The sequence below is a fragment of the Dromiciops gliroides genome, chromosome 1 (assembly GCF_019393635.1).
Source record: "Dromiciops gliroides isolate mDroGli1 chromosome 1, mDroGli1.pri, whole genome shotgun sequence".
NCBI lineage: Eukaryota > Metazoa > Chordata > Mammalia > Microbiotheria > Microbiotheriidae > Dromiciops > Dromiciops gliroides.
In genome coordinates this window covers 248,747,613-248,810,506 of record NC_057861.1, presented here as the reverse complement: position 1 = coordinate 248,810,506, position 62,894 = coordinate 248,747,613, and the positions used below count along the sequence as shown (strand labels likewise).

General features: G+C 37.6%; 1 protein-coding gene across 1 annotated transcript; it reads right to left on the bottom strand.

The window, feature by feature from the left end:
* Nucleotides 1-3,812: 3,812 nt before the first annotated feature.
* DSG3 (desmoglein 3) lies at nt 3,813-42,072 on the bottom strand. Its single transcript, XM_043977509.1, has 18 exons — nt 42,061-42,072; nt 37,512-37,553; nt 37,341-37,379; nt 36,734-36,862; nt 35,144-35,299; nt 34,795-34,939; nt 27,299-27,465; nt 25,607-25,735; nt 24,320-24,505; nt 21,374-21,645; nt 17,090-17,229; nt 16,191-16,418; nt 12,565-12,837; nt 11,435-11,574; nt 10,810-10,873; nt 8,460-8,683; nt 4,252-4,601; nt 3,813-4,104 (listed from the first exon to the last, which is right to left on the bottom strand). Exons 1-18 carry the CDS (start codon nt 42,070-42,072, stop codon nt 3,813-3,815), a joined length of 2,988 nt encoding a protein of 995 aa, XP_043833444.1.
* Nucleotides 42,073-62,894: the final 20,822 nt, after the last annotated feature.

The window sequence follows — 62,894 nt, the reverse complement described above, 5'->3', positions numbered from 1 at the left end:
AGGTCATAAGCTGGAGAGTTTCAACTTCAACTTTTGTAGTATAAAGGCAAGAGACATGTCCTTACCTTGCATTTCTTACTTTCTTGGTCATTTCAAATTGAGTCTTCCAGCTCACCAAAAGCAAATAGTAATTTACTCACACAACTGGGCAAGTAAAACATCCATTTTTATTCTTCTTATTCCTTGGGCTTCCAATAAAAATGGCAAATAGGTGGTTGTTCTTGTTCATCTTTCATTCTCAAAGAGGACCAATGACATCATGAGGGTGATGTCTTATGTGTGAATTGGATATGATTAGGGCAGAGCCATGCAAATAGGTAACTTTTTAAATACTTACCTCATCTGCAAGTCTGCATTAAAAATGTCTTCCTGTAGCATCAACTAGGCACTTTTGACATAGTTAACATTTTTCTCTTTAAAACGATAGGTATTCTTTGAATGCAATCCAGATCCAGTGCAAAAGCATCTGGGTTTGGTAGATTTCTCTAGCACATCAGGGGTACTTCCTTTCCTTGCCATCTTCTGCATGAGGTCTGAGAATACAGTTATTTGTTCTCTCTCTTTTTTCACCTCTATGACACATTCCCAATGGAATGTCAGGGTTTTGTCTAGTGGAGATTGCAGGAGGATAAAAAGAAACCATTTCTCACAGACACACCCTATCATGAACTTCCTGTCTTGACTATTGTGGTCTGGGCATGAACAGAACCTGACCTATCCCTGTGTCTGTGTCTATATTTTACACAAATATTGTCTCCCAACATCAAGACATGAATGTATACTGTTATTTTTCTCTCCTAGCAGCTCAAAGGGTCTCTGGAGATAGCTTTTGATGCTTACCACTTTAGGCATAAGAAAGGGTGACAGTGAAATATTGGAAAAGAGTGAAATGTTAATTTTTTAAAAATCAGTATTTAGTTTCAGCTCTCTCTACCTCCTGTGGCATATTTTCTTATAGCTCTGAGTTCAACATTTATGATTTATGGATAATGCTTTGTCTTATGCTAAACAATTAAGAAAACATTCACAAAACAGATATATGGTAAAAATATTTTAATATAACAAAGTTCCACTGTTAAAGGATACACACTTGCTATTTAGAATTAAAATACATACAAATAAAAATATCAAACTTCTTGTCTTAACCTCAAATTTTACTGAGGTAAAAAAAAATACCAAAAAAAAATTCTTAGTGTTGAATTGAATTCAACATGGAAACTCAAAACTACATTATAGACCCAAAGAATAGCACTTCTCCAACTTAAAATGCAGTTTATCTTAATTTTTCATTTATATAAACATCTTATTTAAACAAAATTCCACTCCCCAGAACAAACAGAAACCTTTTCCCCAAAATATTCATAAAGCTATAGAACCAGAAGGGACCTATAGATCATCCAGTCCAACCACCTAATTTTGTTGATAGAGAAACTGAGGCAAAAGGAAGTATGGGAATTCATACAGCAGGTCAATGATAGAGATAGGATTATGATCCATGTCTTTGGGTTCCCAATCCAGTACTCTTTTCATTATGCTATACAATTCCTATTGTTTCTTCTGTTTCTCCTTAATGCAATAAGATGCATTGTTATTACATAAGAAGTGTGATATTTTAGGATTAGGGAGAAGGTAAAGATACTCTGAGGGTGCATAGATAGACGTTTTAGCCACTGATGAAGAACTGTGCCCTTTCATGTACATAGTACCAAGGCCATGTGTTCCCTAGATCCAGTTTCTTTTTCTTTCTTTCTTTCTTTCTTTCTTTCTTTCTTTCTTTCTTTCTTTCTTTCTTTCTTTCTTTCTTTCTTTCTTTCTTTCTTTCTTTCTTTCTTTCTTTCTTTCTGCAGGGCAGTGAGGGTCAAGTGACTTGCCCAGGGTCACACAGCTAGTAAATATCAAGTGTCTGAGGCCAGATTTGAACTCAGGCTCTCCTGAATCCAGGGCTGGTGTTTTATCTACTGCATCACCTAGCTGCCCCAATCCAGTTTGTTTTTGATGGTCATCCCAATGGCAGTGTTATGTCAGCTCTCTCTTGACTATTGCTGTTATATCCACAGTGGCACACTTGCAGTTCAAGGTAAGTTACATCTACCTCTTCAGTGAAAGAGTAGGGAAGGTATACTCCTGGAGAAGGCCTTCAGTAAATATTTATTCAGCTGCATTGAATGTCTTTAACTCATTCAACACTGAAACATCAATTAAGGGCCATGGGAGAGGGAACTACAGGTGTCCATTTTCCCTTTTGAATCCTAGAGTCGGTGTCCTTCTACAGAGAACAATTCTGTAATAACCAATTCTCAAATTCTATTGCTTTGCATTGAATATGAAGTAACAAAATATTTGCTTGACTATGTCTAGAAATAGAGAAGAGCAAATGTTTTACATTTCATGAAAAATTAGAAGTAATGGCATTTGACAGGAATCTTTTAGGATCTCAAATAATGTAAGAGTTAGTTGCTATGCCAATCTCTATAATCTAATGGCTGGATTTCTCAAATGAATGGAAAGGCTTGAAAAACTAAGAGAACAACATTCAACTTCATGGCAATGTATTCTAACCTTTCAAAACTTAATTCACCCATGTCTGGCACAGCACAAATTTGCTGTATTCATTATAGCTGTAGAACTAGTGTCACTAGCATTTAAAAAGTGGCCCTTGATGATGCCTTGCTACATTCATGTGATTTATCAGAAAGTGATTTGGTGAGGAATTTTCCTGAAAGGTTGTTTAGGATGCTCATGAACATGGCTGTCATAATAAGGGGCCAATTATCATGAGAATCCCCATGATCCTATTCTGTCTATTGCTGAACACCCAGATAAATGGCCCATTTCCACTATGAGAAGTACTTGAAGCCATAAATGTCAAGTATAAAATGGAATCTTTGGAATCTTTCAAGGTGGTAGAATATATTAACTATTGCTTACAAATTAACAACAGTTTGCTTACACACTACTGAAATTTCCTAAATATTCCTGCATGTTCTTAGTATACAATTTGCTTATTTTATGGTAGGAGATGTAGCAAAAGCTCAGTGCATTAAAGCAGTGGCTTCATATATATTTTGCACCAATGTTGTGTTCCAACACTGAGAGATGAGACAGAATACTATTATTTTTCTCTCCTAAAAAGCTCAAAGTGCTTCTGAAGGCAGCTTTTGATGCTTATGAAATAGCAAGGGATAAGAAAGGGTGACAATCAAGAAGAAACCCCATTTCTCCTGCCTTCAAAGTTGGAGCTGAACTCTCTAAATTACATTGCTTTTGGAGGTATAAATCCACTCATTTTGCCTTTATTATTTTTTTGTTAGGACCTCTAATTTTATTCAGCTAAGGAAAGCCCACTCTGGAAACTCCCTCCACCAATATATATGGACAACTCGTTTGTAACTTTGTGTCTTAGAGAGTAGTATAAGTAGACTGTGAGATCGACTGACTTATCCATGATCATAGAGCAAGTCTGTGTCAGAGATAGAACTCGAACCCAGGTATTCTTCACTCTGTGGTTGGTTCTCTATGTACTATGCTATGCTGCCATTATTGGCATTGCAAAAAAAGAATGATTAAAAACTTCCTCACACAGTTTTGCCCAGTGAAAATGTTACTAGGTTTCTTTTTAATGTCAGAATCCCCATAATTCAAGTAATGTTTTTATATTAACCATAACAACATATTATTGTCTGAGTTTAAGAATTTGGGTAATAATCCTAGTCATTGGATAAAAATAGCCAGTGATGTTTTTGGACTATGAAATAGGACAAAATGGCCAAGTTTGGTCATTATTCCGTTCCAATTAATTTTGTTCATATCAGTCAAGAACATGGATCCTCTGTGCAGGTCACATTACATGACCCTGCTAACTGAGTGGGACCATGCAAGTTTCCTTGAATGCCAGAAACACCTGGAATGGGGCAAATCACTCTCTCTGTCACTGTCATATTTTCTGTGACCCGAGGATCAAAGGCTACACTGGAAGGCTGCAGGAATGAACTAGAAGCAGTATACGACTCAGTCACCAAGAAATTACCCTGGAGCAGAGGATCAGGTATTGGAATTGCAGGCTGCAAGACAGACCCAGAAGCAGAGAGAGTTGAAGTTTCATTGCTATAGAAAGTTGGTCCTATAGCAGGTTGACAGATAACATTGGTAGTAGGCTGACAGGTAGCATTGGTGGTATGCTGACAGATAACATTGGTGGTAGGCTGACAGATGGTATTGGTGGTATGCTGACAGGTAGCATTGGTGGTATGCTGACAGGTACCATTGGTAGTAGGCTGACAGATGGTATTGGTGGTAGGCTGACAGGTAGCATTGTTGGAGGTGGCAGGTACGGACTGTGATCCAGGTGTATCAGTTGTAGTAATGTTTGTTTTCCCAGGTGACTGAGAGAATTTGTTTTCATCATCGATACCCATGCTTATATCTGCCAGCTTCTTAAATTTTGGCCCTAATGAATCCAAGAAGCTGTCATCAAAATCATCTGCAATAAAACTACAGCAGCCTACAGGAGAACTAGGAGGTTCTATTCCTTCATCATCATAGATTAAGAGGCAGTCATTTACTCCTTGACTATCATCTTCCTCTGCACAGGCAAACGCTTTCTAAAAAGAGAAAAGTAGAGAAAAATGAAATATTTTAAAAAATTAATTTGATCACATGTTGGACCTTGTTATTTTCTCCAGGGTCAAGCAGAACAAGTATAATCCATCTTATATAAGACAGCCTTTCAAATATTGGAGGACTGGAATGATATCCTTGAAATACAAATCACATTTCAGACTTCTTTGCACAGACACTGTGCTTCAAAACAGATGTGGCTGGTATTCACCTCAGCTATCGCACTTGTCTGGTTACCAAGAAAAGGTTACCAGGGATAATGAATTGTGAGAGTTTGTTGGGGATGGGGAAAGAACATGGGAGAAGAGATGGTTTTAGTTTTTAAGCTATTAGAAATAACATTGTCTTCCCAATCTGAAAGATACAGACATTGAATTAGGTGATCTCTAAGGTACCTTCTAGCTCTCCTGCTCCCTATGAACTGTATTTTTGTACAGGTACAGAACTAGCCTTCTCATAATTTTAGGACCCAACCTTTTCAGAGACTTTTTGTTTTGTTTTGTTTTGTTTTAATTTGGGGGTGCCAATGAGGGTTAAGTGACTTGCCCAAGGTCACATAGCTAGTAAGTGTCAAGTGTCTGAGGCTGGATTTGAACTCAGGTCCTCCTGAATCCAGGGCCAGTGCTTTATCCACTACGCCCCCTAGCTGCCCCAGAGATTTTTACATAACAAAAATGTAATGACCAGCTTCTTAATGCTTACCTATGTCAGTGGCAAATTTTCTTTAGTTAAAGGGTCTTAGTAAAAACAAAACAAACAAACAAAAAACCCCTATCCCCCCAAAAACCCTTCCCAATATTTTTCCATAGAATACTCTTCAAGTGAAGCTCTGTGTTCCAAAGACCCAATTAATTGTCTGAAAGCAACTGTCCATGTCTTAAGAAATGACCGTGGATTTCTTGAACTTTAAAAAGAGGATTTCCAAGGGTAGCCATAAGTGACTGGACTTTGAAGAAGCACAGAAACCAGGGGCATTGTATTTGTCTGCTTCCTGGAAGCATGCACCAATGATGTGTTGATGAAATTTAAGTTATACTTTTAGCTTAAGTGTAAGATGAGCAGCCTTGAGAAGAATCCCTTTTTGTTATAATACATTAGAAAAGATGTAGCTTTCATGGACAGCAGGGAAAAAATGGTTCTAATTATTAAGAAAGCCAAGGCGAAAAATTGATTAGATGAATGCAATTGACACTAATGTCCAGAATCTGGTAATTTGATGAAAACAACATAGCAGAGAAAAGAAAGGAGAAGAAAGTCTGAATTGCTGAAGCTATGTAAAAGGCATGAAACCCTCCTAGTGAAATGCAAATGCAGACCATTTCAAGTAAAAGTATGTACTAATGAAGATTCACAAGGAGCGGTGCTAGGAAACCTATTATAGAAACCAAGAGGAAGAAAAATGTTGTGGTAGTTGGCGACTCTGTATTTATGAGTTAAAAAACAGCCTTATGGAGGTCCGACATGGATAATTAAGCTATATATTCTCTTCATGGATTATGTAGTTGACATGTGACTGAGAGGGTGCCAAGACTTATTAAGCCTAATATCATCAACCCCCAGCTGTTATGTGGCAAGACTGAAGTCACTAGATTTCACACAGTTGTCTTTTTAAAAAATCTCTTTTTTACTGTTAAAAGCCAAGTTTCAAAAGAGAAAGTGTATTAGAAGTAAACAGGTTTTTTGTTTTGTTTTGTTCTGTTCTGTCCATGGTTTTTTGACATGGCAGCCTAAAGATCTAATGTCTTCTTAGTTGCCTCGATAGAAACACTGGGTCCAGCTCTAGGGAAGCTAGGGTGGTTTTGCACTCTGGCTAGTTGGCCCACATCTGGAGTACTGTGTTGAGTCCCAGGTGCCACAGTTTAGAAAAGGCATTCAGAAACTATCAGACATCTTTAGAATGATAGATATTTTTGTGGAATACTAGAGGGCAGAAGAAGCAGCAATCAGTAGAAGTTATAGGGATGCAGAATTCTGCTCTATATAAGAATAAACTTTCTAACAATTATGGTTATTCCTAAATGCAACATTCTACTTTGTTAGATAGTGAGTTGTTTTCTTATCATTGGAAGTGTTCAAGGAGAGTACCAGAATCACACCTGTACAGTTTTAGACCATTTAGAGACATTAGGACAAGATATTGGACCAAAAGAGACTAAATGAGTTATTTAGAATCACAATAAGTTAATAGTAACATCAGGACAAGAACCTAGGTCTCTTGGCTTCCAGTCCAGTCCTTTTTCATTATTACATCATTGTTAAGGATAGTAGAGAGCATTCATTCTTGACCTAGTTGATGTCTAAGACTCTTTGTAACTATATATTTTTATGGCTTTAATCATGAGTTGTGGTGTTGATATTGGTACAGAACAAAATTTCCTACCTCATGAAGGGTGTTGTTTATGTTCACTTGGGTGGTTCAGAGCAAAGGTCATAGGATCCTATATCTAGAACTATAAAGGACCTTAGAGGCTATTAGTCTAACCCTTTCATATTACAGATAAGGAAAGTGAGGCTGAGGGAGGTAAAGTGACTTGCCCAAAGTCACACAGGTAGTGTCAGAGATAAGATTTGAAGCTAGGTCATCTGACTCCAAAACCAACAATCATAAATACCCAAACTTACATAATGTGAGTGAGATTTCCCCCAGTCCTTAGATATAAGTAGATATAAGTGATTTGACTATGGCAATAATCAAGGATATAAACTAAAGGATTCTGATTTCACATATTAAGGTATTCTTCAGTAGCTTAATCAAATAATAATGAAGTGAGTGAGACAGATATTAGTAGAGCAAATTCCAATTCCATATGACTATCAAGCCTAGAAGCCATCTAACTGACATTCATCTATTACACTAGCAATCATCTGGTTCCACCTCAGTGGTCAGCAACTAAGTGGCCAGCAACCCAAGTTGGCAGATTTTAGCAACTAAGGAGACATTTAAGTGGAAAAGGGGAAATCCAAGGGGCTAGCAAGTTCTGATGGTAAACTTATGTACATTTACCACTTGGGGTGTATTCCATTGTGGGAGGAGTTTGTTTAAAAATAGTAAGGTATATAAGCATTTTAGCATCATAGGGGTATTATTGTGAGACAGGTACCCTCTCTCAATAAACCTATTTTCTATGGCTTGGAGACTCTGCTGTTTCTTTTACTTTGTTGTACTTAGAAATTTTCATGACAACACCCCTCCAAATATAAGGAAATCAGGCTCTTTAGTTTTAGGAAGTCTATTTAGTGCAGTAATCCTTAGTAAGAGGGCATTGAATTTCAGTTATCTCTTTGGTTTATTAAATGAAGACATCATAAAGGGAGCTCAATGTTTTTTCTAATGATAGACAGATAAAGCATTTATTAAACATTTACTATGTGGCATGTACTGTATAAATGCTGGGATACAAATACTAGGTAGCCAGAGAGTCTCTGCTCTCAAGGACCTTACCTTTTAATGGGGGAAGAAAACACATAAAGGCCTGTTAGAAAGAGTGGATAATAGGGACAGCATGCTATTTGTATGTCTGCACGGTATGGAAATGGTGGGAAAGTGGAGGCCTGGGTTTGGGCAGGATTAAGGGAAAGCTCACTTATCAGAGCTCAGTTTTTATCTCTATGAAACTCTCTTGGTCTACATGGGGACTGAACCTATAACACCGACCTTATTAGAACCATGCCCCGGCATTATTAACACTTTAGTATCTTAGCTAATTTAGATAGAAATACATTTTTTAAAAAAATGTTTGAGGTTTCTGTAGAGCTCATTGCAAAAGTAGATAAGGACCCAAAGAAAAGACTTTCAATGTGATGTATTTATCCCATAGTCACAAAAATTTTGACCCATTTACCTGAGAGAAATAGGTGTCCAGGAAATTCATATTGACTGTTCCTTCAGCACATTCCCTAAAGGTCCCTCCAGTGGAATGTCTTGTCCTCATTGTTCCTGAGTATCCAGCACCTCCCATGCCTGTGGTTCCTCCTGACCCTGAAGCTGCTCTAAGTCTTGTTGTTAATTCTATACCGGAAGTTCCTTCCATGACAGTCTCTGTTGCATAGGCATTTGTACAAACTTCTAAAAGTAGGAGGAAAGTATGTTTAGTTCCATGATTTATCTTTACCCTTTGCTGTTTGACTTTTTGATTACTGGGGTTATAATTCCGGAATTGAATCCACAGTGGAAGAGAAAATGCAATTCTAAATCTAAAGAAGTATAATCTTATCCTATTGCTGCTATTTGTCAGAAGCAGAAGTGGATCACTAGGGGGAAAAAAGAACTCTAAAAGAAATTAAAATTAATTGAAAACTATATCTGAATATTAGAAAAAATAGTTTTAAAAGATAATTTTGATTTGGACCTATGAATTTATTAATCTGAAGAACTCTTGGCAAAAACATTTTCTTCCACTGATTCAGATCAATTCCTCAATTCGATATATTCAAAGACCTTACATTTTAATAGGGGAAGAAAACACAAAAAGTAGCATGAGAAAGGCAGAGAGTGGAAAAGCATAGTAGGTACTTGCATTTCAGCATGGTATGGAAATGATGGGAATGTGGCATTGATTAAATGCATACCATGTAGGATGATAGGATCATAGAACTGGAGGTGGGAAGGACATCAGCAGCCTTCTAAATTCAAACACCCCATTTTATAGATGAGGAAGTTGAGATTTAGGATTATAAAGAAATTTGCCCAAGGTCATACAGATAGTATCAGTGGCAGGATTTGAATCCAAGTCCTCTTACTCCAGAATCAATGTTTTTTCCACTGTACCATGCTGCCTCATCTATGTAGGCAGGACAATGTTAGGTGCTGGGGATACAAAGAAAAAATTATACAGCCCCTGCCCTCAATGAGCTTATATATTCTACCTGAAGTGGGGTGGGGTAACCATGTACATAGGCTAAGCAAATGAAAAATAATTACAAGATAGACATTTTTTTTTGGGGGGGGAGGGTACTAACAACTAGGAAGATCATGTAGCACTTCAGGCTGGGACCTCAAGTGGACTAGGAATTCCAAAGCATAGAGAAGATGATGGAAAACATTCCAGGCATGGGGGGATGGTACAGCCTGAAAAAATAAATGGAGGTGGGAAAAGGAGTGCTGTGTATAGCATCTGGGAATAGCAAGCCGATTAATTGGCTTGAGCGTAGAGTACTTGAAAAGCATCAGTGTGGAATCTGTCGGGAAAAAATTGGCTGGAGCTAGACTCTGAAAGGACTTTAAATTTCAAATAGAGGAGTTTATATTTTATCAAAGAAGCAATAGGGAGCTACTTAAGTGTCAGGGTTTCTGAACAGAATCAGAAGTATAGAGTAGGAATATTCATTTGGCAACTGTGTGGAGAATGGGAGAAGGCAGGGGGGGAGAGAGAGAGAGAGAGAGAGAGAGAGAGAGAGAGAGAGAGAGAGAGAGAGAGAGAGAGAGAGAGAGAGAGAGAGAGAGAGAGAAAGAAAGAGAAGAGACAGAGACAGAGACAGAGACAGACAAAAGCAGGGGTATGCTAGAGCAAGCTTGATCCAGCTCATGGGAGCTGGCTGTTAAATTTTCAGTATGGACATTTACAAGTCAGAAATCAGCAAATGCAACAGTCAGGGCTTGCTTTATTGTTTTGTTGGTTATCTATATTTAAAAAAATAAAGGAGAAACTTAGTAATGCGGCTTAAACTTAAAAGCATGCATTAAATATTTACCAGAACACTGCTGGCTAGAGACATTATTTGACAACTGATTTAGATATGGGGATAGAAGGATAGTAGAGTCAGGATTTACTCCAAATTTGAAGACTGGGTGACTTGATGGATATTAGTATCTTTGACAGAAATACAAAAATTAGGAAGGATGGTGGGTTTTATTGTGGAGTTGGTGAAGATAATGAGTTATATTTTAGACATGTTGAGTTTGGGATACTTATGGATTACAAGACTCATTTGGTAGTTTATGGTCTTTAGGGAACTGCCTAGTTAGGGGCTAAGAAGTTAAGTGACTTGATCAGTTACATAACATCACAACCTGGGTAGATCCAGTCTTCCAGATTGACCTTCTATCTACTATAACATGTTGCCTCTCATTTTTAGATGATAACAGTGAGAAATGTATTGGGAAAGGGGCAATAGAGCACACAATTGTGGAAACCTACCGGCATTATGCAAATTTACTGTCTAGGAAAAAAAAATTTGTAAATATTCACTTACCAGAATGTTCCATGAATTCAGTTCCATTGGCTGTGATTGGAGGCACACAAATATTTGTAATCTCCTACAAGTCACCATCAGAAAAACGCTTATTTTAAAATGAATTGCTTTGATTCTATAACCATATTGATATATAATAATATTCTACAAACGATGAAAATACATGAAGTATATATAATATATACATCATATGATAATATATGTATATAATATAATTATGTAATATATGAAATATATACATATATATATATATATATATATTTTTTTTTTTGCGGGGCAATGGGGGTTAAGCGACTTGTCCAGGGTCACACAGCTAGTAAGTGTCAAGTGTCTGAGGCCGCCTTTGAACTCAGCTCCTCCTGAATCCAGGGCCAGTGCTTTATCCACTGCTCCACCTAGCTGTCCCCTTTGAAGTATATTTTTATAGGAGTAATAATTTCTCTCATTTTTTTCACTCAAGAATAGCAAACCCTAAGAGACCTAGTGATGGCTCTAAGTGTCATGGTGGGAGCCCCAAACCATTTACATTTTGCTCCCCATTCTTCCTTCTTCTCTTCCCTTCCTCCTACCAAATCTAGTTTTCTCTATGACATTTAAATGAATATTTTACAAACTAGGTACATACCTTATCTTGTGGCTGGGCACCTTCTATTCCCCATTGGTGAATTGTTCCTTCTGACCCATCTGGCACAGGAATAAATCCAGATCCAACACCACGCAGACCTCCTGCCCCACAGTCACAAAATAGTAGTAGAAGAGGGGCCACTACAAGAAATGAAAAAAAATGTGGTCATTTGAGTTAATTGAAGACTATAGCTAAACATCCAAAAGAAGTTGGTGAGAGCTATAATAGCTGATGTGTAGCTCTTTATATGTATAATGGCACTTGTTCCTAGCTAATAATAATAGCTAATTCACCAAATAGTTAGCTAGCTAATAATAATATATAATGCCTTAAATTTTGTTAAGTACTTTATAAATATTTCATTTCATCTTCATAAGAACTCTACAAGGAAGGTACTGTTATTGTCCTAATTTTACAGGTGAGGACGTGAGGTAAATTGAGGTTAAGTAACTTACTCAGCTTCAAATGTCCGAGGCATTATTTGAACTCAAGACTTCCTGACTCCAGGCCCAGCTTTCTGTCTATTACAATGTCATAGTAAGTTTTATGAATCTCATTTTACGGAAAAGGAAACTGAGGCTGAATGGTTATGTGATTTGGGGGAGTTAAATGGGGGGGGTGTCGTAAAACTAGTGAGTATCTGAAGCAGGATTTGAATCCAGTTTTTTTTTTTATTCCAAATCCATTCTTCTGTTTGCTATACTATGAGCTAAATAATTTGTTTTGTTGCCTACATGTGTAAACTACATCATTTGCTTTGAGTTGAAAAGATAAAAATTATTGTCAAATGACAAACCACACCTTCAAATTCTCCTAAGAGGCCATTTCCCCCAGTGATTACCTATATTGGAAAATGGTCATAGTTCTTCACACTGAAATGAATATTATATACATATATATATATATATATATATACACATATATTTGCTATTGATATATTTTATGTGTAAACTAGTTGTAGCAGTCAGCCCCTGCCTGTTGATAACACTATGGGGAAAAACATGATATGCAAAAATATTGCATTCAGAAGTAGTTTCCAAAATGAATCTCTCCATTTTTTAAGCTTGGAAATACTCAGAATTATATTTCCAAGTTATAACTAGAATAGAATAATGGAAAGTAATACTTACACAGTAACATCAAAAGGCCAAGAATGAGCAGACCAATGCCAGCAGGACCAAGCCTTACTGATGGTTTCCCTCTTTGCCTGTTAGTGTCATCAGGATTTACATTTGGGGAGGGAACCTTGTCAAAACACATTTGCTTCTCATCACAGTCACAGCCTCGTAATTCCAGAATCTCTGGTATTTCACAACTCATACCTTCCCTGTCTGTAACTATGAAAGAAAGTGGATATATTGCAGAAGATAGTTCTTTCTGGGCCCTCAGTCTTGCAGAGGTACCTATAAAAAAACAAAGCAACGGGAGATAATGATTGCTGTTACAAATTTAAAACTATCTTCTTATGATAATATTCAAGGAGGCCAAATTAGCTGTTCTGTTAGTAAAGTCCTCCACTTATCCCTCATTGGGGCATGAAGCTGACCCTTGATCTACAAAGCTGTACTAGTGGCATGCCAAAGGTTGTGGATCCTACAGAGTTAGAAAGGCTTAGAATTCTTGCCCTGTGCCAGACTGTAGACTAAACTGTCTAAACTTAATTCAGAGAGGCTCATCACCAGAGGTTATGATTTTTGTTGTTGTTGTTGTTGTTCATAGCAACTCATGAGACAGTATATCCAAGTTGTGGAGGGAGTAGCGTTAATCAAATCCTGGAAAGCCTTAAAGTACTAATGATAATGTCTGAATTAAAATGGTCTAGAGACTAGCAAAGATGCCAGAGTAAGAGAAATCAGTACAACCCATCTGTTCACCCCTTTTGCCCCCGACAAATACTCTGACTAAGCTTTCAGAAGAACAGACTAGTGATTAGGAAATCTAAGAAAAAATCAAAATGATCTATTCATTCTTTTTTTTTTTAAAGTGAGGCAATTGGGGTTAAGTGACTTGCCCAGGGTCACACAGCTAGTAAGTGTTAAGTGTCTGAGGCCAGATTTGAACTCAGGTCCTCCTGAATCCAGAGCCGGTGCTCTATCCACTGTGCCACCTAGCTGCCCCTGATCTATTCATTCTTAAATAGTCATTTGGGCCTTTTGGAGATTGCCTGCAGGACTGTAATTGATATGACATTGTAAGATTGAAGTAGAACTTTATTTTTATTTTTTTCTCCAAGGAGTAGACCTCTCAATATCATAGCAAGTTTATTTATATTTTCTCTATATATTTTAGTGGGTTTTTTTTTTGCCTGGATATTAGTCACAGAACTTTTAGCTCAGGTTGGCATTAAATCTTATGTGGTTGTGCTAAAATAATCTCTTTTTAGAGCTGGAAATCATGTATTTTGAGCATGTGCAAACCTGACTTGGTGAGAGAAGGTCATTCATTCCATTTAATAAATATTTACTGAGTGTCTATCATTTTCAAACCATGGTAGACATAGTAGGGATACAAAAGAATGTGTGGCACCAAACCTACTTTCAAGGAAAGAGGAATAAAAGAGAACTGTCCAAAGATAATTGATACAAGGGAGAGCAGAATATGTGTCAAGGAGAGATCCAGGCAATAATAAGGTATAAGAAATTTGGGATCACTTTTACCTGGAAAGTCAGGGAAGGCTTCACAAAAGAGTTACCATTTGAATTGTACTTTGTAAGAAGGGAAAGATCTCAACACATGGAGGTGTAGCGGGGAGTGGGTGGAATGGATTTTAGACTTGCAAGACCACATTAGCAAGGGCAAAGGCATAGGAAAATGTAGGATGAGAAAAAGTATTGGAAATAGTTCACTCTGGCTGGAATATATAGTATGTAAGAGGGAACAGTATGAGATAAGCCTGGAAAGGTAGATTGGAGCCAAATTGTAGGAGGCCTTGAATACCAGCACCAGATATTTATACTTTTATTCAATAGGCAACAGGAAATTAATACAGGTTTTTGGAGAGAATAATGACATGATCAGAATAGGTCAGGAATATTACTTGACCAGAGAGACTAGAGTTGGGAAGAGCAGTTAGGATTATATAGTAATCCAGGTTAAAAAAAAAAAAAAAGACAAGGAGTTTAATAAGGCATTCAGAATAGGAACCAAAAGCAGGCGATGGGTGGGAGGGATATTTTTAAGGGAGGACTAATTGTTAAGACTTAGCAACTGATTAGATATAAGGGATGGTAGAAGGTGGTAGAAGCCAAAGATGAATTCATAGTTTTGAGCCAGTGTAACTGGGAGGAGATTGGCATGATCAATAAAAACAGAAAAGTTAGGAGGATGATTAGATTTAGGGAAGAAGATGAAGTCAGTTTTGGTGATATTGGATTTGCTATGCTAATGATACATCTAGGTAGATATTTCCAGCAGATATCTTGACTTAAAATATGGGGAGAAGTTGGGATGGGTACATGACACAAGAGAAGCCACAAGAGTGGATAAGATCATCAGGGAAAGTGTAGAGAAAGGCAAAGAACAGAACAACATCAACGATAACAAAGAGTGAAAGAAGTTAGTTCATGTGGACAATGGTGTTATATTTTAGTTGCTTCTCTTATGCAGTGTGGAAAAGATACATGGCCGGGTCCACATAAATCAAATCACCAGATTTTATTTGGTAGGCAATAGGGAGCCAGGGAAGGTTTTAATTTTTTCATTTTTTTTAAACTAGAGAAGTGACATGATGAGAACATGGCATTACCAAGCTATTTCCTACTCAGGCAGTATTTGATCTTTTTTTTTTTTTTTTTTTGGTGAGGCAATTGGAGTTAAGTGACTTGCCCAGGGTCACACAGCTAGTAAGTGTCAAGTGTCTGAGGCTGGATTTGAACTCAGGTCCTCCTGACTCCAGGGCCGGTGCTCTATCAACTGCACCACCTAGCTGCCCCCAGTATTTGATCTTTAAGGGGTTTTCCAGTTGTAATTGGACAGGACCTAGTAAATGAGCTCTTGCCAGGGATCTGGAAACGAACAAGAAACATTTCTAATTTGTGAATGGACAATTAATTTTCTGTTTATAGTAGTTTATTTTTTTTGTTGGCATTAAAGATCTGGGAACTAGATGGTGAGGGAGCACCCATCAATTGGGACAGGCTGAACAATGTAACTGAATATTATTCTGCCATAAGAAATGGGGCAATTTCAGGGAAACCTGGCAAGACATATGAATGGATAGAATAAAGTGAATAGAACCAGGAGAACAACTGTTACAATGACAATGACAACACTGTTAAAACAAAAAACCTTGACCAATTTAAGAAGTCTGATCAGTGCAATGACAAATCACTATTTGAGAACACCACTGATGATCCATGCTACCCACCTCCTACCAGAATGGTAAAGGATTCAAGATTCCAAATGAGATACACATTTTTGGACAGGGCCAACATGGGTATTTGTTTTGCTTGACTTATACCTTTTTGTTATAAGGGTTGTATTTTTCATTTCATTTGGAGTGGGAGAGGTGGGAAGAAGAGAAACTAAATGCTAGGGTTTTTTTTTGGGGGGGGGGGCGGGATAATGGGGGTTAAGTGACTTGCCCAAGGTCACACAGCTAATAAGTGTCAAGTGTCTGAGGCCAAATTTGAACTCAGGTGCTCCTGGATCCAGGGCCAGTCCTTTATCCACTGCGTCACCTAGCTGCCCCCCTAAATGCTTTCGAATTGAAAAAAAAATTAAAATTAAATTTAAAAAGATAATTCATTTTACTCACCATTTATTGTTGTAATGCTCCACATATCTTGGTTTTCCAGAGGCTGTTCAGTCAGGGAAAATGTGAAGGGTCCAGTGTCTGGCTGGTTTTGCAGAGGCTTAGCTGTGACAATAACTGATGCAGATGTACGACAAACTGTTCTCTTGTCAGCAAAAACTGTAGGGCAATTTTCATTGAAATCTGGTACTCTAACAGTTATGGTGCCTGTTGATGTCTGCCCTGTGTTATCTGTAACAGTGATATTGTGGAGTTAAATGTAAAAAGCAGCTGCTGGCACATACAAAGGCATGTCCTCATAAGAAGTTTTATTTGCAAATATAAAAAATTGTAAAATACTGTCAACCTTCTAAATCAGACTGATTTTAGAGTTTCTCTCAGCTGGGCAGCTCCTATGACTAAACCATGTCATATATTATTTTAGAATTTTTTTGAAGCAAGCTGATCATAGTATTATTGATTTAAAGCTGGAAGGGGCCTTAGAGGTCATGTGGTCCAACCTCTTCATTTTACAGATGAGAAAACAGAACGAAACAGTTTGTCACTTGTTCGAATTCACAGAGGTGGTAGACATATTCCTAAGCAGGGTTTAAAGCCAGGTTCTCTGATTCAAAATCCTCTCCTCTTTCCATAGTATCATGCTGCCTCTCATGAAGGATGTCTCTGATGAATTCACAATAGTGTAGCACAGGAAAATGGACTCAACATTTTATTTTTATGACAATTTTTTTGGCTCCAAAACCTTTTATCATAGTATTTGAAATACATGTGGAAAGGAAACATCATTTGTTTATTTAACACACTTTGGGAACCAAAGCCTTTGCTGATTTGGTTTTCTAAATCTTTAATTATTGGTAAATTATATTGATATTTTGAAAAATAATTGAAATCTTTTTTCTTACCATCTATCGCCAGAATCTCAGCTGTGAATGTCTTATTGACTATGAATGTTGAATCTCGGTTAAGGTTTTTGACAAATTTAATCTGAGCAGTTTTTGAATCAATGGCTAACAAACCGCCATCATTACGTCCCATTGCATATCTGTTTTTAACAGAAAAAAAAAAACACAACCCCCCCTGAGGATTCTTGCAGTTACAAAATGTTAAGTTTTCTCAGTTGAAAACTACAGTTTCACATTGACTGTGTAACATCAGCATTTGAGAAAAGTAGCAGACGTATGAAGAATTCAGAGAAGCATGAAAGGATTGGAATGGATACAGAGTGAAGCTAGCAAAGCCAGGAAAATAATAACGTCTAATGACTACAGTGATATAAATGGAAAGAACAAAAAGAAGTCGAAACTTTTATTTGTCAAAATTATCACAAACAAGCATTTGAACCCTAGAGAAAAGAAAACTGGACTGAAATGCAACTATTTCATCAAATTATTCAAGAAATAGAATTTCACAATCCTTAAATGTCTATCATGGCCTGGCTTCTTGGTTTTTCTTCTTTATGTCAATGAATTATAATTGGAATAGTAATCAACCACATAACTTAAAGGTACATTTGTTGAGGAGTAGGATGACCTTAATCACAGGAGTAAAATGATTTTAGAAAGCAATCATTTTCTTTCATGGTGTAATTAGAGATAAAACATTGGCTTTTAAAAAGAAAAGTTTGTTTTGGTGGAACATTTCCAAAATGAAATAATTTAAATCATTAATTAGTTCTATGCAAGATCATATTATCAAAGGACACTGTTATTTTCACGAAGGTTGATTACTGCCTCAGTCACCCCTCCTTTCTTTCATCTTGAACCTCTTACAATCTATTGGTTCCCTCATTATAGCCTTTCATCCCTCATCCTGAAAAAATAAAAAGAAACAACCCTTTACTAGACCCTATCATCTCTTCAAGCTATTTTACTATATTTCCCTTCCCTTTTTCGTTAAATATCTAAAAAAAATGCCTCCAGTTGTCTCTACTTTCTCTTCTTTTACTCACTCCTCAACTCTACAATCTGGCATCTGACTTCATCCCTCAATTGAAACTGCCTTCTCCAAAGTTGCCAGTGATCTCTTGTCAAATCTGATGGCTTTCTTTCAGTCCTACTCCTCCACCTATCTGCTACATTTGACAATCTTGACAACCCCTTTCATTCTTAGTACTCTTTCTTCTTTGAGTTCTTGTGACTCTATTCTCTCCTGATTTTCTTCTTACCATCTGACCCCTCTTTTGTTGGTCCTCATCTGTATCACCCCAAGACTGTCTAAGGTCCTCTTCTCTATACTCTGCTCTTCTGCTTCCCTCCCTTCTTCACACCTTTCCATCTTTCTCTTTCTCCTTCTTAGTCTTTTTTTCTTCACTCTCACCTCCTCTCTTGTCTCTCATAGTCTCTATTTCCCCACCCCCTTTTTTTTTCTCTCTCTCTCTCTCCTCCTCCTCCTCCTCCTTTTTTCTTTCTCTTTGTCTCTCCTCTCTCTGTCTTGGCCTCTCTTTTCTCTCCATTTCTCCTCTGTCTGTCTCCATTCTATGTTTCTCTTTCTCTCTCTATACCTCCTTCTCTCTGTCTCTCTTATCCTCCTCACTGTCTCTTTCTCTCTGTCTCTCTTACATCATCAGTTCCCATGGGTTTTGTTATCATCCGGATGCAGATGATTCATATATCTGTCTAGCTCGAGTTTTTTTTTTCTTTTCTTTCTTCTCCTGAGCTTCAGTCCTGAATCACAAATTGTCTGTTGATCATTTCAAACTGAATGATCAGGAGAAATTTCAACCTCAACACATTCAAAACAGAATTTGCTATCTTTTCTCCCAAACCCGCTTTTTTCAAACTCCATATTTCTATCAAGGGTATATGTATTCTTCCAGTCTCCTTTGTTCATCACGTCAGTGTGAGCCTTGGCTTCTTGCCCTCCCTTGCCCCACATATCTGATCAGTTGCCAAATATTGCAGTCTCTGCCTCCACAACATCTCTAGCACTAGACTCCTCTCTTCTCACACCCAGAATATTGAGGGCTTAGCATTTTTTGTCTAGGCTATTGTAACGTTCTCCTAATTGGTCTTCCTGATTCGAGTCTCTGCTCGCTCTAATCCACTGGCTACAAAGCTACCAGAGTGATTTTCCGACCATGCTACTTCCCTCTTCAATAAGCTCAAGTAGCTACTTGTTGACACCAGGAGAAAACCTAGACTCCTCTGTTTAACTTTTAAAACCCTTCACAGCCAGGCCCAACCCACCTCATTAAGACATTACTCCACTTCCTGCACTTTACAACATATTGCACTCCATTTGCTGTTTCTATGCCTTTGCTGTTGTTCAGTTGTGTACGACTCTTTGTGACCCCTTGGACTTGTCCACGGGGTTTTGTTAGCAAAGATACTACATTTCCTTCTCTAGTGTGTCCCCATTTTATAGGTCAGGAACTGAGGCAAATTGGGGTTAAGTGATATGTCTTGGGTCACACAGATAGTACATGTCTGAGACTGGATTTGAACTCTTGTTTTCTTGACTCTAGACTTTCTTGTTCTGTCCCTCAGAAACCTAGGTTCAATCCAGGTTTTCTGACCCTAGATGCAGTGAGTTTTCTACTGTATCATATTGCTTTCCCTATAGCAACCTTAAGAGATAAGCCAAATAAATATCTTTTATCCAGATAAAAATACTGAGGTTAAAATAATTCGAATGACTTTCCTTGGTCATATAACTAGTAAGTGTCAAAGCTAAGGGATTTGAGCTTAGGTCTTCTGATTATAAATTCAGAGGAATTTACATTTTTAATTCATGCATACAACACCATTTTCATCATGACACAAACTCAACAAGATAGAGTGATTCCCTATAATCTTGATATTAAAACCTAATGACATCTCCTGACTCTCAATGTTCATGATTTACTATCCCTCTTGCCCCTTTTTTTCTCTTCTTCCTGATCCCAGAGGAATCTGTCTAGACCCTATTCCAGAAGACCTAATCTACTCTGTTCCCCTATGTGACTTGCTTGTGCCTTATCTCATGTGCCATTTTCTCTTCTAGAAACATCCTTCTTACTTCTCTCACCTCCAGAAAGCTTCCCCTGATTAATCCTACTCCATTCTTGTCATTCCGTATCCCTTAGGAACTCAGTCTGTGACTTTTTTTTCTTTGATAATTTATAGACATTTATAGAAAACATTGTTAGTTGTTAAAATGGTGCAAATAGGGGGCAGCTAGGTGGCACAGTGGACAAAGTACTGCCCTTGGATTCAGGAGGACCTGAGTTCAAATCTGGCCTCAGACACTTGACACTAGCGGTATGACCCTGGGCAAGTCACTTAACCCTCATTGCCCTGCAAAAACCAAAAACAAAACAAAAATAAAATGGTGCAAATATCTTTAAAGGGTATTTATTTATTTATTTTTGCATGAAATGTAGGTTTTGTTAAAGTTTACCCACTCAAAAACTTTAAAAGCTGGTGTGGCTTCCTTATCTGCTGGCCCACATGATTTCAAGGTCCCTTCGAGTTCTAGAAGATCCATGGTCCTATGTTCTTATATGCTTCTTCTTAAAGTGGTATAATTACAAATATTCAATTTAAATTTGTAGCTAATTGAAAATTTTTAAATGTATATTTTGGATATGAATTAAATTTGTCTTGAAAAACATTATTAAGATTAAACTATTTAGGGGCAGGTAGGTGGCACACTGGATAAAGCACCAGCCCTGGATTTAGGAGGACCTGAGTTCAAATGTGGACTCAGACACTTGGCATTTATTAGCTGTGTGACTTAACCCTCATTTCCCCACTAAAAATAAAAAAAAGATTAAACTATTTAAATGTGTTTTCCAAGTTGTCAGTGATTAAACTTTTTTTCATTACCAGTATTTAATAAAAAATCACAGTTGAACCTCTATTAATTAGGATTTTTATACAATCAGATAATTGGGTAAATGAAATACTATGTTTTTGTTTATAATAGCTCTTATTTTATGAAATACTTTAAAATAATGGGGAAATAAGAACTTCAGATAATTTTTATACTTGGAAGAAAATTCTATCATTTCCTACTTATTATTAAGATGTAAGATGTGATAGTATGTTGGGTTTTATTAGTACATATTTTCATGTATCACATTTGTGAAAAAGCCTAAATACGAAATAGATTATTTTGAAAATCATGACATGCATTCATTTGTGATGTTGTCTAAAACTGAGATGGTTTAAAGGAATAACAAATATTAACATGAAAGTTAGTCTTACCTGACAGATGATGCAGTTTTGCCAGTATCTTCATCAATGGCTGCGTATGTTCCAAGAACATAATTGACCAATTTTTTATAACTTATGCCTTTCTGTACTGTAAAAGTCTTTGAAGCAGGATGGAACATAATCCCTTCTTTTACATTTACGATCTGAACTCTGACAGGAGTTGACTGAATTCGATATTGAGAGACAACTGACTGGTGAAACGCAGCCCTGTTTTTAACAGCTATAGCAAGTTGCATAGTTTGAAATTGTTCATAGTCCAGACTCTAAAATGTTTAAAAAAAGGGAAGTGTTAATGATATCTAATCCTTTAAAATAGACAATTTTGTGTGTATGTGTATAGTTTTTGTGTATTTTTATTCCTGTTTTTCAGATTTTTTCAGATGTAGGAACTCAAAGATATGAAAGGATTTGTCTGTAGTTGCACAGCTAAGTATTAGGAGGCATGATTTGAAACCAGGTCCTATGATTCTATGTCATGTGTTATCTCCCCAGGGCAATTAGACTACTGTGTGGTCATGTACTCTGGATCCGTCTTTTGAATATCAAGCCAAATAAAGAGATCGTTGCACAGTTCAGAGAGAGGGAGCTATTGGTTCCTAAATTCCTCATACCCATGTCTAATATCTAATGCTTAGAGAATAGGTATCTTTTTAGGCTGTCTCAGTATTCATATATTCCTCACTGGCTATATATGCAATTCCTCTGGCTTGACTCTCAGAGGTTCTTAGATGTGATAAGCAAGAGATAATCTTATAGGACAACTGAGCAGTTTATTCAGTAGCCTAAGGGCAGAGCATCTACTACTCCTGGATGTCAGGTAACCTAGCAAAAAAGAAATTTTTCTGATTGACTTTGGAGAGGCTATGCAGCCTTATAACCCTTAAAATCCTCATTATACCTTCTTATTTTTGCTCATGTTTATGTACAAATGCAAAAAAGTAGGAATAATAATTCATATTTACATAACACTTTAAGGTTAACAAAGTCCCTTCCTCAAAGAAAACTAACCCTAAAGTGAGAAAACCTAATTTTGTCATTTTCTAGTTATGCAACCTTAGGCAAGTCAGCCCAACTCTCACCTATAAAATGAAGTGACTGGGCTAGATTGTTCCTTATAACTCTAATATTCTATGGTTTTGTGAATACTGTGAAGCTGACAATGCAAGTTTTATCATCTCTATTTTATAGATGAGGAAACTGAAGCTGACAGAAATGAAATGATTTGTCCCTAGTCAAAGAGCTAGTAAGTGGTTGGAGATGACCTATAATTATATTACCAAAATGGAAAGTGATACTATAAACAAAAGGGATATATTGGATAAAAGTGGGGCAGACTAGAATTGATATGTCAAGAAGGTTCTATGAATTAGGTGGGTGGGTGAGTCAAACTGAATGTCCGGTAACCACCAGACGTGTACAACCCAACATGTACAAAACAGAGCTCATCTGCTTTCCTCCCAAACCCTCTTCTCTGCCGAGCTTCCCACCTGTCTCTTAGTCTCTGAGGTTCCCACCTCAGTGACATTCCCAATTCTTCACATACACACACACACTCACTCCATTAATACAATCAGTTGCCAAGTCTTGTCCCTACTTTCTCCATCCTTCCTCTTTACTCACAAAAGTGCAACAGTAGTTCAGGACCTCATCACTTGAACACCTCTTGCTTAAACTATTACAGCAGACGTAGAATTGTTCTCCTTGCCTCAAGTTTGCCCTCTCTCTAATCCATGTTCTACATAGCTTTGAGAGTAATTTTCCTAAAGGATAGGTTTGATCATGTCACTCCACTGCTCCTCATATTTCAATAGTTTCCTGTTGCTTCTAGAATAACTAAAAACTCCTATTTGGCATTTAAACTTTGCACAAATCGGCTCCTGCCTACCTTTCCAATCTTCTTATATATTACTCCCCTTCACATATTCTAACAGGGGCAGCTGAGTGGCACAGTGGTTAGAGCACTGGCCCTGAAGGTGGGAGGACCTGAGTTTTCACCTTATACACTTACTAGCTGTGTTACCCTGGGCAAGTCACTTAACCCCTATCACCTTAAACATCTGGGGCCATATCCAGTCATCCTGATGTATATCTTGCCACTGGACTCAGATGACTCTGGAGGGGAGAGTAAATTTGGTGACCTTGCACAACTCTCCCTCACTTAAATCCAATTCAGTGCAAGTCATGACATCACCCTGGTTTCATGGGGTTCTTTGAGATCAGAGGACAGACATCTGGTCATACCAGCCTATTTGTTGCTTTTTAGCATACTTGCTCTTTTCTCTCTCTTTACCTTTCCACTGGTAGTCTCCGCAATTATTTTTTCCCCCAAGATTCAATTAAGACATTTTCACTTTCCAGGGATGGGTATTTATTTTTGTTCTTTTAGCCCTAACTATTTCATGTAGTTAGAACCCATTCAGAGGGACATTTAAAGAAGACCTGCCTCATCCCATCCCATAATCCAAAATTTAACCCATCTTTCCTGAGCATTGAACTTGAATATGATTACAGTGGGTGACATTAATATGTTGATTTTATTTTAAATTCTTGTGATAATGTACATGTATTCAGATTGATAGTAATATATACAAATAACTGAAAAAGTATATTCACTTGCATTTGTTGGCGAAATGTGGTAGTTTCAATTAAGATTATAATTTTAGTACTAGTTGTGAAGGACGTAGCTCTCAGCATTGCTAAGTATCTAATTTTGGTATTTTTTTCATAAGTTAGAAGGTGGGTTTAAGACCCACCTCTAACAAATAATGGCTATGTGATTGTGGACAAGTCATTTAACTTCTCAATGTCCTCAAGCAACTCTCAGGTATAAATTGCAGTTGTTCTAGATTGGAATTCCCCTCACTGGGAATTCCCTACACCAGTCAAATCACAGATCCTCCCCAGCTGTCCCCCCATAAACTAAACAAAGCAACATACCTTAACAACTTTCAGGATTCCTTCATTGGTTTTTGTGTCAGTTTCTATTACAAACCAATTCCCTTCATTTCCAGAGGTAAAGAAATATTCTGCATACCAATTATCCGTGAACTCTTCATCAAGATCTATTACTTGAAACCGAATCACTTCGGAACTAAGAGTATTTTCTTTAATCTCTATTGAATACTAAAAAGAGAGTTGAAGAATTTGTTAAGGCTAAATTATTAGTCCTTTTCTAAAAGGAATTTACACTATTTTCTCTTCTTTGAAGTGAACATGTTCAACTTACAAGGGGGACATTGGGGCTGCTGCACATCATGAAAAAAGTGTAAGGACCAATGGGAATGCTCCCCTAGAGTATGTTGGCATTCCCAGCCCACTCAATATATACTTATGATCACAATGGTGTCAATTAATTTTAATTCATAAACACACCTTTAGTGGAAAATACTGTGTTATTTTGGTGTTTTGGTCTTTTCAGTCATGTCAGACTCTTTGCTATTCCCTTTGGAGTTTTGGGGGCAAAGATACTAGAGCAGTTTGCCATTTTCTTCTTCAGTTCAGTTTACAGATTAGTCACTGAAGCAAATAGGGTGAAATGACTAGTGAGTCTTTGACACCAGATTTGAACTTAGGAAAATGAATTTTTCTGACTTCAGGCCTGACACTCTATCATCAGTGGCACTGAGTGGTAAAATAATGTGTCAGGCACTATTGAAAACAGGACTGTTTCAGGCAAGGTTAGCAACATCTAACTGTGCAGGGATGTAATGATTGGAGTGACGCCCCGTGCTAGAGAGTTACTGTAGGAAAGCTCCACCATGAGGAGAAGGCGTCTGAGGGCAAGCCATGTGGTCAGTTCCTTGGTGTCAGGAAGTGACGTTTGCTTGTGCGTACTGTCTATCAAAGCTACCAGCCAATTAGCTTGGAGCTGTGTGTGCGTGTGGATGGGGGATGTTCCCAGTTTCACAGGAGGCTTCTGGGAGGAAGGAGGAAGCATTGGGTCCTTTTTGGTTCCTGACCTCACCATGGCAGGTCAGATGATGGGGTCTCTTAGAAATAGTTAGATTTTTACTTTTCTCTCTGATCCTAATGCTCTTTAATAAATACTTAAACACTTAAATACTCTTGCTAAAGTTTATAATTTATTGGCAACCACTCATTAGATTTTAGATAGTATAGCTAGAATTTTAGCCCCTTATAGGGAGGAGTACAAATCTTCCTGTCTGTCTGTCTATTTATCTGTCTATCTATCTAAAATAGATTTATCAAAGAGTAAAAACATACCTGTGATTCTTTAAAAATTGGGAAATTATCATTGACATCTTTAATTGTAATTTGACACGCACATTGAGTTGACTGTCCAGCTCCATCAAGATCTGCGCCACTTACAACCAGGCTATACTTGCTGTATTTCTAAGTTTAATAAAAGAAAAAGAAAGAAAATAATTTATACAAACTTTAAAAATATTTTAAACACCCAGAACAAGCTTTTTCTTTTTCTTTTTTTTAAAAATAAATCAAGAACTCTTTGAAAGGGAAGGACTATATTGTTAAACATTGAAAAACACCACTGATAATAGGCTGCACTCAGGATTTATATAAATCACATTTGGGGAAAAATGTATAGATTGTATTTACACTAAAGTACTTTGGAAAAACAATGGCAGCATATCAGCTGGCAAGCTGACCTTGAAGTCTTGAAGACCAGGTTCAAGACCAGCTTATGATAAATATTGTCTATGGAACCTTGCACAAATGACTTAACCTCTCTAGGTCCTTGACAAATCTCTGAGCCTATAAATTTCAGAGAGAGCATCAACCTAGACTCTTAGAGGGAAGCTCTCAATGGGAGCTCCCTATATCAGTGAAATCATATGTTCAGTAAAAATGTTCTTGAAAATTACTTTATATTTCTTATTGACTAGGAGGTTTAAATATTCAGCTCCAGAAAGAAATGAATAATAGGCTACTTTTAATAGTTGGACTATGCCTATTGTCAGTCAACCATCATGAAAAGTACAGTAGAAGTTGCTTTCTCTACCTATTTTTTTTTTTTTTAGTGAGGCAATTGGGGTTAAGTGACTTGCCCAGGGTCACACAGCTAGTAAGTGTTAAGTGTCTGAAGCCGGATTTGAACTCAGGTACTCCTGACTCCAGGGCCGGTGCTTTACCACTGTGCCACCTAGCTGCCCCTCTCTACCTATTTTTGGTAGGTGACTAACTATCTAATTGCTGCGTCTTGTGGCCTGGGGAGTGATGAATATGAATTTATTTGATGCCCCATTGATGGGCTCTAGGCAGCTTTGTTGCCCTGTGGGCTTTGGACACCACAGTGTCTACAGGCAGTCCATGACAAGTTAATATTCTTTGAGTAGAAACTGGGCAGGAGGTAATGGGGGCTGATTTTCCACTTCATATATAATGATTCCATGTTTTTCTCCTTTTCCAGAACTCAATGCAGAGAAAAAAACTAGGGAATTCAAGAGGAAAAAGGAGAATGATAAAGAAGGCTGATTTTTTATAGAAAGAGGCAGGAGAGAAGTTGAAAGGAGTTAGAGAAGTTAGGCAAAGAAAAAGAAAGTAGCAGTGAGCAGCAGATGGGGAAGATGGGAGGATTGCAGTTTGAAATTCCAGAGAAGGTTTGAAATGGATTCCAAGAAAATCTTTCTTTTTCATTCGGTGATCTTTCCTCTCCCTTGGTAGCCCGAGGATTTGTTTTCAGCCTCTAATGCCCATGCTTTTCTCTGCCTTCACTCGCATATTTAAATTTATGCAGCATGTAGGTGACTTGTGTTTTGGCCCTTCAGAGGGCTGTATTTTGCACAAGATCAGACCCAAACTAACTGATTAGGGCTTGTTCTAACTTCTTTCCTTTTTTTGTGTTTTAGTGAATGGAGGTCTGGGGAATTCCCTGTTCTGGTTTTGTTCAAGTGAAATCTTTTGGCAAAGAAGTCTCCAAAAATGTTTTTACTTTACCTCTCTATCAAGCGTACTGGTCATTGAACGCACTTCCCCAGTGTGTCTATTTAGGAGGAACATGGGTTGGTCTGCAGGCTCTTGAGAGACTATTTTGAAGGCAATTTTAGAATTTAGATGATTTGGTTCATCGGCATCTGTTGCATTTAGCACCATCACCAGTGTATCTAGGGAAGGAGAAGTTGAATAAAGTGAATACTTACAGAGCTATGTTATATTCACACAAAAGAATAAACAAAATTGCATTTTGTTCCTAATTTCCTTTTTTTAAATGCTTATTTTTACATCATGCTGTTTTGCAGATATAGCAGTATACACAGGAGTTAACTGAGTCAGATTCTAAAAGCTCTTAAAGGAAATCCTCATTCAGGGATGGTTTCTGAGGTCTCTGAAATTTGCAGTCAGATTAGCTGACTTATATGAACATTTATAAATAAGCAGGTACATAGCCTGGTATAGTGATAGGATATTGATCTGGAAATTAGACCTGAGTTTGAGTCCTGCCTCTGACACATACCTGATGGATGACACTGGGAAAGTCTTTTAACTATACTGCCCAATTAATTAAGACAACACCTGCTATATTCACCTTTTAGTCTCCAGGGCTGACTTTTGTACACTAGCAAGAATACTGATGGTTAGTTTATTTTGTTGGAAGCACAATTTTATGTCCAATATGTCTTAATACTATTGTGACTTTGAATGCATGAGGGTTTTATCTATACAAGCTAAAGTATTATTTGGATGATGAAAGAAAAGATTGTCTAGTTAATAATAAAAAATAATTCTTAAAAGAAAAATAAGGGGAGAATTGAGGAATTACTTGGATGATCCAAGCAATGGTTACTGTCCTTCATTCTTGAAGAGGACCAAAATGGCATCACTATGTTGGAGTGAAGTTGCAGTGTGTCAGATGGTGGCTGTCAGACCAGTATGAACTCAGAAGGCTCTACCACAGATTGGGCACAAATAGTCCATATGAACATTTGGGGTGGAGATGTCTTTAAATGGGATGATTCAAGCAATAAAAAATAACTTCAAAGAAGGGCAAAGGATTTCATTAGTTATACTGTCAGGCAGATTTAATTGAAATAGCTCATGAGAAAGACTTGATTCAATCTCTTTTTTTCATATATTTTTGTAATTTTATATTAACATCTTATCTACAAAGAAATAGGAACTGGGCATGTTATTTCATTGGTATGAGGAGCTCCCACATGAGGAAACTTCCTTTACCAATGTAGATTGGTACCTTCTCTGTGTAGGGTCAGGGGTTGATTGAATCCACCTATAGCTTTCCATCTCATTTAAAGTAACTAACAAGATGCCGATACCTTTATAAGGTGAGAACTTCTCTCAAATCAAGTTGAAGGTATTAAACTAGGCAGAAAAGTACATAAATCAATTTGGAAGGAATGAAAAATAACACTGGAAGAAATGAAATGATGTTTCAAAGAAAGTATATTGGGATTGGTTGAGTATACTTAGGTTCGAGGAGACCCTATAGGACTTGGATAAAATAGAAAGTAAATTTTAAACCAAGCTTAAATTTCAGTGGTGGACCAGCTCTTGAAATCCCCATACTTTCTTCTCAGTTTGTCTCTCACCCTCCACTTCTCTGTTTCTTTCTGTCTCTGTCTCTCTCTAAACCCTCTTCTCTATGTTCTTCTCTAGAGAGATTTCTAAAACTCTCAATGTATTGAAAAAGTCCCCCCCCCTCTAATTCTGATCCTCTGGTAGGTTCCTTTCTTCCCAAACTGGGAAGAAATACAACTTACAGGGTCTTTCATGATTTAGAGCCTTGCCAGTATAATTGTTATATTGCCAGAATGACTATTAACATCTGCTATAACTTGTAGTCTCAGAGAGTTGCCCACTCTATTTGGAACTTGAATTCAGGTCTAACTAATTCCAAGGGCAGTTCTATTCCATGCTGCTCCCTTTTCTTTAAATTTTGCTTAAAATGCTTTTCCTCTTTTCATTACTTTGATTTCACCAGTGGACAATGAATGACCCTTTCCTTTCAGACCTCATTGTACCTCACATCTGCATATATCTTTCATTATTGTATATCACAGTTATTTCTGTGTCTTATATAAACTTTGCATGTTCCCTAATTCCTAGCACAGCGTCCAACACACTTCAGGATCTTAATGTGTAATGAACTGAATTGAGGGCATATAGAAGTAGCTTTGTGGTTATTTTTGATTAATGGTGATTGTAAATATACTTTTATATCTATGCAGCTGCAAGTGAGCCAGACCTAATCATTGTCAAATTTCTACTTCAGGGGACAGCAATGGTTTGAATTCACTTTTATTGGACTTGGGAATTTGAACAATTCAAACTATGTTCCACATTTAGTGAATTCAATTTGATGCTTATAACTAAGTTTTTTTCTAGGGGGGAGGGGAAAGCAGCATTTGTTGTGCTAGGGGAGTAACAGGAATATAGCAGAGGTGGCAAATACGAAAGGAATATACCTTCTTGCCCTTGAGGAACATAAAGCCTTGGGGATGGGGGGGTGGTGGATAGGAAGACATTCAACATCAAGATTAAAATAGCATTAGGGGCAGCTAGGTGGCGCAGTGGATAGAGCACCGGCCCTGGAGTCAGGAGTACCTGAGTTCAAATCTGACCTCAGACACTTAACACTTACTAGCTGTGTGACCCTGGGCAAGTCACTTAACCCCAATTGCCTCACTAAAAAAAAAAAAAAAGATTAAAATAGCATTATATGACAGCTTATGATTTAGTGCCCAATGACTGACAGATACAAGAAGTGCTGCAGGAGCTCAAAGAAAAGGAAGATGGCTGGTGCTTGGAATAGTCAAGTGATCTCTTTTCTTCTGTCTTATCTTGCCATTGTCCAGGTACCCTCTCTACTTCCCAGGTGTCTCCACACATGCCTTCAGCAATATGGTCATTATCATCATCTCTCTCCTACGGGAACCTTGGATGCCACCCTTTGTTTCCTCCCTTCCCACTTCTCCCCCTACCCCCAAGCTTTGAAAGGTCAAGTTTTGCCTTATCTTGCCAGGGCCCAGACATCTACTTCCTTGCCACTTTCCAGCCATCTCCATACCATAGTGCTACTGATTTACAGCAAATCTTTACATGTTGTCTTTCCCCATTAGAATGTTAGCTCCCTGAGGTCAGGGGCTATCTTGTTTGCTTGTGTTTGTATCTCTAGCTTTTAGTGTAATGCCTAACACATAGGTTTAAGTGTTGAATAAATACTTTGTCTGTCTCTCATCTATCTATTTATCTTTTGATTCGGTTCATTCAACAAGCAGCCCAGTCTAGCTAGAAGGAGATACACAATTGTCATGGGTGACTTAGAGAGTGTTAACTTGTCCATGATTTCTAACTACAACTTCCTCAAATAGATTTTAACACCAAATTGAATTAGAAAAAGTGGGATTTCTAGGTGATGCCTTTGCTTCCTAGAGGGAGTGTGTTTTACTCAACCTTATCCTATAATCTACTCCATTTTTATTTACTAGCTTAATTTCTTGCTCTCTTCATACAACACAGGCCAAGCTAATAAGCGTCTTCAAAACCTTCCGTGATTATAGCTTTGCATTCTATGTGACACAGCCATTAAATTGTCTCGAATTTAGCTGTAGGCTTTGTTAAAAGCAAAAGCCTTTAATTACTCCATTTAACCAACAGCCTTGACTGTCTTTCTTGTCTTGGAAAACATGTATCCCAGATATGGAAATCTTGCAACAGCCCACTCATGCCAGTTAGGTCTTGCACAATTTAGTAAAGAGGAAGATTACGCCTTTAAATTCTGCCTGGAAACTTCAGGATGCATAGGCCAACGGGGATTATTGTCAGAAATGTTCTTTGCTTTTCTACTGCCTTCTCATTCTTTAAATTCATGTGCAACTTTCTGCTTTACTTGGAAATAACCAAGCAGAACTAGCAACAAGTAAGAATTAGCATTTATTATCTTAAAAACAATAACCGGGGCAGCTAGGTGGCGCAGTGGATAGAGCACCGGCCCTGGAGTCAGGAGTACCTGAGTTCAGATATGACCTCAGACACTTAACACTTACTAGCTGTGTGACCCTGGGCAAGTCACTTAACCCCAATTGCCTCACTTAAAAAAACAAAACAAAAAACCCAATAACCACTAACATCCCCCAAAATAAATTACCCAAACCTGCGTGATCTTGGGCAAGTCATTTATTCTTGGTAGGACTCAGCTTCTTCATCTGCAAAACGTTTGACTAGATAATTGCTAAAATATCATCTAGCTCTAAATGTATGTAACTTTCCTTGTTCCTTCTTTGGACAAATGACCTCTGTTTACTGTTGTCATTGACTCTATTGTCTTTGCATTAGGTTTAGATTTCTGAGGACATCAATTTTAGTATCCTGAGAACTGGATGAGTGTCACCTGCCTGCAGTGAGGTCACAGATCACTGAATCTCTAGGTCATCTCCAGGTCATCTAATCCAACCAATACCTGACTGAGACTCCACTTGATTTATTACCTTTTGATGACTCTGAGCTTTCCCTAAACTTTATACCCAAAGGTGTGCTAGTAAAGTTTAACAACCAACTCTCCTAAAAAAAGTATGCTCAACACACTTTTAAGTTTAATTTATATTATATCTTTTCTCTGTCACCTTCTTAAATCTAGACAATCAACAAAAGGATAAATCAGGCCATGACTTATAGCATTTTCTGATTTCCAAGGTATAAATAGTCACACTGAAAATTAACAGTTGGCTCTCCAGAGCTGTGTCAAGCTCTGCAGAACTCCTTATCGAAGAGCTGGGTATATCTGTAGTACCCCTTATCAAAAAATTCTTGCATGTGTGCTGTTATGAGCATTCCTGCCATTAAAAATATGTTCTTTTATTTTACAAAGTCCCCTCAAAAAGAGTCCCTCATTGTACCCATCCACCTTCTATGTTATACCCTTGGGATCTGCTCATCTTAAGTACTCTTAAACAGAGCTCTAAGACCCTTTACACTCAGGGCACATAACATAAATCATACTGTGGGCAAGGTATGAAGTGTGCCCCCAGTTCAGCCATAGTTGGGGGAGAAGTTAACTCCAAAACCACCATCTGAAATTTCTGACTTTAATTACTCTTACTAATGAGGTGAGTACCAGAGGCATCACCACCCTGTTTTGGTGCCCTGTTGCAAAGCCCTTTTCATTCTGCCTTGGTTGTTACCAGTCTGTTAACTAGGATTTATTGAGTATCTACTATGTACCAGGCACTGTGCTAAGCACTAGTCCCATTTTCTGTCAGGTAGTAGCCTCTCATTATCTTATTGGTGGGTTAACTATAACATGGTCAGTATTTTCTTTTTCTTCTTTCTCACCCACTGTTTTTCTGTAGAAACCAGAAACCAGCATTCAGGTTATATTTTCAGCAGACTGCCAGTATATTTCTCACTGGCACAGTCACCAGAGTTGCCTGGTTAATTAGGTTTTTTCCCAAGGGTTCTAAAATATCTCATCCTAGCATGTCTTTTACAAGCAAACCACATTGACCAGTCAAACATTTAATACAATTTCCTGATATCCCAGCTTTTTTACTTTCTTTGACAGTACTATCAAATAGCCTGACTCACTATCACTTCTGATCTTGTATCAGGGAAGAACTTTTGGCCCCTGGCCATTTAATTCATTGCTCTTTATGACTTTTAAAAACATACACATCTCAGGGGCTTTGTCCTGCTGGATACTGTACTAATTTTATCATTTATTAAGGCAGTACGGTAGCTTATCATTACCTTCACAGATCAGGATTAATTCAAGATGAATTAGGAGGATCACCTAGATTTCCTTATTTCCTCCTCTCCCTATTCTCCTCTGCCTGAATTTCACATACCTGCCAAGATCAAATATAAAATCCTCTGACTTTTAAATCCCTTCATAACCTTTCTACCTTACTTCCTCCACGTACAATCCAGTAACTCTGGCCTTCTTGTAGGGGACACTCCATCTCCATCATTGCCTCTGTGTATTTTCACTGGTTTTCCTCCATACCTAGAATTCTCTCCTTCCTTATCTTTGCCTCCTTACTTCTTTCAGGTCCCAGACGAAAAAATCTGCCTTCTGCCAGAAGCTTTTCTCAGCCCCTTGATAATGCTAATGTCTTCCCTCTGAGATTATTTCAAATTTATCTTGTATGTATTTTGTTTTTATATATTTGTTTGAATGCTGTCTTCCCTCCTCCCCTCATTAGGTTATGAGCTCCTTGAGGGCAGGGACTGTTGCCTTGGTACATATTAGTCATTAATAAATGCTTGTCGATTTGACTTGATTCAATAGGTACACAGAGAAATAAATAAAAGATCATTTGAGGAAGGTGAGAGCTCCAAAAATTAGAGGGATCAGAACAGAAATCCTTAGTATAAGGAACTCTTGGTGTGGAAATTGACTTCACTAGTGCAGACTGGCAATTTCTCTGCAACTCAGAGCACTGAGAGTCACTTGCACATGGTCACACAACTAGTTTGTGCCAGAGATAATACTTGAACCTGGGTCTTCTTGGTTCCAAGCCAGACCCTTTAGTAACTACATTACATTGCCTCTTCGTGTCTAGAAATACAAATGTCTCTTTTAAAGGACATAGATTTTAGACGGGCAGGCCTTCTACCCTTCAGACAGGTACATGCAGAATTTATGTACCTGACTCTGTGTGTTTATATGTATTTATATATGTGTATATAAATATATGTATGTATATTTAGTTGTTTCAGTCAAGTCTTCCTGAATTCAGGTCCAGTACTCTATCCACTGTGCCGTCTAGCTGTATATGTGCATATATAATATATATTTATAACATATCAATACATGTATATATAACTCATCATATCTGTATATACAGTATATATAGATGCAATGTGTCATATATACATATATGATATATGTGTGTGTTCACAAAAAATATATACAAGGGCTAGGTGGCACAGTGGATAGAGCACTGAGTTAAAATATGTATTATACATGTAAATATATAGCATATTATATGCACACGTACACATCTATAATAGATTCCATAATATATGCTATATTGTATGTACATGTATGTACGCACACATATGTATATGCATGGTATACATGGGCAATTATCTGGCACAGTATATAGAGTGCTGGAACTATATATATATACATATATACATTTACATATATGTATACACACATATATATTCTCCTGATGATAGGCAATGATGATATTAATATATTTCAAAGAGAGTGTTGCCCATACATCAGAGGTATAACTTTGAAATTCAGGAATGGTGAGCTCTTACCCCAGTTCAGCTACCACTTTGCTGTGTGATCCTGGGTAAATTACACTTCATGTGAAACTTCTTTGTAAAATTAGAAAAATGCTTCCTTACTATTTTCGCTGTATTATTCTGAGAAATAAGATACCAGTTTGTTGTATCCATCTAGCTCACCACAGTGAAGTCTAGTTTGAGAAAGATCTTTAGAATGGTGGGTCCTGTGAAAGACTTACTTGCAGCACTGTTTTCTTCTATTTCACCATAGAAAATGCTTTGTGAGAACACTGGAGGATTGTCATTGACATCTAAAATGTTGACTGTAAGCACAAGAGGAGTCTCTACATCTCTTCCCATTTGATCCAGAGCCCGGCAGGTGATCTAGAAGTAAAATGAAAATGGCATTCACAATAAGAGAAAATTCCCATGACTCTAAATTGGCAAATACTCCAGTTTATAGATTAATTGACTGTACATTATAATGAGAGCACCAATATCTTTTTTCTAAATTGTTCAAAAGAAGAGTGGCACCATCAATCACAGCACAGAAGGGGAAATTCAGAATGGTATTAGGGAATCACTTACCAGGAACTTTGGGGTTTCCTCTCGATCAACTATTGCCGTTATGTTAATTTCTCCAGTGTCTTGGTTAACAATGAAGATACCATAAGGGGGCTGATCAATTCCCACTCCAGAGATCCGATATGTAATTTTCTGGGTTTTATGAAAATCTGAACTAATCTGTGTCAAAATATATGAAAAATTATGGGGAATCAGTTCAAAACATTTTGCAAATCCCTTTCCCTCTCCTTTCTGCTCTTCCCTTCCAAAGACCTCTCATTGTGGATTCTGGTTCATCATTTTCTTTTCCATTTGGGGACAGTCTCTCTCCACATGTTTATTGTCTCTACCTATTCCCTTCCTCCACTGTAACTGAGGAACTTAAAGACCTTTACATGTAAACTGCTTATGATGACAAGAAAGGATCAGTTGTTTTTCACACATAATACCTCAACTTTCTAAGGGGCCTTTTGTGTATTAGAATTGGTGTTATAGTGAGGAGTCTGGGTACTATATATCCACAGATTGAAGACAGGGCAGGGAGATTTTCAAACATGTGCAAGGATGAAATCAGATCTTTCAATTATTTAAAAGCATTTAAAATGCCTTTGGCAGGGCAGCTAGGTGGCGCAGAGGATAAAACACAGGCCCTGGATTCAGGAAGACCTGAGTTAAAATCCTGTCTTAGACACTTGACACTTAACTAGCTGTGTGACCCTGGGCAAGTCACTTAACCCTCATTGCCCCACAAAAAATAAAAAAAGAAATCAATGTAAAGAGTATTAATCAAAGGACCTGGGTTCAGATCCTGTCTCTAATGCTTACTAATTGTGGTACTCTTTGGACCTCCTCAATTTCTTCATCTGTAAAATAAGGGGGTTATACTAAATGGCCTCTGCCAAATATAGTAACACAATCCTGCCAAAACTTATTAATTCCTTTGTGATAATAGCCAAATAGTGGAATGTGATGGCAGGATCAGACCAGACTGCAAAATTCCTCTTATTCTGGCATTGATGCCCTCTGCAATGATGCCTACCCTACTCATCCAACTCTCTTTTTTACCACCACCAACACAAACTTTCCATTCCAACCAGACCTGTTTCCTTCCTATCTCCCCCATGTGCTATGCTCATTTTTAACTCCTAATAATTTTTGCTCACTTGACTTCCTTAAAACTTTACCTCCAACTACCAAAATTCTACCCATTCTTCAAGGCTCAGTTTACATACCTCATCTCTTATAGACCTTTACTGACCATACCAACCCACATAGATTATTCCCTGCCCAGAAACTCCAACTATTATTCATACTATTATTTTGGCATCTAGCCACATTCAGCCTTGCAACCTTCCCTAGAAGTTTTGTGGATATGTCTTCATTCCCCAACTGAATTATGATGACAGACATAAGGGGCTCCGTGTTCTTCTTCTGTTGGGCTTACCCCCCCCCCCCCTCACTCCATACCAAGCTAGGATGGAACATTTAGGAGGTACTTAATAAACACAATTTTGGGGGGCTATTTTAAATAATAAACAAATGTACTGTTTCCTGTTGTTTCCATTTAAGTCTACTCTTTTTGGTACCCATAATTCTATTTTATATATAACTCACAGTAGCAATTGGATTCCGCTTTGAATTGTCTTCTCTTTCTCGACAAGGTCTTGCAAATTTAACCCATTCACGTTTATACCTTCTGAGGGGCTTCTGCAATGCTGCACCATCTTCATTTTGTTCTTTTACCTTATTCAAAAAACCCAAAAGAAAATAAAAAAGGTTCTATCCTAACACATACATCCTTACACTAAGCTGGGGAAATCTAAACTACTAGAGACCTAAGATCAAATCTTTGTTTACCTAGTCAGCAAAAGAAGTATTTAAATATTTTTGAGAAGGTGGCAAGCTCCTGGAGATTAGAGGCTCTAATACTGTTTTTTGTACACCTCAAAATATCTATGGGTTCCGAGTATAAAATAGTCATTTAATATCTTTTTAGGAAGATGATGATGAAAGGGAAGAATACATTTGATGAATTAGATTATACACATGTATAGAAATTTGGTTTGTAAATATTGTTTAGAAATTTGGCAGAAATCTGGTAAAAATATCTACTTGCAGAAACTGTTCAACTTTAATGTTATGTGTTATGTTTTTCTGTATTTTTTGTCTTTCATCTGTTTTTAATCTGTATTTCAGGCAAAATAATTTATTTATACATTACCTCTACCCAGAATTTACTGTTGACCTCCACCACCACTACCTATAAGTGAGAGAAAATTAGAATAAAGTTGGGTTCTTGGAATTAGGAAGAAAATTATAATCATTATTATGATTATGTATGTTTTTATATCTACATGTATGTTTTATACTGTCAGGATCCCCATGCCAAGACCACACCTCTTTTTACCATTAGGAGACACCCTGTTTTCCAGAGCTAAGGCCCAGAAAGCAAGCTGTGTTCTGAGTTTGGCATAACAACAATGCTTTGCGCTCCTCCTCTGGATGAACTCAGCCACAGTAAAATCCCAGAATCGTTTCATACCAGCACCAGGCAGTCTCTGAGCTTGAACGAGCACCTATAATACCCCTGTTTGGTCATGAAGTTTTATTATGAATCAAAATTGTCTCATTGCTTTTACCTACCCCTCGTTGTCAGGGCTACAACTCACTGCATAATTGGTATATGTATTGAGATTTGCCTACACTAAAGCGGGTTTCCTTGGTATCAAAGGAGGCCCTGGCACATGTGTCTAGTTTCCCTCCTCCAATGGAACAAAGAAAAGCTTTTTTCTTATGCCCACAGTTAGCTCTTTGCTTTTTTTGTTTTTATTTTATTTTCTAGAGTTCACTGCGGTTGTGATAACCTATGTGAGCTCTTTGGGATTTTCAGAGTTAATAGTGATTGCATAACCTTTGTGACATTTTTGGCCATTTGTTTTCAGGGTTGACAATACCTATAACTCCCACACATACTCTAGGAGTTATGGGGTGTTTAGGATCTGGACCTGGATTTAATCAATATAAAGACTGGTGTGGAAATTCCCTCCATCAGAGGTCAGCAACTTGTATGTAGCTTACAGCCTTAGAATTAGTATCTGGTGGGCATTGAGAGGTTAACTGACTTATTCATGTTCACACAGTCAGTGTGTGTAAAGAGGTAGAGCTTGAATCCAGGGTCACGATCCATTACACTAGAATGCCTTTCCAGATCTAGAAGTATGGAAACCTATTTCACAGGGCACGGGCTTTTGATGAGCAAGAGTTGAAGAGAATTCACTTCCAGGAAATGAGACATGTCCTCAGGAACAAGTTCTTCCTGTTTTTTAATCTGACAAGGATAATTTTACTTATAAAAGAATTAAGCTAATAGACTTTGTGAAAGCATGCCCAGCAATCTGTTTCTGAAGCTCTCCAAATTTCTTATCTCCTTCTAAATAAAAACAGACACCTGAAGCCATTGAAGACAAAGGAGAGTGTGATTATGAAAAGTTTCATGGAAGTAAATGCCAAAAGGGATTGTTAAAATTCAAAGCCCCCTTCACTTCATAATAAAAGGCAGGCTTGAATGTTATGGTGACCATTTCTCATTGAATATTAATGGCATTCGGGGTGGATATTGATGGGTGAGGAGAATGTAGTTGATTAAGGTCAGGGCAAGATAAAAGATATTTCAAATTCACAAAACGTACTTTATCATGTTTTTGCTAATCTGTTATCTATAATATCCATCCATATTTGAACCAAAATATTATAACAAGTGGATAAAGAATAGCCATTGCCCAGATTATGAGACAGACAGGTAGCTAAGTGGCCCAATGAGTAGAGCCATAGATGGAGTCAGGAAGACAAAATAGAATCTTGCCTCAGACACTTAGCTGTGTAACCTGGTGCAAGTCACTTAGCCTCTGTCTCAGTTTCCTCATCTGCAAAATGGGGATAATAATGACACTTACCTCTTAGGGTTATGAGGATAAAATGAAATATTTGTAAAGTGCTTTGTAAACCTTAAAGCATAATATGACTGTCAAGATAATGGAATGTGATAGATGAGATTTAGCAGATACTCAGGAGCCCACCTGGAGATTAATTTAAACTGATTGAATTGGATAAGGCCACTGACTGCTGAATGGATTACTGGCTGACTTCTAGTTAAGCACATCTGGCTGGTGCTTAAGGGTACTTAATGAATTTGAATGACACTAGCCAATCAGCTTGAAGAACCTCCCATTTCTGGAAGGGGAAGATGAAGCAGGAAGCAGATGCTGGGGACTGGCTCCTGCCTTTTTTTTTTTTGGCTGCCAGAGATTGGTGTGGTGGCAGAGGACTTCAGAAGTGGGAGCTAGGTAAGATTAGGATTGCCAGGTTATAGGAAATCTGTTCTCGATCTTTCTCTTTCTTTTACTATCTTTCAATAAACCCTTAAAAAACCTAAACTCGTTTATCAGTGATTTTAGTCAGTTTTCCCCCAAAACTGGGGGGACAGATTAGAACCCACATTTAGAATTTTAAATTACACATGACTGATAGATATTTTATGATTAATATGACATGCAGTTGGATGAGCAATTTATTGAATTAGTCTGCCTATACATGAACAAATCTTAGGCAGCCATAGATGGGCAATAAGCTGGACCAAGATTTACATTGAGGGAAGGCAGTTGATTAGGTTGCATTTGAGAAAATGGGAAGTGATTTCAGTTCTCCTTGACATCTCCCCCTTTAAAGGGAACAAGTACTCACATCACAGAATCATAGATTTGAAGCTCAAATGGATCCTGGAGTCACCAAGTCCCACCCCATCATTTTACAGTTGAGGAAACTGAAGCACAGAGAGGCTAAATGATGTGCCCAAGGTTACACCACTGGTAGGATCATGTCTACTCACAGTGTACCAAAACTTTTCCTTACAGTTAGTTTTTATTAAAATAAACAAAATATATTTTGAAGACTTAAGACCTTGAAATTTATAGCCTTTTTTTAAAAAAGAGAAAAAAACCCCTAGAAATGCTGAATCACACTTATTCCCTGAATGCACCCTTCTCATTTCTGTTCCAATGTTGTCTTTCATCTCATTCCTCTCTCTTCTCCCTTCTTCCCAGTGAAAATCTACCTAAACTTCAAAGGCCAACTTAAATCACCTCTTCCAGGAATCTTGGCCTGACATTATGGTCCTCACTGATTGCCTCCTTCACTGTACTCCTATAAAGTCTAGTCTGCCCCACACCCTTATATTGTCTTATATTGTTTGTCATTAATTCAGATGTGTGAATCTTCTCTCCCCAGCTCCATCCTAATGGCTTCAAGGCCAAATATTAGACCCTTTACTATTCTATATTCACCACAGAACTTAGCACGGTGCTAAGCATTTCAGTAGGTGCTTAGTCAATATTCTTTGGTTAAATAACCACCTGAGCTAAAGAGAAACTGTTTAAAATGTTGGGGGGAAATTATTCACAGAAATTTGTAGCAGCATTAAGTTGGAGCTCCATGAGGAGCAGTGGGGAAAAGAAGGCCAAGATGAGAAAAATTTTAGATTTTTAAAAATCTGGCTCAAAGTTGGTTGCTCTGGAACAATATAGTTTGCTTGCTACACAATTAATTGACACTTAAAAAGTTGTCAGCCAGGCATAGCCCAGGACAGACCCAAGAAACAAAGATCACCATTCTAAAGGATTCTAAGGCCCCTAGTTGTGACAAAGACTTTAAGCTGAAGCTCATATTTAAAGGACACATGTTCAAGTCATTCTGAATAAAAACTAGGAAATGTGGTAATAACAGGTCTGGTCATGTCTATGTCTCACCTTTGCTGTCTTTTATTAAGCAACCACCTTGTAATCTCCTAATAAGTCCTTGGCAAAAAAGCCCAGCATAATACAGTTCTTTTTACTGGAAGAGGTGGAAGAGTCATGAGCCATAACCTAGGAAACTTGCTTTTACTCATACCACACAGAAGATCAGATTTTTTCCTATAGACATACAAAGTACAATTCCTATAGAGGCCATTTCAAATCCTTTGTGGCAGAAAGTGGTTTATCAGTTCTTAAAACATACACACACAAATACCCACAAACCCCAATTCCCATATTCCTATGAAGGGTCCAAGGGAAAGACAAACATGGAAAGTGTAATAACAGTTTCACTTAATTGTTTTTTTTTTTTGGTTGGGGAATGAGGGTTAAGTGACTTGCCCAAGGTCACACAGCTAGTAAATGTCAAGTGTCTGAGGCTGGATTTGAACTCAGGTCCTCCCGACTCCAGGGTTGGTGCTCTATCCGTTGTGCCCCCAGCTGCCCCAGTTTCACTTAATTATAATGGATAGGAGGTCTTGGAATTATTGGGAGGAGGGGCATGTTATTTGATTCACCTTCAAACCCTCTGATTTAATGAGCAAAGGTCCTTCTTGTCTTGATCACTGAATTTCCTAGGGGTGGTTGATTTGTATGGACCACTATTGGACCACTGTGGTTATGCTGTTTAAATTACAAAATAGTAACATGATCTTGTCTAAAAATGAGTTGAAAATCCCTCTCTGATGTGATTAGAAAACTCTGGATAGCAGCAAGAAGTCAGCAGATGACCAGGAGGTAGCAGAAAAGGTGGGAGAAATAAGGACCTGCAGAGAGCTGCCTAGATGAGGATGGTAATTGAGATCCCCTTTCATAAGACCTTCCATTTTAACAACAGCAAAAGGTTAAGCAAAACTATCTGACACTGTGAGTTTATATATAACATTACTTACCTACTTGGATAAATAAAAAACATTCTAGAACTAATACATGCCAGGGGCTGCTAGGTGGCAGGATAGATTTGGGCCTGGAGTCAAGAGGATCTGAGTTCAGATCCAGCCTCAGACACTTACTAGCTGTGTGACCTTGGGCAAGTCACTTAACCCTGTTTGTTTCAGTTCCTTATCTATAAAATGTGCTGGAGAAGGAAACAGCAAACCACTCCATTATCTTTGCCAAGAAAACCCCAAATGGGGTCATGAAGAGTCAGACTCTACTGAACAACAACAAAGAAGAATGAAGAATGTTGCGATATCCTGCAGAAGTCTATGCTGATTCCCTCAGCTGTCAGTATATCTACTTTCCAATATTGTTTATATTTACCACACACACACACACACACACACACACACATATATAGTGTAGCTAGATAGCACAATGCAAAGAATGCTGAGCCTTAAGTCAGGAAGACTCATTTTCCTGAGTTCAAATGGGACTTCAGACACTAGCTGTGTAACCCTGGGCAAGTCAATTAACCTTGTTTGCCTCAATTTCTCATATGTAAAATGAACTGGAGAAAGAAATGGCAAACCACTCCAGGATCTTTTCCAAGAAAACCCCAAATGGGGTCATGAGAAATTGGACATGACTGAACATGGCAACATATTTTGTATTTATTTAATTGTGTAAACATTTTCTCCCAATAGAATATAAGTTCTTTGAGGGCAGGCACTGTTTCCTTTTTGTCTGTGTATACACAGAATCTAGCACAGTGCTTAACAGTAAATACTTACTGAATGAATGTATCATCTCTATGTATGTTCCTTATCATCTGTGTGCACTCTCTATCTATGGTGCTAGAGTGTATTATCTCTCCTCTCATGATCAGATGATCTGTGTAAGAATGTATGCTATGTGTATAGTAGGGCAGCGCTTTCCTTCTCTCTCTCTTTTTTTTTGTGGGGCAGTGGGGGTTAAGTGACTTGCCCAGGGTCACACAGCTAGTAAGTGTTAAGTCTCTGAGGCCGGATTTGAACTCAGGTACTCCTGAATCCAGGGGCTGGTGCTTTATCCACTGAGCCACCTAGCTACTCCATTCTTCTCATTTATTTTGTCATGCTGTTTAAATGTCTTTTGCTTTGGTATAAAGTATCCTTTAGTTGATCTGATAAAAGGAACATTGATAAGGTCTATGGTTTTGAGTAAATAAATGCTTACCTAAATCATTCCTTGAACTTGTGGTAGGTCTCAAGGACCCATGATTAAGGAAGGCATTGCTTATACATGTTCATACAAGTGGAAACCATTAGAAGTAATTCATTCTTGCCCATACATCAGTCAGGAAGGATTGCATGGAATCTCAGCATAGGTTTAGGGTTTTGTCTTTTTGTGTAGTTATAAAAAAAAATTCCCCTTAAACTCTGTTAGCATGAAAAAGAGAGACCTGCCTCCTTTCTTAGTTCTTTTTCTTTTTCTCTTCTTCCCTCCCTCTGTCCCTTCCTCTTTCGAAAAATGGGTTCTGCTACTTAGTACCTTTGTGACCACCAAATCACTCAATATCTCTAGGCTTTAGTTTCCTCAGCTGCAAAATGAGGAGATTGGACTATTTGGATTCTCCAAATTATCTTCTAGCTCTGAATCCTATAATTCTATTATCAGAAACCTAGGACATTTGAAGCCAAACCTGGGTTATGGTGTTAAATGTAATACTAACCATCTGTTTAAATGTGGGAAAGCTTTGAGTCACTTGGCTTCTTTGTATCTCAGTTTCCTTTTCTCTTAATGAGGGAGTTGGTAAAAACTCTTTAAGGTGGAATATAATGGTGGGTTGGATCTATATTTGAATACTGGCTCTGCTATTTATTAGCTATATGACCTTGGGCAAGTTATTTGACTTCTCTGGCCTCAATTTACTCATTTGTAAAATGAAAGCATTGTACTAGATCAGTGGCCTCCAAACATTTTGATCAAACATCCTGTCAGTAAAAGTTATTAAGCAAATATATGTATAACTACTTATTAATTATACACAAGTATAAGTATACTGATAATTATGTATAAATCTTATACAAGAAATAGAAATGAAAAGAAGATGAGTTAAAGATGAAATAACATTTGATCCTAGATTTAATAGGGAACCATTGGAGATTATCGAGCAGGGGAGTGATGTGTTCTGCCTTGAGTTTTGTGAGGTGTGGCAGGTGTTTCCAGGATTAGAGAGAGGAGAGACCAGGAAAGGAAACCAATTAGGAAGATTTTGCTGCAGTTCCACTGAGAGGTGACGAGGGCTTGGACTAGATGATGAGGGGTGTTTGAATTGAGAGAAGGGATGCAAGAGATGTGAAAATGGAAATGACCATTTTACAACTGATTACATTTGTGGGGCAAGGAAATTGAGGAGTTTTGAGATTACATCTAAACTGTGAACCTGGAAGGAAAGTGCTTTCCTCAGCTGAGTCATGGAAGTTAGGAAGAAGGGAAAGTTTGGAGGAAAAGAACTGTCACAACTTACCCATGACTGCTCTTTCAGCACGATTCATTCAGTCTCACCCCAAATATGAGGAAAAATGGGGAAGAGAACTTAGCAACCACTGCCCTATGGTCCAAAGGCCTTCCCCAGTTGGTGTCCAATACAGTCAAGAAACGAACGGGGGATGGGTGTGGTAGAGTGAAGAGCTCATTACAGAATTTTCCCTGGGGCATCTGGGCAGCTCTTATTGTGGGTATCTGAGTTGTCATTAGGTTATAACTGAGGGGCCTACAACTGGCACAGAAAATGTAAAGGTTGGAAACTCGTACAGTTGAGAATCTAGAGCAGATTTGGGAATGTTAGGAGATCAGTTCAGGTATGATTGTGTTGGGGACAAGCTTTGTGATAGGCTTTCTAGGGGAGAATGGGATGCAGCCCATCTTCCTGCCCTCTGATTGGTTGATCACATACCTGTTGGGGTCAGACCTTGGTCCCCAGGAACTCATAGTTTCCACTTTGGAGACCCCTGGATTTTGAGATTCCTTATAAATCTATGATCTGTTTCAGCTTTAGAATTTGATGCACCTATGAGTCTTTCCTTGGATTTTTAAGCCTAAACATATTTGCTATTGGACTTTTTTGAAAATAAAATATTGATATCTTTTGTTTTACATTGTTTTACATTTTCCTCCTGTATCACTCCCTCTCTCCCCACTGTATGAGAGTCATACTTTATAGCAATGAATATTTTTTTTTTTAGGCAATGGGGGTTAAGTGACTTGCCCACGGTCACACAGCTAGTAAGTGTCAAGTGTCTGAGGCTGGATTTGAACTCGGGTACTCCTGAATCCAGGGCCGGTGCTTTAACCACTGCGCCATCTAGCTGCCCCAGCAATGAGTATTTTTTAAAAGAGAAGAAGGAAAGAAATAGTAAAAGTGATTAACAGGTCAAAAAATGTGATGATGTATGTATGCAAATTTCCACATTGGTAGGCCCTCTTCTCTCCACCCCAATCCCACACCTTTGCAAAGGAGTGGGAAGGAGGTGTATATGACCCTGGGCAAGTCAACCCCAATTGCCTTAAATATGCAGGGCCTTCTCCAGTCATCCTGATGTATATCTCGCCACTGGACCCAGATGGCTCTGGAGGAGAAAGTGAGGTTGGTGACCCCGGACAGCCCTCCCTTACTTAAATCCAATTCAGTGCAAGTCATGACATCACATCCCGATGTTATGGTTCTCTTCAAGAATGGAGGACAAGTAACATAAACAATAACATGTCTTTATTAGAGTAATTTCACCAAAATTTTGAAAACATTAAGCCAGTTTTGGCACATCAAGGTACTTTGGATCATAGAGTTAAAACTAGAAAGACCTTAGAAATCATTTGCTTCTCTTTACAGATGAGAACATTGAGTTCTAGAAAGGTAACGTGATTTGGCCAAGGTTACACAGGTTGTGCATGGCCAAGCAGGACTTTGAAGATGAGCCCCTCTTTCTAATTCCAAATTCACTCCTCTTTCCCTTATGTTGAAACTCTGATCTTAATTGGCATAGAATGTAGAATAATCTAATCTTGTAAATAGAACAAAAGAACATTAAATTCCCTAAAAATTCACATTTTTAGAGCATTTGGCAAAAAAATATGCTTCCCAATTTTGGAGTCAAAACATAAAATTAAAAATGAGAGTCCTGTCTATATAACATGAGCATTTTCTAAATATGTAGGTTATTTTGCCCCTAAGTGTTTATTTTTGGATATGTACATTTCAAGTATACATGGAAATGTGTTCGAACAAATTAAGAAGCTCCCTTAACAAATGGCACGATTTTCTTCAATACGAGGAAGATTCTTCTTCCCTCTTCCCTCCTACAGGTAAAGTATCCCTAAAATGGGAATATATGAAATAATCATGGGAGGAAGAGTCTATGCTTTGACCACTCCCCCCCCCCCAGACATATGTGATCAACCAATGGGACGCAGGTAACTGGGGGGCCTATGTCATATACAACTGCACTATCCCCTTAAACATTTCTCCACTTTCCCCCCCTTTACATCTGGTTTTCATGGGGTGGTTATAACCTACATGACCCAGACACTTGAACTAGCAATGGCAGGAAAAATTGCATGTTGTATCCTCCTCCCCCCCAGCATCTCCACATCCTGCTCTCCCATCCATCATCTTGTGGCTACTGTGTAATGGGCTCCATGGTCTGGAGGAGTGCCTGGTAAGACTCCAGACACTTTTTTATTTTTCTGTGGGAGAAAGTAATACCACATGAATGGGCACAGGCAGGTTGTGATTATATTATTTTTCTCCCAAAATCACAGCCCACTTCCAAACTGCATTTTTTTGGGGGAGCAATGAGGGTTAAGTTACTTACCCAAGGTCACACAGCTAGTTAAGTGTCAAGTGCATGAGGCCAGATTTGAATTCAGGTCCTCCTAAATCCAGGGTCGGTACTTTATCCACTAAGCCACCTAGCTGCCCCCTCACCCCCAAACTGCCTTATTTCTGTTGAAGACCACACCCTCCTTCCAGTCATCCAGATTTACAACCCTTACACTATCTTCAACTCATTTTCCCTCACCAAAAATATCCAATCAATTATTAAATCTTATCATTTCTACCTTTACAACATCTCTGAGTCCATTTTTTTTCTTTCTACTCACATAACCACCAGCTCATTTCAGTTCCTCATCATCTCTCATTTGAACTATTGCAACAGCCTTCTAATTGGTTTCCCTGCCTCAGGTCTTTCCCTTTTCCAATGCATATTCCACATACCTACAAGAATAATATTCCCTATTAACTATATCACTCCCCTAACTCAATAAGCTCCAGTGGTTACTCCTTGACTCAAAGATCAAATATTTCATCTTTGCCTTTCTAAATTTCTATGCTTTGTGTAAGTTTTGCAATATGTAGAATCATTAGAACAACTTGTATATAATTAATAAATTAGTAATACATATATTAGGGATCCACATGTAAACATTTTTTAATCCTAAGGTGTGGATCTAATGTTTTTTGAGATGCTGCAATGTAGAGTTGAAAGTTGAAATGTTGAATAGGACTTAAAATTTGATACAATGTCAAATTTCCACACCCATGTTGACTTAAATTAACACCTTTTATTCTTCCTGCTATTTCACTGTCATTAACTTCACAATCACCTTTTTAAAAAAAGGTCTTTGTTGTTTATGGAAAATTGGGCTCATTCTAGGCTTAATTTCTTATCAAGATAAAATATTATGATAAAAAAAGGTAACACAATATTCATGGTCATTGAAAACAGAGTTAAAGGACGTAACCATTTTCATTATGTCTATTCATTATAATAAAGACAATATCCATGATCATATATTGTGCATAGCAACATATGCCTTTGTAAACATCTTTTTGCAAATGTTAATCTCATTTTCTTTGCATCTCTGCCCTTTGAGAGGTAGGGCAAATATTATAATCTCTGCTTGACAGATGAAGAAACTGGGCCCAAAAGAAGTAGAATGACTTTTTCCTTAGATTATAAAATGGGCGCCAAACCAGGAGCAGGGCCAAGGCCTGTGAACTCCAACTTCAATCACTCAAACCTGTATTGATCTTTTTTCTCTTTGATCTCCCACTGAATTTATGGGATTGTTTTGTTTTGTTTTTAACCACACATTTTAGTACTTACTCCCTGTTATTTAATTATTATTATTTTTTAAAGTGCAGGTCTTGTCTTCCTAACTAGACTATTTTTCTTAGGGGCAACTTATATTTCTTATACCTCCAACCACTTTGCACAGAAGGTACTCAATAAGCCCTTTACACAATTGAAAAATCATAGAATCTTAGAGTAGAAGGGAATCAAACTTCCCACCCAATGAAACAATTCTCTTTACAATGTTTCTGACAAATGGTCTTCTAGCCTCTGCTTAAACACTTTCACTGATAGCAGACTCTTTAGATAGATAACCTAATTGTTATAAAGTTTTTTTCTTACATTGTGAAGAATTGTGCATCCTTGTAACATTTAGTCTCATATTTGTAAAATTTTTGACCAGTTCTTTCCCCTTCATGTTGAGTGTTTATCCTTTCTCATTGACTTAAAACATTTTTTTTAGTTTAAAATTCTCTTTTAAGTTTTTATTGATCTTATCAACTTTCAACTCAGATATACTCAATTAAAAATCACAAACAAGCATTATGTAAGATTGTACTAGGTGAATTTTGATAATTTCTTAATGTATTGTTTTTGATCCTTAACCTGTGATGCCTTTGGTGTAGGAAACTTCCTGAGTGGACTCTTCCTCCTCTGATGAAGGTCAGACAGTCATTTGTGACCTATACTTAGACAATTTCTTGGTGGCACTGAGATATTAAGTCACACAGCCAGTATGTATCAGCGGTAGGATAGGACTACAAGACTTCTGGACCATCAGCCCCTCTATTCATTATATTATGCTACCTCTCAATGGATATTGCTATGTGTTATTTTATGTTAAATAAATATAACTTTTGTTCTGGATCTTTCATGGTGATAATCACAGTCTTCTTTAGCACCTGGAAACTTCTTTTTCTTTCAGCAGATTTTAGTAATATGCCATACTGACTTCTCTCGAGAAACTCAGTCTTTCCTATTCATGACTAAGCTGACCTTCTCTCTGTTCCTCATCAATTTCTTGTCTCCTTCCTTTCGTACTGTCTGTTCCTGATGCTTGGATTGTACTCTCTCTGGGCAGGTAGGTGGTGCAGTGGAGAAAGTACTGGGCTAAGGCCTGAGCTCAGATTCAGTGTGAGACAGCAGCTGTGTGACCCTGGGAAAGTCATTTAACCTCAGTTTCTTTGTAAATTAGGGATAATAATAGCACCTGTCTCCTTGGGTTATTATGAGAATCAAATGAGAGAATAGGTATAAATGCATTGGTCAGTGTCAAGCACATAGCACTATATAAAGAAAGCTAAACGTTGAAGTGGATAGAGTTCTGGGCCTAGAGTAAGAAAAGACTCATCTTCCTGAGTTCAAATTTGACCTCAGACACTTACTAGCAGTGTGACCCTGGGTAAGTAATTTAACCTTGTGTGCCTCAGTTTTCTCATCCGTACAATGAACTGGGGAAGGAACTGGTAAATCACTCTAGTACTTTTGTCAAAGAAAACCCCGAATGGGGTCAAGAAGAGTTGGACACAACTAGAAAAAATGACTGAACTGAAAGTACTATATATGTTAGTAATTATCATTATAAAGTCCCTCTCATCCATTAAGAGGCAGTTTAAGCATCATCTTCATTTAGACTTTCCTGATTACCCAACTTCCAGTTCCTTCCCTCCCAGATTACCTTGTATTTAACTACTTTGTATGTATTTGAATTTATTCACTTTATAGTTATTCTATATGTTTGATATTGTTACCACCTTTACTGCCCATTAGAATATAAATTTATTGAGAATCAGAATTATTTTATGCTTTGTATGTGTATGTCCAGTGCCTCCTTCAGTGCCTGGCACATAGTAGACACTTACTAAATGCTTGCTTGTGGAATGATGTTGCACAACAGACCTCTGAGTGTACCCCAGAACGAACTTGGGGATGATAAAGATACAGGTAGTATGGATTTTGAGAAATTTCAGAAGTATTAGACTTTTCTTGCAGCCTGCGTTGTGCTTTGCTGTGAGGACACACAGTCTCTGACTTTCAGGTGTTATAGATTCTTCAAGGCTTTCAGAACTTCTACGGCAAGCTCTGGACTATAGTGGTTTTTGAGCATATTTAAGGTCTGGTCCTAATCTAGAGACTTGGTCATGTGGGGGTTGTGGGAGCAGAGCAATTTCAGAGCTGTCTAAGAGTTCTCTTCAGGGCAGAAAGGCCCTTAGAACCATTTCAAATACCAGAGAGTTCCTCTGGGATTTGGGGGCTAACTTTGGGCCACAATGGGAAAAGTAGGACTTCTGAGCTTGTCTTAGTTCATAAACAAATCTCAAGAGTGGTCTTGTCTTATGCCCACCTACTGCCTAAGACTATGCCAAGCTACTGTCTAAGACTACCCAGGGAATAGAAAAATCGGTTAGAGGGAGCTTTCAATAAGCCTAAGGCAGCATGGTATAGTGGAGAGGATGCTAGAGGCCCACCTTCAAATCTCAATTCTGACATTAACTAGCTGTGTGACTGTGGGTAAAATACTCTACGCCTCAGTTTCCTCTTCTGTAAAATGGAATAATAAACCTTGAATACCTCCCTCATGGAGTTGATGAATGGAGAGTGTTTTATAAATCTTAAAATTCTTGAAATATATTTATATGCATACACAAACATATATGTATATGCACTTGAGATGATTATTGACATAGGCATTTTGGTTAAGTTGATAATTGCAATTTGGTCAGTTCTTGGCTCTTTGGAGTTCTTGGGAAAGACCATTAAACTGTTCTTGTTCTTTCAATAGCATTCTTGATAAGTAGATAAATGTGAGATAACAACAATGGAATTGTAATATTAGAACCAGTGAATCTTGGTGTTGGGAAGCCAGCCTTAGGCCCAAATATAGTCTTTGCTTGAATACTTGCAATGATTGAGAATTTACTATCTCAAAAGGCATCCCCTTTCATTATCAGAAACTCTTGTAACTGGAAAGTTCTTTTTGTTTCTGAGTCAAAATTTATCAATATCTGTTGGTCTAATTATTCCAATTTCCTGGATATAAAAAAAGTTGTTTTTCTGGTGCCCAGAATGACATAGTGCAGTATGGGGGAAGACCCCTTGGTTTGGAGGCAAAAGACTTGGGTTCTAGTCCAGGCCATGCTGCCTACTACTCATTTGACTTTAAGCAAGTCATTTGACCACTCTAGCTTTAGTTTCCACATGTGTGAAAGAGGGGCTTGGATTAGATGACTTATGATATCTCTTCCAACTAGAAATCTATGAAACTAGTTGGTGGAAAAGCTAGATTGTGTGGTTGTTGATTTATATTTATGATTTATTTCACTATAATAATTACAACAAAAACAACAACCAACATTTATATAATACTTTGAGTTTTACACAGCGCTTTATTGATATCCTGAGGCTGTGATTTTTTTCTAAAGAAAGACAATGCTTAATTAATAATGTACATTGATATACAATATTCAAGGACAGCTAGGTGGTGCAGTGGATAGAACACTGTGCTTGGAATTAGGAAGACTCATTTTCATGAATTCAAATATGGCCTCAGACACTTACTAGTTGTGTGACCCTGGGAAAGTCACTTAAATCTGTTTGCCTCAGTTCCTCATATGTAAAATGAACTGGAGAAGGAAATGGTAAACAACTTTAGTATCTTTACCAAGAAAACCCCAAATGAGGGCATGAAGAGTTAGACATGAATGACTGAAATGACTGAAGAACAATATATAATATCCAAGCTAGTATTTTTTCAGTCTAGCATTAGAAAATAGAATAGAGATCATTTTTTCATGTATCTGATATATTTGTTGTTGTTCAGTAATGTCCAATTATTTGTGACTCCATGTACTCCACCACGTAGCTGCCCATATGATTTATATATCTATATCTATATCTACATGCATATATACACATTATTATCCTATATTTATATTCAGATGTATTCTGATATTTAACAGTAGACTCCAATAAAAATATATGCCTACTATGCTTTTGAGTTTAATCTTCTTTATTAACATTTTCTCCATCACTCGCTTAAGTCTAGACAATTAACAGAACAATAAAGCTAGCCTGATTTGTATATTTGCCAGTTGCTGAGGTATAATTGATCACAATGAAAATTTAACAGTTGGCTTTTGAGAGTCCATATGAGCAAGTTCCAGCACACTCCTCTTTATCTATCACTATCATTTATAGCAATTCAGGGTGTCCCATAAAGTCTTAGTGCAGTTTTAAGCTTTATTAATGAAGTCAAGACTTTTGGAATACCTCGTACATCTCTATCTAAACCACACATATCTATATCTGAGTCTCTGCAGATATAGAAACACATATGTATGTAACAACAAAATTACAAAATACAAAGTAGTTTCAGAAACAAGGGTCAAAACTCCTAGGCTCCTTGTAGTCTAAGTCCTTTTCGGCAGGAAAACGGTTGGTGTTGGCACAATGTGACTGCTTAGTGAAAGCTTTTTAATGTTGTATAAAAACCCTATTGCTAGAATGGCTCCTTTACCCACCCATCCAATTGCAAGGGACTGGGAAGGGAATGAGCATTTAGATAGCTCCTACTATGTGCCAGGTACTGTGCTAAGCACTTTTTACAAATATTATCTCATTTTATTCTAACAAAAAGCCTGGAAAGTAGGTCCAATTATTATTCCCTTTTTACAATTGAAGAAACAGAGGCAGACAGAAGTTAAATTACTTGCCTAGGTCATACATCTAATGTCTAAATCTGAATTTGAACTCATGTCTTCCTGACTTTAGATCTACTTTCTACATCAAGCCACTGGCGTATTTCAAATTTCAATAAAACAAAACTTTGATTTAAAGATAATTCCAAATGCAACCTTGAATATCATAAGAAAAAAAAACACCTCAAAGGTCAAGAACAGACATATAAGATATCTGGTTATAGGCAACTGTGAAAATTAGAATTGATTCTATTCTGTTTGCTCAGTTATAGGGGATATCATAGAAAGAATCCATGCCCTAGGCTGGAGATTGGATGAGTTGATCTCTAAATTCCCTTTACTTCCTAAGATTCTTCTATGAGTTGCTGTGTTTAGATGGTAAAGGAATTTCCTTTAGAGAAAAATGAAGAGGTCAGCTTGGGTTTGTTTGTTTTTTTTTAAAAATCTGGCATTAGGATTTAAAAAATTCTTCTATAGAAAGCATTGAAACAATGTTCACTGAATTGAAGAAATGCTTGATGGTGATTTGTAGAATAGACATTTTTCCAATAGACATTTCTCTCTGGTTTATTCTTAAAATGTAAATGATAACAACCAAACGAAAGGCAAAAACAAAATAATATTGCTAAACTCAACCTTTAAAAGTATAATTAAACATTTTTCAGTGGCACTGTGTTATTTTTATAGACTCTCCTCAATATCTATAGAACCCAACATTTCCATATAATCATCCTTTAAAAAAAAGTAATTAATATATATGGAGCAGGTTGTAATTACTGGGGGAAAGAGAAAACTTACCATTAAAATGACCAGAGCTCCCGCAGTTCTTAAAGTAAGCCAGCCCATGGCTTCTGATTTCCCCTGCAAACAAATCCCAGTGAGCAGCTATTTCAGTCCAAGTCTATTGAACCTCTTGAAACTGAAACTTGGAGAAGCTGGATATCGGCAGTGTGTCTGCTCCCTTCTCTTGGAGTGTGCACATGTAGCTGTTATGTGATTCTCCACCCTAAAACCCTGGGTTGGTCTCACCTGAAAGCCTTGCATCATTTTTGCTTCCAGGTAGAACTTTAGACACACCTCAATTTCTTGTGAATTGAATCCTTTGATGGAAGCTGAAAGGAAATTTCACAGGCTGAAGACAAAGTGTAATAGGAAGATGCCAGGTGAATAATAAATTCATCACATGAAAATGAAGAAGCCACCCTTGATCAGAATGAGAAAGAAGATGCCAAGTTTCTCCTTTTGGTTAGACTTTTAACATAAAAAAGATTGTTTCCATGTAAAATTTGGACATACACATGGTAAAAGTACATGCAGGGGGCAAAAAATTAAAATATATTTCAAGAAAAAAATTTTAAAAAATATTCAGGGAGTGGATAAAGCACTGGCCCTAGATTCAGGAGGACATGAGTTCAAATCTGGCCTCAGACACTTAACACTTACTAGCTGTGTGACCCTGGGCAAGTCACTTAACCCCAATTGCCTCACTAAAAAAAAAATATTCAGGGAACCAGAAGAATATATTGGCTTAAATAGTGAAAAGAGCTCTGGTCTTGGAGTCAGTAGATCTGGATTTGAATCCTATCATGGCAGTTACTAACTCTGTGACTATGGGCAAGTGACTTGACGCCTCTGAGCCTCAGTTTTCTTATCTACAAAATAGGGAAAATAATATCTGTAGTTATATACCTCTAGGGATTGTTGTGAAAACCAAATAAGATAATGCTTGTAAAATACTTTGTAAATGTGAAAGTGCTATATCAATGTAAACTAGTATCTTTATTGTATAATTGAGTGGTCATGTTTCACATTTTTTACATTGATTTTATTACATTATTAAATTATCAGACACAAATGGAAACTCATGTTCCACCTTAGAAACATTGGAGTTGTAGATGAATTAACCAAGTAATTGGCGCCAGCAGTTTTTCTAGCTACAAGGAAACTATTTAATCACAAAATCTTAGGCCTGGAAGGGGTTCTCGAGTCCAGCTTTTGCCCGAATCTCCTTTGCTGCCTGCCTCTTTTTCCTTTCCCCCCTGTTCACACCTTTCTTTTTTTTCAGCTCTAGTGCTCAGAACAGGAGACAAAGTTTTTGGGAGGAGGGTCTGGTCTGGGTTTATTCTAACAAGAGAATTAGCTCATCCATTTCTTTGGGAGCTGCCAGCTTGGACTAGAAATTTCACAAGAACAGGCTTGAGGTTTTTGCAGGTTTTTCCAGCATTACAACTGCATTTTTGGGTGATATTCTCATCTAGGATCAGGAAGTGATTGGCTGTGTAGCTTTTCATTTTAATCTTTCCTTTTTTTTTTTTCTGTTTCTCTTTTTCTTTTCTTAAAAAAAAAAAAAACTACCGTGGAAAGATGGAGGCCTAGGTCAGAGTCTCTTTATTTTATTTTTTAAAATCTTAAAACAGCTTGTAGGTTGTGTACAAAGGAAGATACAGGTGGTAAGGTGAGATGGAGAGGCAGAGGATATCACAGGATCTTTCAATGATCAGTATCATGGAGAATTTAGAAACAGAAAGCTCTTCTCAGAGGACTTGCTACAACCAGTGGTTTGAATTCTGGGCTAAATGTATGAGACTCATGCTTATATGCCTAAGCAAATGGGGGCTATTTCCCATGTCAGGGCATGGGTGGGGCCCAAGGATTTGCAAAGTCCAGTCTGGATCTGATGGAAGAAAAAGGATAATTCTGGAAAGTTCTACTATTTTCTTATCTTCTCTTTTTCTCTCTGCCCCACTCCCCACCCCCACTCTCTCATTTCTTCCCTCTCTCTTGTCTCCTCTCAACTTCCCCTATAGTATATCCCCCTAATGCATGCTAGAGCTCAGGTGCTTTGTTGCTGTTTTCCATTATTACCAACATAATATCTTTCAAGAACAGCTTGTGACCTGCCCTCTCTGAGACTTGGTTTACTTATCTATAAAATGAAGTGGTTGGGGGCAGCTAGGTGGTACAGTGGATAAAGTACCAGCCCTGGATTCAGGAGTACCTGAGTTCAAATCCAGCCTCAGACACTTAACACTTACTGGAAGTATGACCCTGGGCAAGTCACTTAACCCCAATTGCCCTGCAAAAAAAAAATGAAATGGTTGGACTAGCTGACCTGAGGTCCCTTATAGTTCTTGGCCATTGATCCAATGATTCTGTTATGCAGTGGAGATTGGGAACCTCTTTCTGGCTTTGTATATTTGGCTATGTTTTTTTACCAGCTATATTTATTGTACTACTTTAGAAAATATCTCTTTCTGAAAGCCACTGATAGCTAATAAATGATGTTAAACTGATAATCTTAGGAGGAAACTGACTAGTGGGGGTGGGGTGGGGGATAGGCATCAAGCCAAGAGCATTAGAGAAAGTCAATTATGACCTCTCCTGGGTATCCTTAGAACCCTGAGTCTAGTTCTGGGACCCCAGCTTGATACTGAGAGTGGAAGCTGGGATGAGGAACCTTAGAGCTTATATGGGCATAGATATAGAACTACAAAAGATCTTAGATGTCATCTAGTCCAATAGATGAGGAAACTGGGATTCAGAGAAGTTAAGTGATTTGTCCAACATCTCACAGGTAGTAAGGAGCAGAGCCGAGATTCAAACCCAGATCCTCTGACTGCAAACCCTGCATTCTTTCCACTACTGCCTCAAGACATACACAAAAGTTGAACACTGAGAAGAGGCTTGCAGGGATTGTTGTCCATGCTGAGGAAAGGAGTATATATACCAGTGAGATGATAGGTCTTGAACAAGAGGTGAGTACTATCCAGTTTGTTAATTTTAGAAATTAAAAGTCACAATTTCACCCCTTCCTGGAAACTGGAACATGTTTTACATCTATTATGAATTCATGAGTCTGCTCATTTATGCAAATGAACATGCTAATCTCTTCCAAGTTTTCCCTTGGTTCTTTTGGTGCTCATTATCTATGTTGGTCTTCTAGTAATGAATGTATCTGAAAGTAATTGTGTTGCTATTATCATTTTGACTTGAAATATTCAGATTATGTTTCTCATACAAAAGGCCTTAGCAGCTTTAGGCATTTCCCTGCTTTGGATTGCTCATGTAGATCTACTTTAGAACCTTAGTTTAATAAAAGAGTAGTAACAAGACTATGCAAACTCCCTGAGGGTTCGGACTTGGTTTGCAAGAGTCATACTCTGTCACTGACATTTGCTGTCTCATTCAGGCTATGGGAAATCACACCTATCTTCTATTAGCATAATTTCCTGAAGGCATCTAAAAATATTGGCAAGAAGGACTGCGAATGCATTTCTCTTCTGTTTAGGAAGAAATTTAATTAGTGGCCCTAATTATGTGATTTCCATTTAGGAAGCACATGGCCTAATTTGGTTTGTTTCTTTGATTCTTGCTTTCATTTCTTTAAAAGACCTTATGATTACAATTGTTGTTGGATGTGTTCCCTCCTTTCTTGGGATCTAAGCTATACGTATAGGTAAACTGAGATGAAATACAGCCTATCCTATTTTGCTTATGGGTTAAACGATAGTCACCAGTTTGTGTGATACCATCCTTTCATGCTATGTAGAATAAGTGGTTGCTCACCTGCTATGATTTTAATAGTTTTGAGAAAAGTTTCTCGGCCAAAGTACTATGTTCCTCTCTTTCAATGATGACTGTAATGTCATCATTAGTAATTCCTGCTTTTGTGTTATAAGTGAGTGTAGGCATTTTCATCTTCTCCCAGGGGTATTGTTTTAAATTGCTAATATTCCTGGAAGGGGTAACACTTTAGGTCCCCGAGCTTTTGCCATCATTTTCTTCTCTGAGAGGAGAGAATGGAGAAGTAACAGGGCCCTGTTTCCCAGAGTGAGGTGGGAACACTGAAGTGAAGAAAAACATCATAGAACTGGGAGGCCAGAGCTCCTTAGAAAAACTTGGCCTACTTCACAGTTTTGCCTATTACTGTCTGGACTGGCTTTATAGCCTTATATACCATTTATCTGAATTTCATTTCAAGGTATAGAGAGGCAGCTTGGGTAATGGAGAGATTATTGGACTTGGAGTCAGAGTAAATGGGATAAAAACCTGACCTTGCTACTAATTATGTTGGGCAGATCATGCCTTGGGTAAGGCTCTCTGGGCCTCAGCTTTGTTATCTGTGAAGTAAGAAGGTTGCAGTTGAGGATCTAAGATTTTCCAACTTTAACATCTCTGATCAAGTGAGATCAAATGATATAAATAAAGTGCTTTGTAGTTAGCTAGGTGAGAGACTGGATAACAGTGCGGGACTTGCTCTCAGGAAGACCTGAGTTCAAATCTACCCTCATACTTCTTAGCTGTGTGACTCTAGGCAAGTTACTTAAGCTTCTGTGTCCTACCTGTAAAATGAGAATAAAAATTGCACTGATTACCTGGGGTTATTGTGAAGATAAAATAATATATTATTTGTGAAGTGCTTTGTAAATTTTAAAGCACTATGAAAATGCTATTGTCATTATATTAGCTACTGTTGGGGTAGCTAGGTGGCATAGTGGATAAAAGCACTCCCTGGAGTCATATGCACCTGAGTTCAAATCTCACCTCAGACACTTAGTAGCTATATGACTTTGGGGAAGTCACTTAACCCCAATTGCTTAAACATCCAGCGCTGTCTCCAGTCGTCCTGATCCATATCTTGCCACTGGACCTAAATGACTCTGGAGGAGAGAGTAAGGTTGGTGACCTTGCACAGCTCTCCCTCACTTAAATCCAATTCATTGCAAATCATGCCATCTGTCATGGTCCTCTTTGAGAATGAAGGACAAACAACAACAAAAACATCTACTACTAATTATTATTATCGTAAGACATTGTAGAAATGCCAAGATGTGATGAGATGCAAATGTGAAATTTGCAGTCTGAAGAGCTGGACTCAGGCACTGGCACTTCCTTGCTGTGTGACCTTGGGCAGAGTCCTTTACTTTTTCAGTTCTACTCATCTGTTAAATGAAGTACTTGAATTAGATGATCTCTAACCATAACATTTTGTGATTCTGGGATTCAAATGACTTCATTATAGATATTTCTTTAATCTTTGTATATCTTTCATAAAGTTTTCTCTTATTTAAAGTAATGGGAAAACAATGCCTTTTGTTTGTTTAGAAATCATATTGTAAGAAAATTATTTTTGGTGGTACCTTTGAAGGAACATGGTTTCTTGGATGATTGTTTCTCTTTCCACTCCACCCATGCATAGGGTGTAATAAGAGGTGGAGGCCTCTATCTGTTCTTAAAAACCGCAAGATATGAGGTGTGGTTGTTTGATGGACATGACTGCAGTACAAAGCAAAAGAGAGATCTATATGGTGAGACCTAGGCTAGATTTTCTCTTAAAAAAATATCTGAAAGTTATGAGTGGTTTTGAGGCTTGTCATGATTCTTAGAAAATATTTTGGGTCCCAAGCACAAGCTATAGCAGCTGGAAATACCCAAAGATAAACAATCAATTAATCTTTATTTCTCATGTTTGCACCATTTTTGGCTTCTCTACAAAAAAACAAACCAAGTTTTGCTGTTGTTTTGCCAAATCCAAAAACATTCTAGTTTGGACTGGACAGCCTCCAATTCTAAATCTACAATTCATAGATCTACAACCCTAACCATCTTTATGTTTGGTTGGAAAACTTCTTTGGTATTTTGATGATTTAAAAAGATTTTAATCAGGAAAACCTGTTAAACTTGCAGACATACTTTACAAACCTTGTGGGTATTGGGGTTATCTCCTGTATTTTCAAAATTCTCCCCAAATGTTAGAAAGAAAGGTAAAAAGAAATGTCTTCTGGTACAGTTGTTTCTACAGGGCAGAAGGACATTGTTTATTTCACCCTCATTTCTTTGGTGTTTCAAACAAAGGGCAGTGAAACATTCTTCTTTTACTTCAAAAAACAGAGACATGCTTTCTGCAGCTTTGGGCATGTTTAATTAGTCTACTTTTGTATAAACACTATATATTCCCTTTATTGACATACAGTAGTAGATTAGAAGGCATTGAAAGTCTAAATTGTTAATAAATCCAAGTCTTCAATCAAAGTATTGTTTGGCCAATAAGGATCCTGGCTCCATGGCTTCATGTCATTAACCATTTTCTTTCTTTGAGCCTTAGTGCCATTTCATTTTTCTTTAAAGAGACTTCAGGATTACTGTGGATTCTTGGGAAAGGTAGCCCTTCTCATCACGTCAACTTCTGCACCCTGGATTTGTGGTCCTTGATTCAAGGCAGTCCAGGCAGTGTCAACATGTTCAGGCTTTTCCTGGAAGGATCCACCCAAAGAAAAACAAAAGGGCATGGAAACCCAGAGCCTGTCTTCCTAGCACAACAGGTCTCCTGAGTCAACTGGACCCTCACTTTGCTCTGTTAGTCACAAAAACTAATTTAGTTCCTGAGTGTTAAACAGTTTCAGTGACACCATGTTTTAGCACTGACCCATACCTCAAGCTTTGGGTGTGATAGGACAGGATGGATACCTACGTAGACAACCTGTCATGCCTTTAGGCATGAAAGTGATTCATTTCACTTGAGTGTCATTGTCTTAGGATTTACTAATACTTTGGCATAGCGAAGCTTCATTTTAAGCATTTGAATCTGATGAGATTTAAATCATGATAGCTGAATATTTTTATGCCTACTTTCCCGTTGCTTGGATTGGTATAATGGAAAGAGAATTGTGGTCTTTATCCAAGTCAAAAAGTTTAACCGAACAGGGGCAAGTAAAGATTCCTATGGCATTCCATGGGAGACCTCCCTCTAAATTGACATAGAACCATTATAATTACTCTTTGGGTATGTCATTTTACCATTTCTGAATCTACCTTGCCTGTATCCCTCTATGTTATCCACAAAAAATAGAAATAAAAATTTAAAAAAGAAAGAAAATTGGGTCAAGAGAAGGGGTTCTTAATTTGGGTCCATGAATAGATTTTGCATGAAGTTATGCATTAATTTGTTTTTTTTTAATTGGTTATTTTTATTTCAATATAGGTTTCTTTTGTAATCCTAGCTGTTTTATTTTATGCATTTAACAACATTATTCTGAGAATAGGTCCATAGACTTCACCAGACTGCCAAAGTGGGCCATGACACAAAAAAGGTTAAAAATCCCTGGTTTAGAGTCTAGCGTCAAATCCATCTCTAACACTTACTAGTTGGGTGTGTCTATAAAATGGGGATAATAAGAAGATGAAGGAGGAGGAGGAGGAGAAGAAAAAGAAAGAGAAGGAGGATGAGGAAGAAGAGGAGAAGAAAGAAAAGGAGGAGGAGGAGAAGCAGTTGTTTTATTTAGACTTGAGTCATATCTTTGCCATGAATAGGAGTAGAATAGATTATTAGAATCATGTGACTCTGATTCTGGAAAAAAATTATTATTGGCATATATTTCTTACTAGAAGCTGGTATAGACATATAATTAAAAGTTTAAAGAAATAATAGCTGGGACCAAGAAAACATGACTGAAATTTTAAATTAGAAATTTAACAGTTTGTACCATTGGTTTGGAAATATTATTCTTAATTTGTTAGAGAGGGAAGGGGACCCCACACCCCTGTGAATGATATACCAGTAATGAGAGTCACTGAAGAATCAGAGATTCATAGCCTCTAAGTTTAGGAAGTCATCTGCTCTAACACTTACATGAAGCTTATATAAGAATGAATGAATGAGGGAATGAGTGAAGAATTTAAGTGCCTTTTATGTTCCAGGCTCTATGATCTTTTTTAAAAATAGTTTAATACAGGCAATTTTATTTTATTTTATTTTTTATTCACAAAAGTATTTTATTATTTTCCAGTTACGAGTAAAGATAGTTTTCAACATTTCTTTTTATAAGATTTTGAATTCCAAATTATTCTCTCTCCCTTCCTTCCGTCCTCCCTCCCCAAGACAGAAAGCAATCTGATATGTTATGTATATACAATGACATTAAACATAATTCTGCATTTGTCATGTTGTGAAAGAAGAATCGGAACAAAAGAGAAAAACCTCAAAAAAGAAAAAAAACAACAACATAAAAGTAGAAACAGTATGGCTCAATCTGCATTCAGATTCTTCAGTTCTTTTTTTCTGGATGTGGAGAGCATTATCTATCATGAGTCCTTTGGAATTGTCTTGCTGAGAAGATCTGTCTATCACAGTAGATCATCATACAATGTTGCTGTTACTATGTACAATGTTCTCCTAGTTCTGCTCACTTCACTAAGCATTAGTTCACTTAAAGTCTTTCCAGGTTTTCCTGAAATTTGCCTGCTCATCATTTCTTTTAGCACAATAGTATTCTATTACATTCATATACCACAACTTGTTCAGCCATTCCCCAATTGATGGGCATTCCCTCAATTTCCAATTCTTTGCTAACACAAAGAGAGCGGCTATAAATATTTTTGTACATGTGGGTCCTTTTCCCTTTTTTATAATCTCTTTGGGATATAGACCAGTGGTGTTATTGGGTCAAAGGGTATGCCCAGCCCCATAGCCCTTTTGTCATAGTTCCAAATTGCTCTCCAGAATGGTTGGATCAGTTCACAACTCTATCAACAATGCATTAGTGTTCCAATTTTTCCACAGCTTCTCCAAAAGTTGATATTTACCTTTTGTATCATATTAGCCAATCTGATAGGTGTAGGTGGTACCTCAGAGTTGCTTTTAATATACATTTCTCTAATTAATAGTGATTTAGAGCATTTTTTCATATGACAATAGATAGCTTTGATTTCTTCATCAGAAAACTGCCTGTTCATATCCTTTGACCATTTCTCAATTGGGGAATGACTTGGATTCTTATAAATTGGATTTAGTTCCCTATATATATTAGAAATGAGGCCTTTGTCAGAAACACTGGCTGTAAAAATTGTTTTCCAGCTTTCTGCTTCTCTTCTAATCTTGGCTGCATTGTTTCTGTGTGTACAAAACCCTTTTAATTTAATGAAATCAAAATCATTCATTTTGCATTTCACAATATTCTCCATCTCTTGTTTGGTCACAAATTCTTTTCCTCTCCATAGATCTGAGAGGTAAACTATTTTTTCCTTTCCTAATTTATCTATGGTTTCATCCTTTATGTCTAAATCATGTACCCATTTTGACCTTATTTTGGTATACAGTATAAGATGCTGGTCTATGCTTAATTTCTGCCATACTATCTTCCAGTTTTCCCAGCAGTTTTTGTCAAATGGTGAGTTCTTATCCCAGAAGCTGGAGTCTTTGGGTTTATCAAACAGTAGATTACTATAGTCATTTGCT

What these genes read in the sequence shown, in the direction of transcription:
- DSG3 (XM_043977509.1), bottom strand. An exon ending in ACAGTAAATTCTGGGTAGAG is followed by an intron (nt 36,863 to 37,340) that starts GTAATGTATAAA and finishes TTTTTGAATAAG; the next exon opens with GTAAAAGAACAAAATGAAGA. An exon ending in ACTACCAATGGTACCTGTCA is followed by an intron (nt 4,105 to 4,251) that starts GCATACCACCAA and finishes AACTTTCTATAG; the next exon opens with CAATGAAACTTCAACTCTCT.